At 44.2% G+C, this 72,089-nt stretch overlaps 1 protein-coding gene and 1 long non-coding RNA gene across 4 annotated transcripts in view; both read left to right on the top strand.

The window, feature by feature from the left end:
- LOC106599864 (uncharacterized) overlaps positions 1 to 10,136 on the top strand; it is a 10,962-nt gene extending 826 nt beyond the window's left edge. Inside the window, exons 2-7 of one of the 2 annotated variants that reach the window (XR_014391915.1) lie at positions 4,025 to 7,008; positions 7,553 to 7,733; positions 8,734 to 9,070; positions 9,177 to 9,280; positions 9,383 to 9,489; positions 9,647 to 10,134. This is a non-coding gene — a long non-coding RNA (uncharacterized LOC106599864). Of the gene's footprint in view, positions 1 to 4,024; positions 7,009 to 7,552; positions 9,071 to 9,176; positions 9,281 to 9,382; positions 9,490 to 9,646 lie in introns of both variants that reach the window. The other variant, XR_014391914.1, reaches the window with a different exon arrangement.
- A 25,597-nt stretch (positions 10,137 to 35,733) lies between these two features.
- On the top strand, positions 35,734 to 64,394 carry LOC106599208 (protein jagged-2). Of its 2 annotated transcripts, XM_014190331.3 has the most exons (25): positions 35,734 to 36,045; positions 36,636 to 36,956; positions 43,126 to 43,186; positions 50,293 to 50,547; positions 50,686 to 50,746; positions 52,959 to 53,089; positions 53,692 to 53,811; positions 53,984 to 54,097; positions 54,190 to 54,303; positions 55,379 to 55,492; positions 55,890 to 55,936; positions 56,067 to 56,240; positions 56,363 to 56,513; positions 56,736 to 56,900; positions 57,081 to 57,194; positions 57,317 to 57,544; positions 57,695 to 57,811; positions 57,900 to 57,927; positions 58,709 to 58,794; positions 59,167 to 59,280; positions 59,780 to 59,895; positions 59,973 to 60,230; positions 60,459 to 60,590; positions 61,749 to 61,908; positions 62,026 to 64,394. In XM_014190331.3, exons 1-25 carry the CDS (start codon positions 35,977 to 35,979, stop codon positions 62,529 to 62,531), a joined length of 3,756 nt encoding a protein of 1,251 aa, XP_014045806.2. In that variant the 5' UTR covers positions 35,734 to 35,976; the 3' UTR covers positions 62,532 to 64,394. The 2 variants fall into 2 exon arrangements, with proteins under 2 accessions (XP_014045806.2, XP_014045808.2); XM_014190333.3 differs by lacking the exon at positions 55,379 to 55,492.
- The last annotated feature ends 7,695 nt before the right edge of the window (positions 64,395 to 72,089 follow it).

The following is a 72,089-nucleotide window of genomic DNA, read 5'->3' as shown; positions in this document are numbered from 1 at the left end:
ATGAAAATGTTTTATTCATCCAATGTCGGACATGTTTTTGGATGACTTGATGACGTTGTTGCTGCTTCCTGAGTGCTAGTGTGCATGTGATGTTGGTCCATATAAACCGGATGCAACCCAGAGTCCACGTGAGTCCATGAATCGGTGTATGTGGACGTGAGTAGATTACCTTGAAAACAACAGTTGAACATCTTGGACGCAGTCTCTAGTTCTTATTATACCTTAATATATGAAGTCAGGGCAGGTGCATCTGCAACAGCCAAAAGTCGGACACTAATGTGGTTTTCCAACAGCAAGACTCAAATCAACATTGCAGTCTTGCCATTGTTTAAAAAAAAAAATGTTCTGTATAATGTTGAAATGAACATGTCGCCAACCCCCCATCTCAGACACTCACAAACTGAAATCATATGTGTGTTCATTGTAAAATCAATTACTGCGAGAGAGCCTCAAATATCATATTCATTTGTATATAGGCTATCCACTGCATAGCCTACAAGAAATTGGTTCCTGTTTCAGTCATGCCTTTGGTCACATTCGCGTGGAGTGGCCGTGGGTCGAACAAAAACACTCTAATGATTGGTTGACAATAGAGCCTTCCACAATGCAGGCGATGGCTGCAGGATGAAGCTGGTAAAGAGCCAGAGAAACTTGCAGTCAAAAATTCATGACCTTTGATCACATGTAAAGGTAACGCAGTCGACATGTAGGCGCAAGTCGGACAATTTTTAACCCCATAATGCAACACACCTTGAAAAACTTGACAAAAGCGATCCGCTCGAACACGCCCATGTACATGCTCACAGATTGAGTTTCTCATGTTTAATTCATGCCTATGCTGATGCTGTGTTGTGGCTGATTGCATGTGGGCTGAGTGTGTAAATGAGATAAAATGGCTGCAAATAAGAAGAGGCGTTGGTGGAGGGTAGGGATGGAGGGCTGGAAGGAAGGGAGGGAGGGATGGAGAAGAGAAGTGGGACATATGGGTAGATGACATCCCAGAGATGAAGTGTAATCTTTGTGACAACTGCTGATGTAAAATGGACTTTATAAAAGAATTGTATTGATTGATTTGTTGATCTTCACGTAGAGAGATTTATTGTACAACAATGATACGTTGCAGTTAACAATTAACATCTGATAAACATATGTTGTGCAACCAATACATGTTCTACATGTATATATCGAAACCTGAAAATGTGTTGTTATTGCTATATCCCATGTTGTTATTGATGTGACATCATATGAGGTGGTGGTAGTGCTGTGGGTGTGAGCAGGGCAGGACTAGACCTATGAGCTGTTGTTAGGGGCCAAAAGGTTAGACTAGTGGTCAAGTAGTGACACCTGCTGGACATAGTTTCACTATTTCTTTCTCTCTGTCTCTCTCTTTTTTCTTTCCCTTTAGCTCTGAAAAGTGATTGAAAGGGTTGTAATGTAAAAGCTACCTTCACTACTAGACTTTACCTGACCCGTTACCATCTAACCCTCCCCCCATTAAATTAATTCCTGAATTCATTAGGACTACAACCAAAACACAGCACGCTGAAAAAGTTCCTTCCTACTGGGGAAGCATTTTCATCCTCTCAGCTCCGGTAAGGGTTAAGAGCTCATGCATAATGAAACGTGGTTCATGCGATCTTTGCTCGTTAAGAGATGGTTGACTAGGTCCTGGGGGGCTCTCAGAGAGAGAGGAGGGTCATGAAGGGTTAATGAGTTATCCCCTTTTTCTTCAGATAGTGTTAAAGGTCTGTGCTGGGAGTCTGTGACCCTGCCACTGTATATACACTATGGGCCAGTTCTGTTTGAATATACAGGATTTAACATGGGGGTGGTGGTAAACTCTACTGTATTCTCTAAAACTGTAACCTGAGCAGAAGAACAGCAAACCAGTAAGGTTGCAATATTTATGTTTGTTTGTATAATTTTCTGAGCAGTACTTGCTTAACCTCCACCTCCAGCTTATACTTGCTTAACTTCCACCTCCAGCAATATGGTACAGGCTACGCTGGGGGAATGAGGGGACTTGTAGAGTTTACACATAGTTTAGAAAACAGAGCTCCAAGCATTGTCTCCCTCAAAGTGCCTGCTGGGTAGATTGACAGTGCCGCGTTTCCCTCAATGGACAGCAGATGCCCCCTGGGACTTCTTTTATCTCTGTTTTCATTCCATATTCATTCTTCAATAGATTTTATTTTTCCTTCCCTTTCTTCTGAGTGTGGCATCAATGTCATTAAAATTCATATTCATGCTGTTTATGCAGATGTTTCTCTCCAGTGTGTTCCAGAAACAGTCAAATCAAAATCAAATCACATTTATATATAAAGCCCATTTTACATCAGCAGATGTAAAAGTGCTTATACAGAAACCCAGCCTAAAACACCAAACAACAAGCCAAGCAGATGTAGAAGCACGTTGTCACTGCATGATTATCTGCTGCTGCCCTCCCCCATCTCTCAACCTCTAGATCTTTCTATGCAGATGCTGCTAGCAGATTCCAAGCAGACGTCCTCGTCTATTTGAAACGCTTTACTGACTGTAGTTCAAAGGCAGTGTGTTATTGTATTACCCATGCCCTCATAGAGCTCTGCCTGAAAATCACCATGAGGAATCAGCCTGATGATAGCAGAGGACAGGGGGTATATAGTATATTCGATCCTCTGTTCAGAGAGCTGGTGCTCTTTACAGGGCGTACAGATGACTTCTGTGTGACTGTTTGGCTGCAGCCCTCCCCGAGTGTCTTTGAACCTCCTCTACAGCAGAGGTGGAAAAAGTACTCAAATTGTCATACTTGAGTAAAATAAAATACTAAAAGTCTAAAAGTGTCTGGTTTTAAGTATACTTAAGTACAGTGTGGGAAAATACTAAATACTATACATCAAATTTCTTATATTGAGGAAAACAAACAGTATGATTTTCTTTTTATTTATTTACGGACAACTACAACACGCAGACATCATTTCCAAACACAGTATTTGTGTTTAGTGAGTCCTCCAGATCAGAGGCAGTAGGGATGACAACACAGTATATTTTGAATGGTCAGGCTGTCCCGCCTGAGCATTCAAAATGTAAGGAGTACCTTTGGATGTCAGTGAAAATTTATGGGAGGAAAAAGTACATATTGTCTTTGGGAATGTAGTGGAGCGAAAGTAAAAGTTGTCAAACATATGAAGTGTAATGTACAGATAGCCCCAAAAACACTTAAGTATTTTAAAGTATTTCCTCTTAAATACTTTACACCACTACTCTACAGTCATACCTCTAATGTAATGGCTTTGTATTTCACTGCCTGCCATACTGAACAGTTAAAGTAAATGGGCTTATGTGTGCGTGTAGGAAAGCGCTTTCTCAGCCAGAGGCTACATTTTTTTCTTGTGAAATCTCATTTTGAATGCATGACACTGAAAATATTATAGCAGCTACTGTAGCTTTACACTTCTTCCCAGCAGGAAGTCACAGTGCCAAATAGGGTAACCCATTGCCAAGCCAGTATGGTACGCCCTCCTCCCAGCCGTATTGGGTTTACTGAGGTCACTATGAAGAGGAAAAGATGATGGGCACACGACACACATCCGTATCCTATCCCCGCTCCAGCTCCAGCTCCAGTGTCTCTCCGTGTACAATGCTGCCCAGAACAACAAGGAAAAAGCAACAGGGCCCATCTGATCTAGAATCGAATCTAGGCTTCATCATACTGTGAGGAATTAGGACAAAAGTGGAGTTATTTGTATTATACTGACTGAAAATAAGTCATCTTGCCCCTCTCAGTGGTCAGAATTGGTACTGAATTTAGGGAAAAAAAGGCAGATTTTTCCCTTCTTTATTGAAGATATTCAGTTAATATCTCCCCTCTTCAGATGAAGATGTTGAGTGTGCCTTCACTGATCCTGGCCCTATGATCTCAGTAGTAAGGGAAGTACGGTGGTCAGTCAACACTCTCAACAGTCTCTCCTATTCAGACTAATGCAATTTCAGCCCTAATCTGATCAGTAAAGTGTCTGCTGGACTCCTGTCTTCCTGTCTGCAGGCTGCTAATGGGCCTCCTGACTGGGGGTGTTAGCATGAAGGAGAGGCTCTGTGACTGGACAGGACACAGGGGAATTGACGTGACCTTCACAGACCTGAGAGGAGAAGAAGACAGGAGTTCCAGGAATGAGATAAAGAGAGCACATACATTCAGAGGAGATCAGAGTCACATGCAGCAGCCTCAAAGCAAATGAGGGGTCTTCCGTAATTAGAGCTGTCAATTAATGAGATTATAGGACATGAGAGTGGTGCTTTTAGATTCTATGGGGGGGGGGGAGTACATGAGGGTTTACTTTATGGATGAGAGTTTATTCTATAGTTGTGTTGATTTTTATATGTTCTCTGTGATTTCACTGATAATGGTTTACTGAGCCAAAGCATGTATTTAACACTTTTAAAACTGTATGCAAACTTCATCTAGGAGCAAACTTCTACTTATTGTCACAATGATATCCATTTTCCCTTGTCATCTTTTATTATTTCCTCTCTCTCGCTCTCTCTCCATCAGGTGGTGCTGTGGTTTAAGTATATATATTTTTTAAATCTACTCTTCACTGTTCATTCAATCCATAAAACAGAACACCAGGCACTCTGCATCAATGTCATCACAGACCCCGGTTAGGCACCATACACACCTGAGCTTCAGTGTCACAACACAACAGGGCTGTGTTCCCAGCAGCCATCTATTCCAGAACTTCCTTGTGTAAATACTGTATAGTACTGGATTTTACTTCCTGTCTGCGATGGTGATCAAATGGAGTGCTGGAGCGACCAGATGATAGGCTTTAACTTTATTAGTTTTCGTTTTTAATATACTGCCAGCACAGCTACATGGAAAGTAAAGGAGACGCTAGAAGAGAAGAGAAAAAGAGGCGAGAGGAGAGAAGAGAAGAGAAAGGGAGGAGGGTAGTAGAGGAGAGAGTAGTAAGTGGAGGTAGGTCTGTACTCCTGTAGGAAACCTGTTCAACTTAATGTTTAATAAGCTACTGGTCACAGAGCCAGGGTAACTCGATCCTCTCAGGAGACAAATGGTGTGTGTTTCTCTGTGTGCGTTTCTTACGTGTGTATGAATGCATATATATGATTCTATGGCCTGTGTAAATCAGATACACCGTTGATTAGCTGATCCTATACAGATCTGTTGTTTAAGTCATTGATAGCTTTCCTCATGAATCCCTCCACCACACAGTCTCTGAGGAGGGGAAAGTGATAATAAATGTTACCTCATCAGCGGTAGTTTGACACATCATTTCACATGATTCATTACTCTTCGCAGCCTGCTGCTCTTCCTGTCTCTCAGAGGTGATATGATGATTCATCATTTAGCAGCGAAATACAAATATCAGACCTGGGACAAATATAGTGGGTATCATAAATATTCACGCCCCTTGGATTTCTTTACATTGTATTGTGTTACAAAGTAGATTCAAACAGATTTAAGTCATAATTGTAACTAGGCCACTCAGGAACATTCCCTGTCTTCATGGTAAGCAACTCCAGTGTAGATTTGGCATTGTGTTGTAGGTTATTGTCCTGCTGGAAGGTGAATTACTCTCCAAGTGTCTGGTGTAAAGCAGACTGAAGCCGTCTATCCCGTTTCTTTTTATCCTGAAAAACTCCCCAGTCTTTGACGATATCAAGCATACCCATACCATGATGCAGCCACCCCCATGCTGGACAATAAGAAGGCAGTTTACTCAGTGATGCGTTGTGTTGGATTTGCCCCAAACATAAGGCTTTGCATTTAGGCCAAAAGGTGTGTTCCTTTGCTGTGTTTATTTGCAGTATTACTTTAGTGCCTTGTTGCATGTTTTGGTGTATTTTTATTATTTTTCTCTCTCTGTCATTTAGGTCATTATTGTGGAGTCACAACAATGTTGTTGATTAATCCTCCGTTTTTTCCCATCACAGCCGTTGAACTCCGTAGCTGTTTTAAAATCATCAATGGCCTCATAGTGATGTCTGTATCTTTGATGTGTCTGGGTGGTTTAATACATCATCCATAGCGTAATTATTAACTTGACCATGCTTTAAGTGATACCCAATGTCTGATTTGTTATTCTTACTCATTTAACAATCACTGCCCTTCTTTACGAGGCTTTCGAAAAGCTCCCTGATCTCTTTAGTTGAATCTGTTCTTTAAATGCAATAGTTGACTGAGGGACCTTACAGATGTTGTATGTATGGGGGACAGAGGAAGGGGTAGTCATTTAAAAATCATGTCAACCTCTATTATTTCAGTCCATCTAACTTATTTTTTGACATTTTACTCCTGAACTAATTTAAGCTTGCCTTAACAAAGGGGGTGAGTACTTCTGCAATGACTATATTTTTGTTATTTCATTTTTATTAACTTGTAGAAATGTGTAGAATTTTCTTTTCACTTAGAAATTATGGAGTATTTTGTGTAGATCAATTATTTAAAAAATCTATTTTAAATCTCTCAAAATGTGTGATTGACCTTAACAATTTGGGCCCCAGGACCAGTGAAAGCAAGATAGCCATATTTTACAGTAGGTATGTTGTACCTTTTTGCATATGCATCTTTCTTTTGATGCCAAACCCACCACTGGTGTGCATGGCCAGTCTTTTGGGAGCCTGTCATTTACTTACTTAGCTAGCCAGACAGTTTTATTTAGCTAATGTTAGCTGTTATTGTAGCTTTCTGTTTGTATGTAGCTTGCACTTCAATGGCATCCCTCTGTGGCTCAGTTGGTAGAGCATGGTGTTTGTAATGCCAGCATGGTGTGTGCAACGCCAGGGTTGTGGGTTTGATTCCCATGGGGGGCCAGTACAAAACAAAATGCATGAAAATGAAATGTATGCATTCACTACTGTAAGTCGCTCTGGATACGAGCGTCTACTAAAATGTAAATGTAATCCCTCGAGGAGATTGTCTTTTATATTTCCAACCAGGTGAAGTACTATGAAGGCATCACTGATCTCGACAAGAGGCGTAACATTCAGAAAATTTTACAATTCAGGGTAACATTAAGCAGTTAACTTCTATTAGATAACTGGACAGATTTAGCTATGTACAAACATTTTTCAACAACCATTTTCCATCTAGCTAGTTGGTCATCTGCATGTTGCTAGCTATACATATAGTTCATTGTAGGCTGCTGAGGGGACAATGGCTCATAATAATGTCTGGAATGGAGTTAATGGAATGGAAACAAACATGTTTCCATGTGGTTGATATCATTCCATTGACTCAATTTCAGCCATTATTATTAGCCGTCCTCCCCTCAGCAGCCTCCACTGATATAGTTATATGTCTCTCATATTGAGGTGTCTAGCTATAAGTTAAACCTGATCAATCAAATGGATAGGTGTAAGCAATTGTGGTAATTCCAAATGCTCTTAATTAACTAGGTGTCTTCACTAGACACACAGAGAGAGAGAGCGAGAGGGGAGAGGTGGGAAGAGAGTGGAAGGCAGACAGAGAGAGAGAAACAGAGAGAAAGACAGCAGTGCAAATGTACTTAGACTTGAGTATTTCAACAACTCTTCTCTTCCAACTTGTTAGGCAATCATATCTACCTTACGGGGGAAGGATGGCCAGCCACACAGGAGGGTGATGTTTACTAAGGAGGAGAAGGAGGCTGTGCTGACCGAGATGCATGCTGGCCATTTCGGAGTGAAGCACATGATTGCCAAAATCAACCTACGATTCTTCATTTTTATTTATTTCACCTTTATTTAACCAGGTAGGCAAGTTGAGAACAAGTTCTCATTTACAATTGCGACCTGGCCAAGATAAAGCAAAGCAGTTCGACACATACAACAACACAGACTTACACATGGAGAAAACAAACATAAAGTCAATAATACAGTAGAAAAATAAGTCTATATACAATGTGAGCAAATGAGGTGAGATAAGGGAGGTAAAGGCAAAAAAGGCCATGGTGGCAAAGTAAATACAACATAGCAAGTAAAACACTGGAATTTGTAGTGGAATAAAGTGCAAAGTAGAAATAGAAATAATGGGGTGCAAAGGAGCAAAATAAATAAATAAATACAGTAGGGGGAAGAGGTAGTTGTTTGGGCTAAATTATAGATGGGCTATGTACAGGTGCTGTCACGTCCGTCGTAGGAAGGAGACCAAAGCGCAGCGTGGGTATCGTTCCACATCTTTTATTTTAATGTGAAACTTTGCAAAACAAACAATAAACTACAAACAAAACACAAACCGTGACGAAAGAGGTGCAACATGCACTAACTCAAAATAATCTCCCACAAACACAGGTGGGAAAAACAACTACTTAAATACGATCCCCAATTAGAGACAACGATGGCCTCTAATTGGGGATCATACAAAAAAAAACATAGAAAAAAGAAACTAGAACCAAACAACATAGAACTAAATAAACTAGATAACCCCCCCCCCCCCCCCCCGCAGGGATGTCCTTGTCCCATCGCGTACTAGTGACTCCTGTGGCTGGCCGGTCTCAGTGCACACTGACACGGTAGCCAGGTGTACAGTGTTTCCTCCGACACATTGGTGTCGTTGGCGTGTGGGTTAAGTGGGCACTGTGTCAAGAAGCAGTGCGGCTTGGCTGGGTTGTGTTTTGGAGGACGCACGGCTCTCGGCCTTCGCCTCTCCCGACTGTATGGGAGTTGCAGCAATGAGACAATACTGTAACTACCCATTGGATACCATGAAATTGGGGAGAAAAAAAGGGGTAACATTTTAAGTTGTCGAACCAGGTCAGATCGCCTTCGTGGACCACCTTCAGGCACCGACTAAGAAGGATGTGGAGGATGTGGAGGAAAAAATGATTGTCCGCTATTAATTTATTTTCTGTCTCTCCAAGAGATATGTAAGAAAAGTATTGGAATATGAAATATAATTGCATTAATTCCTGATATCAATTAAGGTGAGACTGAACATCATCAAGGCGAAGGAAAAACAGAAGGAGAGCTAGGGGACCAAGTGCTACTACATCTGGGGAAATTACTTGGTTTGGAAGAAGAACGAAAGGAAGCCGAGACCTGGGAAACCTCGCTGCTCTTTCACTCCTAGCTGGGGTCACCATCTGTTAAGGTAATATAAAAAATCTCAGATAATAACTATTTTCATTTGCACAGAAAATAAACTGAAGCTAGTTTTAGTTTCCCTAACACTGATATTTTGATCTTTGTCTTCCTAGGGTTACCTCGGTGGAAGCCAACAATCTTCTACAGTTGGAGCAGTTGGACAGTCAACCACTGAAAGCCCTGACGCCCTACACTTCAGTGAAGCCCAATAGACAAAGTATGTTAAAGCTTTGGTTGACATTTGAGAAAGCAAGAAATGATAGTTATGCTGAGGTTATAAAAATGTACCTCTTCAATTTATCTCTTCAAATGACTTTAGGACCATCGACTGTCCGAACCCCCCAGGAGGTATCCCATCCACCAGAACCAGTGAGTTCAGATCAGTCTGATTCTCTGTGTTCTGAGTCGGAGGGGGACCAGCTTGAGGTAGGCTATACCTTCCAAAAGTGTTGAAAAGTACATACCATTTATAACACCGCACAAATCCATCAAATGTTCAAACCGTAAACTGTAACCTGTGTGTTTGCTGGTTTAAGTCTCTGTCTCCTACCCTGTTCCCTTTAACTCTGCTCCTGTTCTCCAGGAGCTAGAGGTTCTGCCCGACACCCAGACGTGGATCCACCTGATGTCCTCCATTACCAACCACCCTCCAACTTTTCATTACATCAGCTATAGCTACTGTTATTGTCAAGTTGTCATTATCTGCTAAGAAAGTTTTCTTCAGTCCAGGCACTGCAAACACAGCAGTGCCTGGACTTTGCAGTCTCCCTCTTCAAGTCACCCTTTCCGAGACTGGCTGCCTGTTGAGAACAAGTGACAGGCAGAACCTCCCATCCACACAGCAACCACGTCCTCAATATTCCACACACCAGAACTCAGTATTTTAGTCTATGATTGCCATGTGAGTGTACAAAAAAATCTGTGAAAATAAATTAATGACACAACTGTAGCAAAAAAGATCAAAGTTTATGTATTAAAATCTTAAATATTGCCAGGTTGGTTTTCACAGCTGTTTCACAAGCTGTTCATTATTGTAAGTTGTAAGGTATCCTTTGATGGTATTTATTTGTGCCACATTATTCATTGTTGTTTCCTAGGACCTGCAATAGATACATATATATTCAACCACAAGGCTGTACTAACGAGCTACGCGAGATTTTTTTTTTTTATCATAATAGAGGACAACTGAAATGATATTATATCAGTGTAAATAAGGGAAGAGCAGGTTAAAATAAAAACATGACAGCCAGACAAGCCAGTGTATGAATGAAACGGATTTGCATATGAATGGAGTGGAAATTTGCTGACTTCATGATCTGTGAGCAACCTTAATGTGCTTACGTTTTATTTGGCATTTCTGAAACATAGCAACGTTAGCTGGCTAGGCTAATTTACCAATCTAAAAATGTGTAGTTGACATGGGCTAATTGAGTGACTGTCAGTGACTGACAACAACTGAAAAACTGCTGATGCCCATCCAAATGTCGAAATTGCACTTTGTATATTCTACTATTCTAACTCTCCACAGTAGGTTCAGACCCTGACTAAGTTCCCCCCCAAAAACATTGCCATTTTTATTTTTGAGGGGTGTGGAGCCCTACCGGCCGGGGGCCCTAAGCGACCGCATATGTCGCTTATGCCTGGAACCGGCCCTTGCCAAAGGGCTGTATTTTCATGTCATCTGACCATAACACCGGATACAATCCAAGTGCCAATGCAGTTAACCAAACTCCATGCATTTACATTTGTTGTAATGAGGAAAGGTCTAATGCTCAGTGCCGTTATCCTCGCAAGGGGAAGGTGCTGGAGTATTGAAAACAGGGGTGCCAATCATTTTGACCCCTATCTTTTTGAGAAAAATAATAATTACTTGTTAAACAAAATCAAACTGAATTAGTGTAAAATAATATAATTTCCCAATTTGTTTAGCATACAATATAGCTCAGTATTTGTATTATTTATTTTACACAGTCTTTTTATACAGGGATCCTGCTGTCTCAATGGCTATTCTCCCCCTGGTCACGTGATCCTCTGGCCTGTACCTCTGGCCCTGCCTCCTGTGCCACAGATTGAGTTACAGGCCTGCTAAAGCGTCTGATCTATAATTCATCTACTCATGTCAGATATAACAGAGAAACAGGATTGGGTGGGGGGACCATATGCACGACTGCACTGGGGTCAATAAGTGTTCACTCAAGACACACACGCACACGTGGACAAACACGCAAACAGGCACGTACACACACACACACACACACACACACACACACACACACACACACACACACACACACACACACACACACACACACACACACACACACACGTGACTTTATCCATTGTGGTGCAGTCATCACAGCTTTTTCACCCTCTTGATCAAGAATATAGTCTAACCTGCCTTCAATGCAACAACATCGCAAAATACTTTTTTAACATAACATAATATCCGTCTGTGCCTCCCTGTTGCATCTCACAGGCATCTCAAGAGCTACCATGGTCATTCCATTGGATTAACAACATGTCGTGGAAGTTAAGAATTCATCTGAAGTAAAGGGGGCCCAGGCAGTGGTCAGAACCTGTCCCTCCTGTGAGACCTGAATTTAGCCATGAGTCTGTGTGTGATACATCATTCTATACCACAGCATGTGGAGGAGGGGGAAAGGAGGTTTCAGAATGACCCTGTCCACACACACAAAGCCTAGGGGTATGTGAGGGGTATGAGAGCAATAATAGCCCTGCTTAAAAATAAAAGGGGCAAAATGACAGTGGAGTATTCCATTACAAAGAGCTCCTTTGGACAAATACGAGGGCCAGAGCTTTGAAGAGCGCTCACAAAAGACGGCCACGCCCCCCCCTCTCCGATCGGGTTCCCATTATTCGCAGGCCACACGGTAGAGAGAGCAGGAGGGGTTTGAAGTGCCAGTCAGAAGCCACTCATGTGTGTGTCCTGGCTGTTTGACCCATACCTGCAGTATGCTGCATGAAACAAACACACTCACTCACCTATTCTTTAGGCAAATATGCAGTACAAGAACAAAATAGTTTTCTCCTTGTTTTCTTTCAAGCAACAAAATTGGGTTTAAAATTGGTGTGAGTGTGTGTGTGAGTGTGTGTGAAGGACAATGGAGGAGGGGGGATAATCTTCCCTGTCTCATACTAGTGCCCTTTCCAGTCATGTTGCTGTCCCATCTCTGTCTGTGTGTGGTGTACCACAGATAGCCTCTGTAATGTGTATCTGTAGGGTTAATGGCCCTGGTGCTGGACCCCTATATAGGTCATTGGTAGCAACTCCCCTCTGCCCCTGAGCCCCAACCTCCCCACCTCTCATATCTGCATCCTAGGTGGGTACTGTAGCCAGGTCTTAGAGTGACCTTTAGGAGAGTGGTCCACCGCCCAGGGTGACTCATAATCTGTTTTAGATGATTCCAATTAATGTTTCAGCACCTCCAGTAAAACCCCTGACTCCCTGGAGTATATAGGCTTCACTGACATCATGCAGGGTAGGTGGTTGGGTGTTACCCAGAACAATGGTTCTGTGGCAGTCCCTCCTGTGCTGCAGCATGGCAGGTGCTTATCAGAGCCTCCAGCCCTCTGGACCACTCTTTTATTCAGAACCAGCCCCGGGAGGAGAACCAACCCTGCCCCGGCATCGGCCCCGGTCTGTTTAAACACCACATTGTTATGTCCGGCAGTGCTCCGTTAGATTGAGATCTGCAGTAGAAAGTGGAATTTCCTTAACCCACTTCAGCCTCTACCGCCACCTCCTAGTCCACCGAGTACATTTCTACCCCATCACTCAATGCAACACAAATGTCCCTGTATTAACAATGCTATTGATAGCACATGATAACGTTGGGCCTTGCCTTTTTGACCTTGTGGTTTCAGAACATGTTCCCATATGTTTTTAAGAATGAATGATGTAGTGTACGTGCACATTTGTTGGGGTTACAGGGTCGAAGTGGGTTCATATGTTATCAGTAGAATTGACCTGAATCTAGAAACCCTCTCCCAGTGTAGAGAAACTCCTGGTTCATGTGACTAACGGATGTAATTTAGTCTAATTTAAACGCCTGAGGGGTATCAAATCCCCCCACACAAAGACATTAAAGACATGCTGTAGGAGAGCAGGAGTTTCTGATCCCCACTGCCCCCCCTGGGAGCTCCAGTTATTATGCCCTCTATACCAAACTGCTGCTCTAGAACCTGACTGACTGGCGTGTGGAAGCTGGTGTGTTGTGTCATGTCGTCTAAACTGATATTAACATTGTCCTCTGTTGTTCATCTCTTAGGTCCTCTGGATTCAGCTATGCAGATAAGGATCAGAACATCTCCAATAATGCAGGTTAGAGGGAAAGTGAAACCAAAAACTCGAATGGAAGAGAAAGTATGCTATTAGTGCTCTGTAGTCCTAAAAGTAGAGTTATTCATTCTAGTTCTTTGGATGTAGTTCACCTGGCTCTTACAGTTTATCATCAGGCCTAGTCATGAAATGCTAACAATCATTAAACTTCATGCCACAGATCAATCAAGTTCAACGTCTGACACATTTTACAATGTAACTGTACAGTAGACTTTTTCATTGGATTACAGATGCCCACTATTCTGTATACTGTAGTTTGTGTCGTTATTCTTTTATTGCTTTATTACTCTGACTGCTACTGTTTTGCGCAACCCTGCTGTCAACGACAACACACCCACCTCTTCCCCCGCTGCATGTGCACTAGGATATTTTCTCAGGAGGTGGGCACCTGCTTTAGTTTCCGTAGCGATTGTTTCCAGGGCCTGTGCCTATGGTCTTGACATTTTTGTGCTGAGGTAACGTTTCCTTGCATTGATAGGGTGAATAGCTGCCTGTCCATTGTGCTCCATGTTAGCTCCACACGGAATTATAAGAGAGAGGCCTGGACCTCGACAGAAGGAGGGGGATTCTGGGGAATTCCTGTGGCATTCCGATTGTCTTCCCAGTTGAACCATTAGCAATCAGTGTAGGAACAGCTCAGTGCCATGGAGTCAAGGGCATATCACATCTCCAGTGATTGTACTCCACACTGCCATGTTTACATTACCAGTCGTAAGGCTTTCAATGCCTCTACAGTTGAAGTCGGAAGTTTACATACACCTTAGCCAAATACATTTAAACTCAGTTTTTCACAATTCCTGACATTTAATCCGAGTAAAAATTCCCTGTCTTAGGTCAGTTAGGATCCCCACATTTAAGAATGTGAAATGTCAGAATAATAGTAGAGAGAATTATTTACTTCAGCTTTTATTTATTTCATCACATTCCCAGTGGGTCAGAAGTTGACATACACTCAATTAGTATTTGGTAGCATTGCCTTTAAATTGTTTAACTTGGGTCAAACGTTTTGGGTAGCCTTCCACAAGCTTCCCACAATAAGTGAATTTTGGCCCATTCCTCCTGACAGAGCTGGTGTAACTGAATCAGGTTTGTAGGCATCCTTGCTCGCACACGCTTTCTCAGTTCTGCCCACAAATTTTCTATGGGATTGAGGTCAGTGCTTTGGGATGACCACTCAAATGCCTTGACTTTGTTGTCCTTAAGCCATTTTGACACAACTTTGGAAGTATGCTTGGGGTCATTGTCCATTTGGAAGACCCATTTGCTACCAATCTTTAACTTCCTGACTGATGTCTTGAGATGTTGCTTCAATATATTAACATAATTTTCCTTCCTCATGCAGCCATCTATTTTGTGAAGTGCACCAGTCCCTCCTGCAGCAAAGCACCCACACAACATGATGCTGCCACCCCCGTGCTTCACGGTTGGGATGGTGTTCTTTGACTTGCAAGCCTCCCCCTTTTTCCTCCAAACATAATGATGGTCATTATGACCAAACAGTTCTATTTTTGTTTCATCAGACCAGAGGACATTTCTCCATAAAGTACCATCTTTGTCCCCATGTGCAGTTGCAAACCGTAGTCTGGCTTTTTTTATGGCAGTTTTGGAGCAGTGGCTTCTTCCTTGCTGAGCGGCCGTGGTACCTTCAGGCGTTTGGAAATTGCTCCCAAGGATGAACCAGACTTGTGGAGGTCTACAATTTTTTTCTGATGTCTTGGCTGTTTTATTTTTAGTTTCCAATGACGTCGAGCAAAGAGGCACTGAGTTTGAAGGTAGGCCGTGAAATACATCCACAGGTACACCTCCAATTGACTCAAATTATGTCAATTAGCCTATCAGAAGCTTCTAAAGCCATGACATCATTTTCTGGAATTTTACAAGCTGTTTAAAGGCACAGTCAACTTAGTATATATAAACTTCTGACCCACTGGAATTGTAATACAGTGAGTTATAAGTGAAATAATCTGTCTGTAAACAATTGTTCGAAAAATTACTTGTGTCATGCACAAAGTAGATGTCCTAACCGACTTGCCAAAACTATAGTTTGTTCACAAGAAATTTGTGGGGTGGTTGAAAAACGAGTTTTAATGACTCCAACCTAAGTGTATGTAAACTTCCGACTTCAACTGTATATGTTCACTGTTCAGAGGAAAAACTGATGTTCTATAGGAAGAGTCCCCAGAGAAACATTCTCAGAGCCTAGGACCCTATTTTGTGAGCCTCCAATAATGAGGCAACTTGTAAAAATAGTCCTGCACTTAATTTTCACATTCTTTCACTCTTAACAATTAACCCTTTCCCTTCTTCCCTCTCCTGAAAAAAAGTCAGGAGGACGAGCGAGTGGACCTGCTTGATTGGGTTTCAGCACGTTTGAGGAAAATCTGAGACAAAGTGCCAAAAAGTGCTCCTCCAGATCTTATCGACAAAGGAAGAAAATACCAAAAAAGACAAATAAACAAATGTGGGCTCGGTGTTTCTAGTTACAGAGAACTGAGAGAGAGCAGAAGGGAACAGGGAGCTCCAGCCTAAGTGGTGTTAGAATGAGTGGAGTCTTGATGATGGAATGATGCTTAAGTGAGTGTCTCTGTTTACCTTGGTGCTGCTTGATTTGGCCTAGATGCTTTAGATCCTTCAGGTGCCTGGTTTTACCCATTGTCTGTGGAGCATGAGATCATCTTCCCTTTAAGTAATGTCATCAGATGGTGGTTATGGGTTTTTACATCTCTAATTGGGCCTGTGTTACTTGTCAGCACCAGTAGCTATTTCTACCACAGTAATGGTAGTAGTAGTAGTAGTAGTGAGTGTGTGTGTGTGTGTGTGTGTGTGTGTGTGTGTGTGTGTGTGTGTGTGTGTGTGTGTGTGTGTGGTCATGGGGATGGCGGTGGGAGGAGGCTGGGTGTTTCAGAGCACATAGGAACATTTTCCCACTGCTTTTGGAGCCACAATTCTGTTGTCTGGGTTAGGCAGCCTCATTGCGCATTGTATTTGTGTCCTGTGTATCACTTCCTTAGTGAGATTGTGGATTGTATAGGGGAACAATGGTGTGTTTTGCCTTGAAAGGACACTTATATCACTCACTATGCTGTAAACCAGAAGTATACAGTCACTCAAAGACAAAAGTACTTTTCCCACTGTTATCATTTGAATACAACAATCATCATCATGAATCATAATTTATATGGTATGTAATAGATGTTTATATAGATTTTGATGTAAGCCAACAAACTAACAGTCATCATTTGCAATAACTTACATTGAGATATAATCGATTAAGACGTGTTCAAGTCTTTGATTGCAGCCATCTTAGCTCACTCTGCCACGCGTTTCATCTCCAAAAAATATGTGTGGAAAAAATATCAAATTTCGGCAGATTTAATTCCCCAACATCAGATTGTCATCCTGCCAATTAGTACTTCAAAAGTCTGTTTTTATCTCTTCTGTTCTCTGATAACAGTGTCATAGTCATAAATGATGTTGTCTGTAGAAAACCCAACCCTCTGAAGCAGCACCTACCTACACTAGGCTACACTACCTGCTCCCTCCTGCCAACACAAACATCTCTGCAAACAATAATGAGTTGTTAGGACGTTACAAAATGGTTGCCTAAGTCATCAGGACGTTGTGTCATGGTCCCCTGGAGGTTTTGTCTAGTTCTCAGTTGGTCCCGGGGACATCCCTGATGACATTTATAGGATGTTTTTGGGACATTGCATCATGGTCCTCTGGAGGTTTTCTCTAGTTCCCAGTTTGTCCCAGGACACACACAGCCTAGTTTTATTAGACAGCTCCTTTTGTCAAGCCCACCACTGATAGCTCTTTATCCTTTGGCAATGCTAGGGTCACACAGAAACAAAGCTTTTAACATAGTGTTGTCAACTTCCATTTTTGACACATTTGATTGCATATGTTTATTCATACAGTAATTATTATTTAACATGTTCTCACCTGGGATTTGAACACACAACAGCATGCATATTTTCCTGCTACGCCACCATGTCTGTATCAATGACTGATTTCACATGTAGGCTCATTCCTAAATTTTGCACTTCAAAGTATATCTCAGCTCTGTTGAAAATACACTGTAGAAAAATCTGATATTTATCGTAGTGATTCAGGAGACCATTCCCTTGGGACATCACGCCATGTCCTAAGGACTAGTAAAATTAAAGTCCTGAGAATATCCTAAAAAGGTCCTGAGTGATGTCCTGGGAACTTACAAGGAACTACACAAAGGTCCCCCAGAGAATGTTCCCTTGGGATCTTCACACAACGTCCTAAAGACTAGTGAAATTAAAGTCTTTAGAACGTCCTAAAGAGGTCCTGACATAGTCTGCAGTGACGTCCTGGGTATGTACAGGGTACTAGACGAAGGTCCCCAGAGAACGTTCCCTTGGAACCGTCACGCAACATTCTTATAACCTTCTCAGGACGCAGTGAGATAATGTTGCGCTGAAACCCTTAAGGAAACGAATGGAAACATCACTGAATGTCCTCAGGATGTCTCCTGTTTGCTGGGATGCCCACCTCCACAACTATGCAATCAAGCACACACTTGTTGCTCTTGCAGTGCCCCCCACCACCCCCAGCCCCAGCCCCATCCCCAGCCCCCCTCTTAAACAGAATGTTATGTATTTCCCACCCACACTAAAAAACATTGGAATGGGCAAAACAGAGAGATAGTGATGGCTGTCCTCCCACCATCTCTTAACACATGGAAAATAATCAGATGTTTTTCACAAAAGCCCCTATGTAAGTAACAATGGGAGCGGTAAAATGGTAATGATTATTTTATGGTCTCAATTAAATGTAATTGAGATCATAAAATTGATTGATTCATTGTTTTGACGATTGATTTATCATTTAGAGTAGAATGAAATCGTTAACCTCCACATCCACATTAAAGTGTGAATAGCGTTGCAATACTTATAGAGTGGGTATGACACCAAACCACCATCCAAATCCTTGGGAATGGATTATGCAATTAGGGACAAATATCAGGCCAGTGCCTACTCTGTCTCCCAGTATGTGAAAGAGTTCAGCTGGAAAGCTCGGCTCTGAGTGACATAAAGGAAGTGTCTGATAAACGAATATAAAACAAGGGATGGATAGAGGGGGCATCTGAACATTCAACAGTTTAATAGGTTCATTGTGGTGCATTCTTTGACTGTAGATACATCATACAGTTGGCTGCTGGCAACCTAATTGGGTAGGACTGTTCATAGTAATGGCTGGAACGGAATTCATGGAATGGTATCGAACACATCAAACAAGTGGTTTCCATGTGTTTGATACCATTCCATTCACTCCATTCCAGCCATTATTATGAGTCGTCATTACCCAGACCAGGGCTGTGTCCTACTGATCCGGTTATCTGCCACCCCCTCATCTCCATGTTAACACAATACACCAGGAGGCTCCTGGATCCTTTAGACCTTAATCTGTCTGGATCACATGGTTGCATCTCTTTGTGGCTCCAGACCTTTGGATCCTCCCAACACCGTTTGGGGTGTTCCCTTTAAATTGAAGTGTCCATGTGCAGGGCAGTGTAGGGCTGAGGGCAGCAGGCCAGTAAAGCAGCAGGCCAGTGAAGCAGCAGGCCAGTGAAGCAGCAGGCCAGTGAATCAGCAGTCCAGTGAAGTAGCAGGCCAGTGAAGTAGCAGGCCAGTGAAGCAGCAGGCCAGTGAAGCAGCCGGCCAGTGAAGCAGCAGGACAGTGAAGCTGGGGTCTTATAGGTAGGGTCCTGCATTCATTTGTGGTGGTGGTGCTGGTGGTATAGTTTAGGAGTGCTGTGTTTTCAAGGGAATGAACCAGGTGGAAGGGGTTATTGAGCTGAGTGACCATCACCTCCAATACCTTGGAACCACTTAATTGTTTTTTAGCATAATGCTAGGAAGCGCTTAAAGCAGCTCTAACCTCATGCATCTTTCACTACCCTCTTGGTCTTTGTGCCCAGTATTGTCCTCTCCCCACTGAAATCCCATCATAGTGAGACTCTTTGGAGCACAGTCACAAAGGCTGGAGAAGCTAATCTGGTAACCCCCTCTTTTGCCCCATGACCCCTCCCAACCACCAATTATCAATAGTGCTGCACCGCAAACCTGTCTTTCAAAGGGTCGAGGTTGTGTATGGTGATGTGTGTGTGCCAGTGTGTGTGTGTGCGCCCACGTATGTGCTGGAGACGTAGCAAGAACTTCAGTCGTATCTTTAAAACCTTTTCACAGAGTACAGGAAAGCCCCTGAGCCTGTGTGTGCTGCGTGGGTTTTAATTTGAGGGGATCATTACCTTACCTTTACCTTCAGAGGGCCTCTGTAGTGGAGCAGCAGCTCCTGGGTAATCAAAGACTGGGGCCTAATTGACACTGTCTGTCTGTGGGGGGATGCTGGTGTATTGTTCCTGGCTGTGTTTTATGGCCACGTAGCCTCTGCTCAGTGCTTAATGAGATGTTTACATGGAGTAGGGTGTGGGAACAGGGCCCATATGCTCCAGTGTTAGATGACAGAGCCTGGCTTTGTGTTAAGGGGTTTGAGGAGTGAAATCAAAGCCCTCGATCCATACTGGTGACTCTCTTTAGAGCTGGTCAGGAGGTCACCTTTTCTGTCCTCATCTAACTTTCATCATAACCCTGGATCTTCCGTATACTCTTATTCTCCCCATCTTATAATTCACCTTGCTAAAGTACTGTACATCATGGGACGAAGGGCTTCTATTCAGTGGAATTGTTTTCTAGACAACAATACATTTTGAAAAGCAATTTTTATTTCATATTAAACAATGGTATTGAACTTTGTTGGGGGTTTCATTTATTTTGGGTTTAGCTGAGCCTAATTTAGGTCATTGTTTCATGTAGACTTATTGTGGTCTAAAAATGCTTTTAGTTCTCATTGTATGTCTCCGCAAGTTAAATTGGGATTTTGTAGCTGGTGGAACTGTCCCCTTTTGCTTGCCTTTGATTTCTTTGTATTTTTTCCCCCCAATTCACTCAATCTTTTCCATCCTAAGCTGGTGGAACTCTGTTTCACTATAGTTCCCAAAATATAACCCCTGCTCCCGAGTGGCGCAGCAGTCTAAGGCACTGCATCTCAGTGCTAGAGGCATCACTACAGACCCTGGTTTGATTCCAGGCTGTATCACAACTGACCGTGATGGGGAATCCCGTAGGGCGGCGCACAATTGTCCCTGCGTTGTCCAGGTTAGGGTTTGGCCGAGGTTGGCCGTCATTGTAAATAAGAATTTGTTCTTAACTGACTTGCCTAGTTAAATAAAAAAATATATAAAATATGTATTACATGATGAAAGCTCCAAAAGAGGAAGTAAGTTTGATTGAGAGCAGTGCATATTGGAGTCCTGGAACTCTTTGTACTGTAAACGTCACACCACGTTTACAGTACATACCAGTCTAGACAAACATTAATACAGCAATCTCCATGTCAATAATCATCCTCAGTATACCCACTAGGCTTAGCCCAGATTCAAGTAGACTAGAGAAGGCAGATGGAGCCAGAGAGACAGGTGTATACACTGCTCTTATCAGTCTCAAACTATGTTGCAGGGCAATAAATGCTATAAAGCCATAATGGGCTATCTCACACACCTTTGTGCAGGTGCACCTGCTGCTGTTCACATACTGACCCTGTGAGACTGCTGGTGGTCTGCCCGCCACTGAACACCTGCTCTGTTTGTGTGGGTGTGAGTGTGCAGGGTTGTGATAGCCTCCTACTTATCAGACATGTGGGGTGGAGTTGAGGTCAGGTAGTTTAGTTGGTGTGGATTAGGAGACGTTCTAGCACAGAGATGCAAACTGCATTAACTGCATGACTGTATTTACTTCACTTCCTCTGTTTAAGGAGTGTGTGATTCACAGTCTAGTCTCTTGTTGAAGTGGTGTGGTTGTTGGTGTGCGGATGGGGTGGTGTGGGGTGCTGTAGGTGTGTGCAGTATTGGGGTGGGCTCAGCTCTGTCAGTGGGCTGTCAGGTGATCAAACACTCATGTCCTCCAAAGGCATTAGCACTCTTTAGCATAGGTGAGATAAAGGTCCCAGGGAGAAAAATAGAGACATGCTCCCTCTCTCCTCTCTTCTCCTTCTCCTCTCCTCTCTCTGACCTGTGGGGGGAATGGTCTGTCACTGTCAGGCTTCACTGTTTTTATGGATGGCTATTTTAGATTATCTGTCCACCACCTTATAGGAGAGACAAGGTTGGCAAGCCACAACAAGACTGACTAAAGTTTACTATTTTTTGAAGATAAGAGACCTCTGTTTGCATTCTTCAGGATCGGACTTGTAAATGTTCCTGTTGCACCAAGAAAGGTAGATCATAAGAGAATAGGTGTGACACAGGCAAGTTAACTTGTTAAGGATCAGATGCATGAACAAATCAACATGGCAATGAAAAAGGAAAAGAGTAAGGGAGAGAAAGAGAAGGGTGACTCCTCCTGTGCAGGTACATACACGCCAGGCGTGTGTAGCAGCATATTCTCAGATATCTGAATTAGGGATTTCCAACACTGACCAAGAAGAGAGCGGAGATGGCCAAATCCTTGAGCAATGCAATAAAAACATGTTTCACAGTGACAGCACGAGTACTATTTCACTGTTACATTTGCTTGAACAAACAGATAGTTATGTCTGCATTGCACACCATGCCAGATCTTTAACACTGAGCATTACTGGGTCTATCTGTGCAGGCTTCAGCAGACAGATATGTTGTTTTGTCTTTGTTCTGCATTAGAGCAGGCCAGAAATGCAAGAGGGGAATTTATCTCACTCTGTATTTCTTCCCAGCAAACGGGGGAAGTCCTAAGGACATTCGGCAACATTCCCATTAAGTCCCTTAAAGGGTTCCGCGAGACGTTATCCATGGAACATTCAATGACGACAAGGGGGCGTTCCATAATGGTCAAGGGGACGTAAATAATGGTCCCAGGGGAACGTTCTCTTGGGTAACTTTGTGTAGTTCCCTGTAAGTTCCCAGGATGTCACCAAGGAAATTGTCAGGACCTTTTTCGGATATTCTCAGGAATTTCATTTTACTAGTACTCAGGACATTGCGTGATGGCCAAAGGGAACGTTCTCTGGGGGACGGACCTTTGTCTCGTTCCTTGTAAGTTCCCAGGACGTCACCGAGGACTATGTCAGGACGTTCGCAGGACTTTAATTTTACTAGTCATTAGGATGTTGTGTGATGGTCCTAAGGCAACGTCTCTGCAAACAACAATTTGCCATAAGGACGTCCCCATAACGTCACAAAAAAGATGCCTAATGAAGTCATGATATTGTGTCATGGTCCCCTGGAGGTTTTGTCTACTTCCCTGTTTGTCCTGGGGACATCCCCGAGGACGTTTTTGGGACATTGTGTTATGGTCCCCTAGAGGTTTTTGTCATGTGATGGTCTAAGGTGTACCAAACCATTATACAGTAGGTGAAGTAATTAAATGTTTTTTTGGTAAGTGGTTTGCTGTTTGGCTAAAATAGTATCAAAATCTTTAATGAATGACAATATGATTAAATTTGACATAATCACTTAGTACTGACTTTTCAATACGACCCCCACCTGGGATTTGAACTCTCAACCTTTAGGGTATGCTGATCTTTCTGCTGTGCCACAAAGTCTGTGTGTTGTGAAATCAGTGTGTTGTGAAATCTGTGAATGTGTTGTAATGTTTTTAAAATTGTATAAACTGCTTTAATTTTGCTGGACCCCAGGAAGAGTAGCTGCTGCTTTGGCAGCAGCTAATGGAGATCCATAATAAATACAAATACAAATCACTTTGATAAATATACTCGTTTTTTCTTGAGTGTATTTATAACAGAGCTGAGATTCACTTTGAAGTATAGGAATACAGGTGAAATCAGTCAATCGCACATACAGTACATGGTGCGTAACAGGAATATCGGAATGTGGTGAACCAAAGTTTGTGAGGACATCCCAGGTGAGAACATGTTTATTAATAATTACTGTATAAATAAACCTACACAATGTAATAATATACGTCAAAGAGTGTCAAATATGTAAGTTAAAAGCTCTGTGTGTGTCCTCCTTGATGGGCTTGGCAATAGTAACAAGGTCTGAGATGTAATGAAACTAGGGTGCGCGTGCCCAGGGTAGAATGTTTTGCGTATCTTTTTCTTTGATTGTCCCCAGGACAAACTGGTAACCTCTATGGGACCATGAAACAACGTCCCATGAACCTAGGGGACAAACTGAGAACTAGACAAAACCTCCAGGGGACCATGACACAACGTCCTGACCACTTTAGTTGACCATTTCATGACGTTCCGGGGACATCCTAACGACAGATTTATGTTTGCAGACCCCTCAGACCCTCAGACGTTCAGCTCCACAAAACATGTTTTCAACATCTCTGTAAGAAGGGTTGGTTTAGAAGACACTCTCTCCCAGGTTTCTTTGGCAATTTAGAATTAGAATCACATTTATTCACCAAGTTCATCTACATTACTAGGAATTTGACCTTGTGAAATGGTGTTGACCACAATGAACAGGGGGAGACTTGTTTCTGTATATAACCAACAGCACTGTATGTGGATTTTCAGGATGAAGGTAGTTGTGCATACCATAAAGTGTTACTTAACCCTTTACACTTGTGAAAATTGGCCTATATGGATAGGGCTACATTGAAATGTTTCTTACAGAAGAAATATGAAATGCATAGGCATGGTAACAATTGAAAGGGAACAGTTTGGAGATTATGGGGAAATTATTAGAACAGTTCACCTGACACAAGACTGAATCCAGACATTACACTGATGATTTTATGTGCATTTTACATTTACTGTACTTTTCGCCGCATTTGTTAACCTGTTGGGGCTACAGGTTAGCAATGAACCCCGAACCGGGATTGCTAACAAGGCTGGAAATTCAAAACATCAAAAATCTAATAATTTCAATTTCTCTAACAATCAACTATTTTACACAATTTAAATGATAAACATCTCCTTAATCTAACCACATTGTTCGATTTTCAAAGAGGCTTTACGGCAAAAGCATAAAGTTAGATTATGTTAGGACAGTACATAGCCACAAAAGTACAAACATCCATTTTCAATTCAAGGTCAGGCGTCACCAAAAGCAGAAACCAGCTAGAATTATGCACTAACTTTTGTCAATCTCCATCAGATGACACTCCTAGGACATTATGTTATACAATACATGCATTTTTTGTTCCATCAAGTTCATATTTATATCCAAAAACAGCATTTTACAGTAGCGTGAAATTCAGATTTTTTTCTTCTCTGAAATGCTTCCGGTGAACATAACAAAATTACTATTCGAAAACATTGGTAAATTATAATATTGTCATTCAAAGAATAATATATCATCATCTCGTAATTGCTACCGAATGGCCAGATCTCAAAATAACTTTACTGGGAAATCACATTTTGCAATAAACGGGGTGCTATGCTAAGAACAACAGGCTATGCTATACAGTTAGCATCATCTAAAATCCATAATAACATTGTAAATATCCCCTTACCTTTGATTATCTCCATCAGAAGGCAGGCATCCCAGGTCCGGAAGGCATCCCAGGTCCGGAACAAATGTGGTTTCTTTTGACAAAGTTCATAATTTATGTCCAAATAACACCAAGTACTTAGCGTTCATTATGCTCCCACAAAACGTGGTGGGGGGAGTGTAATTCACGCCGAAAAGCTAAAAAAAACCTAGTAAATAATCTATTTATGTTCGTTCAAACATGTCAAATGTTGTTTAGCATTAATCTTTTGGTCCATTTTTAACGTTAAACATCAGTAATATTTTCACACAACCTATCCTATGTCTAGATAAACAATGAAGACAAAACTCACGTTTCTCAGATTTATGCGCAGGCGCAAAAAAATGAAGTGATGACATGTCAACTTCCTTGGATTCTAATTTGCTCTCTGTTTATCATAGACGCTTCAAACAACTTTATAAAGATCGTTGACATCTAGTGGAAGCCGTAGGTGTTGCGAAATGAATCCTTTCTCACTATGGTATCTATAAAACAATGACACTAAATAGTACAGTCACAAAATTCACATTTTTTTTGGATCTATTTTTCACAGGTTTTTCCCTGCAATATGAGTTTTGTTATACTTACAGACACCATTCAAACTGTTTTAGAAAATTCAGAGTGTTTTCTATCCGAATGTGTTAATAATATGCATATCCTAGCTTCTGAGTTGGTGTAGGAGGCAGTTAAAAATGGGCACATATTTTTTTCAAAATGTCTCAATACTGCCCCCCGAGCCCCAACAAAATCTGAAGATTCTTTGGATACATTCAGTAACATGATAAGAATATTCCTGAAAAATGTGGGGTAGGTGCAACATAAGACAAAACATTACAAGGGTTTGAGTGAGAGGACTAACTGGTGTCTTCAAGTCACCACACACATTTCCAGAGTGTGCACAGTTGCTAAGTCATTTCAATGCACTTTATGACCCAAAGAATAGTCTTCAACTGTCTCCTTGCTGTGCCGTTGAGGAACTAGAGCATGCACACTTCTAGTTGTTTGCTTGGAACACAACTCTGCATCCCCACCATCACACAATTACTGTTGTTGTTTAAGCAATTCAAAAACGGCCCACTATAAATTGACGCTGTATATGACATGAGTTTTATAAATGGAAATGTTAAGTTCACATTTGGTGTTTGACTTGCTTGTAAGGCATCAAAGCACTATTAGTTAAAATCCTCAACGTCTCATCTTTCAAAATACATTGAGTCCTCTTAATTTACAGCATTTCCCTCAATTAGACAACAACATTTTTGCAAAAGATGCCCAATTGGCAGGAGGGATGGGGGAAACTTCTTGTCGCGTGCTGTGTTCAAGTTCAGAACGTCTGTCACTCAAAACCCCTACAGAGCTGTGAAGCGCAGAGCCAGAGCTCTGACGTCATTTACAGCATGTTACTGTACAGGCACTGCGTTCCAATTTAGGTTCTTATCAGTGCCCAAATCTACCATTTTAACCCGTATACACGTACAAGTGTAAAGGGCTACAGCTGTAATTTACCATAACCCACACATCCTACACAAGGAATAAAGTTGTGTTACTTTTTAAATAAATATACCTCATTACTTCCCCCAGTTTATCAAGACAACTAGAGTTTCCCATGGTTCTTTATCATGTGTGATAAGAGCCATCATAAAGGGATGAACAGGGGACAGCAGATGAGAGGAGAGGGGTGTGGGAAGAGGAGAATAGAAGGCTGGGGGAGAGCAGAGGAGAGGGTGTGGGGAGAGGAGACACAGGGCAGCCGTCTGCACCTGCTTCCCTGGGAGGGAGGGAGGAAACATCTGCTGGAGTGTGTCAGAGGCCACCTGTTGGACTGTGTCCTGGTCTTGACCTGGGTAAACACTGCAGCCTTTAGCTACTGGAGCTCTCCAGTCCACACTGCTGTAGGCTGGCTGGCTGGTTGGCTAACTGCCCCGAGCCCAGGTTGAGGAACAGAGTAGGACAGTGCTTCTTACTGTTACTGTAAGCCTGGTCCTGGTTCTATCCAGTTACGGCAGAACCATCCAAAACACAGTTGTCACTCAGCCTGCCTCATTCCTCTGCTCCTGTCAGATGTGAGGTCTAAGGAGAGCTGTTGAATATTAAGGAGATCCATACAGAGACCATGTGTCTTTGTCTATGTAACCCTTGAAAGGCCTCTGTCTATCAGGTTTCAGGTAAGACCCAAGTGCAGACTGTGTTGAAGTAACAATGTTTATTGCAACAACAGGGGCAGACAAACGACAGGTCAAGGCAGACAAGGGTCGATAATCCGGATAGTGGGGCCAAGGTACAGGACGGCAGGCAGGCCCAGGGTCAGGTCAAGCAGAGGTCGGTAATCCAAAGTAGGGGCAAAGGCACAGGAAGGCAGGTAGGCTCAGAGTCAGGACAGGCAAGGGTCAAAACCAGGAGGATGAGAAAAAGAGAGACTGAGGAAAAGCAGGAGCTGAGACAAAACACTGGTAGACTTGAACAAATTAGACGAACTGGCACAGACAGACAGAAAACACAGGGGATAAGTGGGGAAGATAGGCGACACCTGGAGGGGGGTGGAGACAAGCACAAGTGAAAACAGATCAGGGCGTGACAGTACCCCCCCCCCCCCCCCCCCACACACACACCTGGCGTCCTACCTAGATGCATACCTGGTCGAGCGGGGTGTTGGCGTTGGAATTCAGAGATGAGACCTGGGTCCAGGATGTCCCTAGCGGAGACCCAGCACCTCTCCTCTGAGCCATAACCCTCCCAGTCAACCAGGTACTGGAATCCCCTGCCCCGAGGTCGAAACTTCAGGAGACGTCTCACCCTGTACGCTGGTTGACCGTCGATGAGACGGGGGAGAAGGGTGGGCCTGGAAACAGGAGACAAAGGGCTGTGAGACATGGGTTTAGATCTAGACACATAAAAGGTAGGAAGTATCCGGAGGGTACGGGGCAACAGAGGGCGGACAGCAGAGGGGCTATTGATTTTGGAGTAGGGAGGAAAAATCTTGTCTTCTGGGCGTGTAGCCGTGGGGCTATAGCACCGTGCCAGCACATCCGGCTTAACCTCCTTGGGTACCAGTCGGTGTTGTGGAAGCGAAGTGGCACGGGCATTACTGAACCTGGTACTCTTGGTACTCCACGGGAATGGCAGAGAGATTCAGGGCAATTTCCAAGCCCCCAGGAAGACGTCCCGGGGGAGGCAGAGCTGATTTCAGGCAATAGGCGTGGCATAACGGGCTCCAGCCCACGATGGCACCAGTAGACCAGTCAATCGAGGGATTGTGTCGCTGGAGCCAAGATAATCCCAATACCACAGGAACCTGTGGAGACACAATTAGCAGGAATTGGATCGTCCCGCTGTGGTTCCCTGACACTCGTAGGTTGATGGGGGTGGTATGGTGTGTGAGCGCCCGTCCAGCGTTCTAACATCCATGGGAATGGAGAGGGGTTGAGTGCGGATGCCCAGCTCGGAAGCCAGGGTAACGTCCATAAGATTCATATGGCCCCCGAGTCGATGAGTATCTGGAGAGACTTGGACTGGTCGCCCCACAGCAGCGTGGTATGGAGAGGGGGGCGAGTAGGGGGAGAAGAAACATTATCTTTAAGACCCACCAGAGTACTCATTCCAACCAATGAGCTAGGTCTCTTGAAGAGACAGGTAGACACATAATGACCAGCAGTACCGCAATACAGACAATTCTGGGTGTTAAGTCCGCGTACGCATTTGGCTGGAGACAGCCTAGCCCTGCCGAGCTGCATCGGCTCAGGAAGGGACAAATCGGCAGTCTTCAGAGGCTCTTGGAGGAACTTGGGTAAGCTCGGATCCTCTCAGGGACGTTGGGTTGAGGTCGGGTAATTGTGGAGGCCAGGTCATCTGATGCAGCACTCCATCACTTTCCTTCTTGGTCAAATAGCCCTTCCACAGCCTGGAGGTGTGTTGGGTCATTGTCCTGTTGAAAAACAAATGATAGTCCCACTATGCGAAAAACAGATGGGATGGCGTAACGCTGCAGAATGCTGTGGTAGCCATGCTGGTTACGTGTGCCTTTAATTCTAAATAAATCCCTGACAGTGTCACCAGCAAAGCCACCCTTTGCCTTCATGACAGCTTTGCACACGCTTGGCATTCTCTCAACCAGCTTCATGAGGTAGTCACCTGGAATGCATTTCAATTAACAGGTGTGCCTTGTTAAAAGTTAATTTGTGGAATTTCTTTCCTTCTTAATGCGTTTGAGCCAATCAGTTGTGTTGTGACAAGGTACGGTTGGTATACAGAAGATAGCCCTATTTGGTCAAACACCAAGTCCATATTATGGCAAGAATAGCTCAAATAAGCAAAGAGAAATGACAGTCCATCATTACTTTAAGACATGAAGGTCAGTCAATGTGGAAAATTTCAAGAACTTTGAAAGTTTCTTCAAGTGCAGTCGCAAAACAACCATCAAGCGCTTTGATGAAACTGGCTCTCATGAGGATCGCCACAGGAAAGGAAGACCCAGAGTTACCTGCTGCAGAGAATAAGTTCATTAGAGTTAACTGCACCTCAGATTAAAGCCCAAATAAATGCTTCACAAAGTTCAAGTAACAGACACATCTCAACATCAACTGTTCAGAGGAGACTGCATGAATCAGGTCTTCATGGTCGAATTGCTGCAAAGAAACCCCTACTAAATGACACCAATAATAAGAAGAGACTTGCTTGGGCCAAGAAACATGATCAATGGACATTAGACTGGTGGAAATTTGTCTGATGAGTCCAAATTTGAGATTTTTGATTCCAACAGCCGTGTCTTTATGAGACACAGAGTAGGTGAACGGATGATCTCCGCATGTGTGGTTCCTACCGTGAAGCATGGAGGAGGTGTGATGGTGTGGGAGTGCTTTGCTAGTGACACTGTCTGTGATTTATTTAGAATTCAAGGCACACTTAACCATTATGGCTACCACAGCATTCTGCAGCGATACGCCATCCCATCTGGTTTGCGCTTAGTGAGACTATCAATTGTTTTTCAACAGGACAATGACCCAAAACACACCTCCAGGCTGAGTAAGGGCTATTTGACCAAGAAGGAGAGTGATGGCGTGCTGCATCAGATGACCTGGGGCCGGATTTACAAAACCTTAACTGTAGGCTTAAGAAGAAAGTTAAGCAAAGTTACTATTTCTCAAAAAGGTTCTTGGAAATTTTCTTGCGTTATTTATTGTTTCTCTTCAACAAAAAGTTAAGAAGAAATTAGATTCTTGAAAATAACGTTTTTGGAAATGTTCTTAATTCCAACACAGCTAAACCCTTAAACTCAGGGCAGTGAGAGAAAACAATCTTAATAAAAGCAATTGATCATGTTTAATTCATTCACAAACTTCATCTGAAAGGTTTAGTAGTGATTAATTTAAACCCAAGAACATGTTTTGAAATAGTAATCTCAGTAAGAAATATGCTAACAGTGGCCTCCCAAGTGGTGCAGTGGTCTAAAGCACTGCAGAGCTAGCTGTGCCACTAGAGATTCTGGGTTTGAGTCCAGGTTCTGTTGCAGCCAGCTGCAACCGGGAGACCCATGGGCTGGCGCACAATTGGCCCAGCGTCATCCGGGTTCGGGAAGGGTTTGGCCGGCAGGGATGTCCTTGTCCCATCGCATACTAGCAAACCCTGTGGCAGGCCGGGTGCAGTGCAAACTGCCACGGTCGCCAGGTGTACAGTGTTTCCTCTGACACATTGGTGTGGCTGGCTTCTGGGTTAAGTGGGCTTTGTGTCAAGAAACAGTGCAGCTTGGCTGGGTTGTGTTTCGGAGGACGCACAGCTCTTGACCTTTGCTTCTCCTGAGTCCATTCTTGGAGTTGCAGCGATGAGACAAGACTGTAACTGTCACGCCCTGACCATAGAGAGCCCTTGTTTCTCTATGGTGTAATAGGTCAAGGCGTGACTAGGGTGTAGTCTAGTTTAATATTTCTATGTTGTGTTCTAGTTTATATTTTCTAGGTTGGTGTTTTGTATGATTCCCAATTAGAGGCAGCTGGTAATCGTTGTCTCTAATTGGAGATCATATTTAAGTAGCTATTTTTCCCACCTGTGTTTGTGGGATATTGTTTTGTGTTTGTGCCTGTGCACCACGTAGTCACGTTTAGTTGTTTGTTTATTTGATTTATTTGTTTTTGCGTTTGCTTGAAGTTTCACTTTGGAATAAAGATGTGGAACTCTACACACGCTGCGCCTTGGTCCCGTTGTTACGACAACCGTGACAGTAACTACCAATTCGATACCATGAAATTGGGGAGAAAAAGGGCTAAAAAAAGAAAGAAATATGCTAACATGATTGCCATTGCTAGCTAGATAGCTAGCTAAAACAGTTGCCTAGCAACAAACATCTTAAGAAGATATTTGAGAAGTTCGTAAGAAAATCATTAAATCGTAAGATATTGTTGAGGAATTGCACTTACGAACTATCTTGTGAACTTCTTACATTTTTGCATAACAAGTGTTTCATGAATCTGGGCCCTGGCCTCCACAGTCACCCAACCTCATCCCAATTGAGATGGTTTGGGATGAGTTGTACCGCAGAGTGAAGGAAAAGCAGCCAACAAGTGCTCAGCATATGTGGGAACTCCTTCAAGACTGTTGGAAAAGCATTCCTCATGAAGCTGGTTGAGAGAATGCCAAGAGTGTGCAACGCTGTCATCAAGGCAAAGGGTGGAGAATCTCAAATATAAAATATTTGTTGATTTGTTTAACACTTTTTTGGTTACTACATGATTCCATACGTATGTGTAATTTCATAGTTTTGATGTTGTAACTATTATTCTACAATGTAGAAAATAGTGAAAATATAGAAAAGCCCTTGAATGAGTATGTGTGTCCAAACTTTTGGCTGGTACTGTAAGTGTTTAATTGACTGCTAATTATATAGCATGTATAGCCTTTCAGTTTGATTTAAGTAGATTCCCCTTTGTCCATGTACTCATTCCTGTTATTGACATTATTTCTGATATCTTTAGTAAAACCATAAACAAAACCATATTTTAATCATCTGTCAGCTGTGACATTTGAAGCCTACAAAAGACCAACAAACCTATTCTAAATAAAAGGTCAAAGGGCTACCCTCTCCTTGTATTCTTGTAAACATACCCATTGTGTTGCCTCCCACCCATCCTACCTGGTTTCTTTGAGCTATTTTCCATGTATTTTCTCATGACAACATGTCAGTAACATAGTTATTATACAGTATATTCGCCTCAAACACATATCTTTGGGTCTAGTATGAATGGACAAAGTACAGCAGAGAACAACCATACAAAGAGCATATGACTTCCCAGAAGTGAGAGAGAAAGAGGGAGGAAGCTAAATAATCTTACTTTGACAGGTTTTATTCAAGTCACTGCACATCAAGAATGCATGCAGAGTATGTGAGAAGGTGGGTAAAAACATGACACCAATGCTCTTCCTGGTTATTCTTTGGCAAGCTTGAAAGATTTCATTAAGAGATAACTGAGAAATGTCCCTAAGGCACACAACAGAGTTCATGGTACTTGATGACAATTGAATGTGTGTGTGTTTGGGTGTGTGTGTGTGTGCGTGTGCGTGTGTGTGAGTGCGTGCTTGCGGGAATTTGGGCTTTTCCTCTTGACTTACATTCAGGCTAATTAGTATGTCCTAACAATAAGGAATATTAAGTAATTGTGGGTATAGAGCCATAGCCGCGGGAAGTAGTTTGGGGGCGGGGATGCTGCGTATTAGCCTTCCCTGTGGCTTAGTTGGTAGAGCATGGTGTGTGCAACGCCAGGGTTGTGTGTTCGATTCCCACGGGGGGCCAGTACAAAAAATAAAAATGAAATGAAATGTATGCATTCACTACTGTAAGTCGCTCTGGATAAGAGCATCTGCTAAATGACTAAAATGTAAATGTATTATATACAGTACCTTCGGGAAAGTATTCAGACCCCTTGACTTTTTCCACATTTTTTTTTACGTTAGAGCCTTATTCTAAAATGGATTAAATAAATACAATTTGTCACCAATCTACACACAATACACAATAATTACAAAGCAAAAACAGTTTTTATACATTTTTGCAAATGTATTAAAAAACATAAATACTTTGTTTACATTCAGTACCAGTCAAAAGTTTGGACACACCTACTCATTCCAGGTTATTATTATTATTATTTTTTTTTTACTATTTTCTACATTGCATAATAATAGTGAAGACATCAAAACTATTAAATAATACAAATGGAGTCATGTAGTAACTAAAAAAGTGTTAAACAAATTAAAATATATTTGAGATTTGAGATTCGTCAAAGTAGCAACCATTTGCCTTCATGACAGCTTTGCACACGCTCGGCATTCTCTCAACCAGCTTCATGAGGTAGTCACCTGGAATGCATTTCAATTAATAGGTGTGCCTTGTTAAAAGTTAATTTGTGGAATTTCTTTCCTTCTTAATGCGTTTGAGCCAATCAGTTGTGTTGTGACAAGGTACGGTTGGTATACAGAAGATAGCCCTATTTGGTCAAATACCAAGTACATATTATGGCAAGAATAGCTCAAATAAGCAAAGAGAAATGACAGTCCATCGTTACTTTAAGACATGAAGGTCAGTCAATGTGGAACATTTCAAGATCTTTGAAAGTTTCTTCAAGTGCAGTCTCAAAAACCATCAAGCGCTATGATGAAACTAGCTCTCATGAGGACCGCCTCAGCAAAGGAAGACCCAGAGTTACCTGCTACAGAGAATAAGTTCATTAGAGTTAATTGCGCCTCAGATTGCAGCCCAAATAAATGCTTCACAGAGTTCAAGTAACAGACACATCTCAGCATCAACTGTTCAGAGGAGACTGCGTGAATCAGGCCTTCATGGTCGAATTGCTGCAAAGAAACCACTACTAAAGGACACCAATAATAAGAAGAGACTTGCTTGGGCCAAAAAACACGAGCAATGGACATTATTATGTCCATTGGTCTGATGAGTCCAAATTTGAGATTTTTTGTTCCAACAGCCGTGTCTTTATGAGACGCAGAGCACGTGAACGGATGATCTCTACATGTGTGCTTCTCACCGTGAAGCATGGAGGAGGAGGTGTGATGGTGTAGGGGAGCTTTGCTAGTGACACTGTCTATGATTTATTTAGAATTCAAGGCACACTTAACCATTATGGCTACCACAGCATTCTGCAGAGATACACCATCCCATCTGGTTTGCGCTTAGTGAGACTATAATTTGTTTTTCAACAGGACAATAACCCAACACACCTCCAGGCTGTGGAAGGACTATTTGACCAAGAAGGAGAGTAATTTAGTGCTGCATCAGATGACCTGGCCTCCACAATCACCCGACCTCAACCCAGTTGAGATGGTTTGGGATGAGTTGGACCGCAGAGTGAAGGAAAAGCCGCCAACAAGTGCTCAGCATATGTGGGAACTCCTTCAAGACTGTTGGAAAAGCATTCCAAGTGAAGCTAGTTGAGAGAATGCCAAGAGTGTGCAAAGCTGTCATCAAGGCAAAGGGTGGCTACTTTGAAGAATCTCAAATATAAAATCTATTTTGATTTGTTTAACACTTTTTTGTTTAGTGTTAACTCCATATGTGTTATTTTATCATTTTGAAACAATGTAGAAAATAGTAAAAAATTAAGAAAAACCCTTGAATGAGTATGTGTGTTCAAACTTTTGACTGGTACTGTAAGTATTCAGACTCTTTACTATGAGACTGTTTCCATTGATTATCCTTGAGTTGTTTCTACAACTTTATTGGAGTCCAACTCTGAAAAAAACGAACTCAGTCCAGCTTTAAACTTACTCTTGAAAGTTGTCATAGTAAAATGCACATGGTGCAATTTCGAAATTGGTTAGTGCATCATCAGTTCCTGTTGTCATGTTAGTTATTGCATTTGTCCAGATCAACTTGCCCATGTCAGCTAAAGTTTTTATATTTAGGTTTTTTAGGCCATAGACATTGTTGTAAGTTTTTTTGTCACTCAAATATCACATTAATACACATTAGACATGTCAAAATATATAGAATTGCAAGACAATTTGCTTTAAAATGCCAAAATGTTCTTTGCACCCCATGACAAAATGTGTAGAATTGCAGGAACTAAGCTTAAAACCTGTAACATTCTCTCCACCAACAAGAGGGGTGTGAACAGTTTGTGTCATGAACAGTGCTTGCCCTGATAGAAATAGATGTTGTGCGGGAAGAGAATGTTTTTAATTTATGTATTTCATATTCATTTTTTCCCCTGATTTTTCAGGGAGTGCTGCAGCTCCCTCAGCACCCCTACTTCCCGCGGCTATGTATATAGCTGAACCCAGTGGTCCTGCAACATAAACAGTAGAGGGTGCTGATAGACACGTGTTTCTCTATTTATGTGTAAAATAAGCTGGCTACTCAGGTGTCCTGTACCTGCATCTTGGACCACTCTCCACATACTCTGGACAGCAATGTCTTGTAATTGTAAATATTGATAATTGATTCAAGCCACGTATATAATGTCAGACTATTTTTGCAACAATCAACCACTGCACTGTAACTTTGACTTTATTCTGTAGCAACATAAGGCAAGCATTGTTTGTAAAAAGAAATAGTCAGGTATAAAAACTGTAGCCTAACCTTGAAAAGGAAAAATAAACAAATATATGTGAAGACAAACTATGTTTTCTGATCATAAATGTATCAAACTCGGGCATAATTTGTATGACACTCCGCCCCCCGCCTCTATGGTTGTCTCGTGGCGGTTCCTCAACAACTGTTTGAACCAAGACTTTGTGAATGGTTTGTTAAGCTGTCAATCAAAGAGTCATCACTGGGCTTTGCTTCAGCGTTCAAACCGATCGCTTGCCTTGCTGTTGAGTGATTCGAACGGTGGGGGAAAGTCGTGTGTCTGGATCAGCAGTACCCTGCCTCGGGTGTCCCTAGTACGCATTTTATGTTACTCTTCATTCGGAGATATAGTAGGGAATAGATCACGCTTTCACATCGTGCATGCTAGGAGAAGACGATACATCGGCGGTCAACGGCAGTTTCCATGAAATAAGTACATTTTTCCTAATGTTAGACTACACTAATCAAACAGAGACATGTGGAATTGTATGGGGATTTCGAATTGCCTGTCAATAGTGTGTGTTCTTCTGACCGTGTGGACTGAGGTGAGAACTTTTTTATTTTAATATTGTCAGATTCAATTAATTGATCGGCAGTTGGGCGAGTGGCTCATGCAGACAACGAGGTCTTATTCATTTTGTAAATTCAATTTTTAGAATTCCATTCCTAATTAAATTACGTTTTCGACAGTTAAATCATGTGATCTTGGAATTTCTAGTTTGGAGCGTCCTTATGGGTGAATTCGTTTTGCATTATTTTTGCCCTGAGTCATTGCAATCAGCGTAATGTAATGTATCGACAGTGTTCATACCTGGGTTATAATTTATAATCTAGGTATTATCAATCAGTTTTCATGGGTAAAAATGTGATATTTAAAAAAACATACATTTCTAGTATAAAGCAACATTAATAATATCAAATAATTATAAATTAAAAACACAAATTTCCCAAAACCTCTTCACTTACTAGAAATGGATCTAAAACCACTTTGTTCATAGCCTACTCAGCCTGAAACAACTAAAAGAAAATTACAAAAAATTAATGTTCAAGTGTGCAACATGCTTAATCTACTGTAGATTACTTAAATACTTTACGCGCTTCATGTATTTATTTTCTATTCAAATGTTATTTATAGGTGTCCCAGTCCTCGGGCTATTTTGAGCTGCAGCTGATTGCAGTACAGAACGCAAATGGTGAGTTGTCGGACGGGGACTGCTGCGACGGCGAAAGGAACACGCAGGATCTCCGCTGTAGCAGCGATGAGTGTGATACGTACTTCAGAGTGTGTCTAAAGGAATACCAAACGGATGTCACGACCAAGGGCTTGTGCATCTATGGAACTGGATCTACTAACGTTATCGGTGGAAATAGTTTTCAATTTAAGAGCGCCAAAAACAACCAAAACCGAAACAACGATGGTGGAAAGATCGTCATCCCATTCCAGTTCGCTTGGCCGGTAAGTTGACGATACTTCATTATTACAGCTGTTGATCCACCGCATAAGGCGTGCTATTATTCATTGACTCATTAGTAGTCAAATATAGTCACTAGCCGAGTCCTAACCGGATGAGTCTGTGAGCGTGGCATCTTTATTGCCAGTGTCCACTTGGCGACTTTGGAGACCACCTCTATGTGTAAGACTTGTCTGTGCGTAATAAGGTGCTAAATGTTTTTATCATGTACAAAGTAATGGTAGAAATGGCCTTTACATCATGTCTAATGTCATTGTTAGAGCTCAGTTGGTATTCGGCCTAGTGCATTCCAGAAAAGCGCACATGATGTGCATAAACCTGTGTTTATTTTACGCAGAACGAATGTCAAGAACACATACACTTTTAACTCGTAGCAAATTACATGTATTAAATGTGGTTTAGCTTTGGTTCTGTAAGTCAATGGCTACACGTGCCTTTCTCCTAAGGTCTGAACATCGAAATTGCTCGACACAGTACAATTGCGCACATGGTGGTTGCAGTCATTCATTGGTGCATCATCACAGTAACCTAGTAGTAATCTGACTATCATATCTTTGGTTGGTTCTACACAACAGAGATGGGCCTACAGTCCAGCAACATACATGGACACTCGCAATGCATCAAAGTGATGTTGAACAAATACCTCTCCTCATAAACAAAATGTCTTTGCTCATTTTGGAAATGTGAGGATTGTTGTATGTTTGGTTGGCTGTGTGACCTATCCATTCATCAGTCCTCATGGTCAGCTGTCAGCGAGAGGGAAAGATGGAAGTAGTAACCTGGGGCCCATGGCAGATACAATTACCACTAAGTTGTGTGTGACATAGGGAGTGGATATCAGTGTCACCACTACTCAAACAAACGAAAATCCCAGAAGATCCCTATCCATCTAGGCTTGGGGATGCCTTTACTTCTGGCCTCTCAGGTTCACTGGTCTGCCATCATTTGGTCATTGTCTCTCTATTCAGCGGGTCAGTATTATCCTCTATGTACACAGGACGAAAGAGAAGATTGTGGCGCTGAGAGAACCCTTTTAAGTTTTCTATTGTTGTGATTGGCCAGTCAAGGGCATATTAGTGGATGTGCTCATCAATGTTCTGACATTGGCCTCGAAATAGTTTTTAAAAGTCCAGAAGAAGGTAATGTTCTCTCCCATTAACTACTGTAACTGTAGCAGCATGTCATAACCATTCAAGTGTTGTGCACTTTTAATGTTGGTCCTAAAAGCACCAGGGTGTGCTGAGCTGACCAGGCAGTATTTCCTGTGTTGATGAGGAGGTGACTTTGGTTACTGCAGTGGGGGTGTTTTGAGACCACCAGTAGGGCACAGCAGCAACCTCATACTCCCCAACACTACAGGACAGCTGCAGTTGGTTTGAGGCTTTCTGTCAGATGCTAGGAGACGCTTTCCACATGTATTTTTACATGAAAAATAATTGCTTCCCAGTTTACTTTCAAAGCAAATGACAGACATTTGTGGTAAACAGCATGTACAGCATACTGGCAGGCCTATTCTGTTGACTGATAACCCTAATAGAGTTATCAAGGCATGCCTTGTAGACTATAATGGCATCACCGGTTGGTCAGAATATCTGGGCCACTAGCTCCTGATATGAATTAAAGAGAAAAAAGCTTTTGTTCTGTCACTCAATGATCATTTCTTCTTCGTGGTTAACCCCTCAGGCTGTTTGGGTCTTTAGTGACATCTTTCTCATGAAATGGAGTGAGGGAGGGATGGATGCTTGTAAAGAGAGAAGCTGCCTCTTCTCTTCCCTCTGTGAGGATCCTGTCACAAGGGAGAGGTATTTTTAGGACCCACCCGGCTCTTCAGAGTCACTTAATTTGCTCCCTGCTCCTCCTTATTCGTCGATGTGTGGTATATTGAGAGGCAATCTGTCCTCCCATCACCCCTATGGGAGTAAATCAAATGGACCCCTCTATCCCTGGCCATATTTCTTCTTTCACTGTAAAAACTCTGTCAGCTTTGATCAGGCTGTGCTTGGGTGCTACAGAGGTAGAATTTTGGCTTAGACACATGGATTACCTTTTCCCTTCTGTCTGGTTAACTATCATGTCGTACAGTGGTGCATAACTCAGGTGCATAAGCATGACGTCTCTGGTTTCTTGGTGCTGATGCTTAGTATGTTATTACACAGCCAGTTATTTTCATTTCCACCTGCCTCCAGTACCCCTTCACATGGTTAGTGGAGCTCAGCTGGAGCCAGCCAGCCCACCAGGCCAGGAGGACTACAGCAAGGCCCCCCTCCCTCCCTCCCTCCCTCCCTCCCTCCCTCCCTCCCTCCCTCCCTCCCTCCCTCCCTCCCTCCCTCCCTCCCTCCCCCCTCCCTCCCTCCCTCCCTCCCTCCCTCCCTCCCTCCCTCTGCTGCTTTGTGTTCAGGGCTAATTAAATCCTAGGCTTTATGTATATCATTAACTGAGACCTCACTCTACACACCACAGCTCTCTCTCCCAATACTTGACATCAGCAGCTGCCCACTGTAATGTCATTGTATGGCTTTTGAATGCACCTTTGTCTTATACCTTGGTGGTCAAATATTATGGCAATTTGTTTTCAGGTTGTATTTTTGATAGTTAAATGGTTAGGAACTCAGGAAGGGTGTTGTAACACTGCTCTCTCCTCTGGGGTGAAGGAGGTGAGGGTTCATCCACATCAGGGTTTCTCAACGATTACAACATCAGGAGCCTCTGTCTCAGTTAGTAGCCTTGTTACTCAACCCTTGTTGTTGTAGGGAAGTGAGGGAACCCCGGTACATTCTGGATTTATCTCCAATTTATCATCCAACAGTCGTCATCAGGGTGTGTGTGTGTGTGTGTGTGTGTGTGTGTGTGTGTGTGTGTGTGTGTGTGTGTGTGTGTGTGTGTGTGTGTGTGTGTGTGTGTGTGTGTGTGTGTGTGTGTGTGCTAATTGCGTGAGAGCCTCAGTTTGCCAGTCCAGCGTACATTAATAAATGTTCAGTCTTATGATTGACATGCGAGCATAGGCCTACATGCAGTGATTCCCAGTGATTAGGGTCTAAAAGTCATGCCCTAGCTGAGTTTCCGCTGCTGTGCTGAATAACTTGGGTTATCCCAACATGAAATATCAGTTTTCCGAGCCCTTGGGAGAAAAGCAGGCTTCCCCTTTGTCACAGTCTTTCAGGCCAAACAATGAGTTTATACCTCCACTTTTGTCTGCATGTATTGTGTTATTTATAAAAACAAGTGGAGAGATGGAGAGAGGGAAGATGGCAGCCGCACTGGGCAAAATGTCAGGAGTGGATTGGAGAGCGTTTACATAAGGCCTCTCTTGTGTTGCGCTCCGAAGTAGGCCTGTGACATATCTCGTGTTCAACGCCTCATTCTGGTGTTGGGTATCCTGTTTGAAGTGAGAGGCTGTCGGCAGAGGACGCTGACTTACGGCTGCATTGGTGACCATTACATGGTCCTGGGGAAACAAACAACAGTACTGCTCTGTGGAGAGTGGCGGCAGTTCTACAACTACAGGTAGTGTGTGTCACAGAGGAAGAGGGTATGTCAGGCTTAGTCTCTATCAGGATATCATCGTGGGCACTCGCTACTATTTCATATACTGTATGTGGAGTTTGAGCGTGGTGCCATTCTCCAGAAGTTCTCAATGTTTGTCATCTTGGTGTCAGAATAATCTGAAATGTTCAATTTAAAAGATATGTGTGTTAATCACTTGAGGATAACAAAAATAAGTTGTATAAAAAAAAAATGTTTTCCTGTTAATAAATTGTGAAAGATAACCTAAGACCTACTGTACAATGTGGAAAGCTCTTTTCTAATGTGACTGAAGGAGACCCTGAGAAATAGAGTTTCAACAGCTTGGCTGAGAAAAATGAACTGGGTCATTTTGGTCTTTAATGGAAGCCCATGCTATAAAAGGCTTGATTGGATTCGTTTTGATTTGATTGCGGAATGAGTAGCCCGTGTATGAGTATCATGTGGAGGGTGTTGCTTAGGAGAGGCCTTCCTCAGAGTGGGGCTTTTCTGTTAATAAGGTGCTAAATTAGCCAGCCTCACTATACCCTACTGGGTCCTACATGTTTTATTCATTTCAATATCCTAACAGGTGTGAGATGACAGGTGTTGCTGTTTTTCCCCCTCTCATCTCAATTCTACTAAAGTTGTTAATTGGGTGTTAAAATGATGTCGGCCTACTTTCTGTGAAACCCTATTGCTATTAGTGTTAAAATAGAATGTTGAGTTATTTTGATGTCGTTTTTATGTAGTTAAAGCAGTACCTATGTATTTGCAGTGTGTTAGGACACAGGCGATGGAAGGGGGACAGTCATTTATTCATTGAAGTGAAGGCAGTGAGGAGTGGGCTAATGAAAACTCAAATCCCTCTGACTCCTATAAATTGGTTAGGAGGTGTCAAGTATCTAGTGCTACGTCTGCTGCCCCTGCCTGGTCCATCAGGTTACACTACAGTCAGACAGACACTCCACAGCCCCAGCCTCTGCTCCAGTCTCTCCTCAAGGACATATACACACAGGGAGCCCATCAGTGAGTCAGAGCCCAGAGAGGATTCTGTCTGGAAGTCAGTCATTGTGACATTTCAGATTGATTAAAGAAAGATTGATTAAGATATTACACTGTTATTATTATGACTTATTATCAAAGATGACACCTTTGGGTTCTCCAGTCTCATAAATCATATTTGACTGACAGGGAAGGGGATGGGAGGCGGTAGTCTGATTTGTCATTCACAGCCAAGCCTTGTTTCCCTGCGAGAGTTATTGGAGCCTGGCTGGGCCAGTGGAAGTGGGGAGACTAGGGAGGCAGGGGAGGACAGCAGAGGGGCACGGAGGCAGCCTCTCTTTGTGTCACACCCTCCACTGTGCTTTTCATGAAGAACACTCATTGTGTGATTTCATTTAGCTCTGATGGCAGTAGATGGAGTATAACAATGTATTGTAGACTGAGTATTACATCACCGACTCTGGTGATGAGCGGTTCTAGGTGGCTCAGGTCTTGACCTTTGAGTACTCTGTGGCAGTGTGAAAGACACATGCCTGTGGTCAGAAGGTGCCTCCTCATCCTCTCTCTATCCTGGTGACTGACTGAATCTTGAGAGATGGGCCATACTAGTTAGATGAATGCAGATTACAGTGACAGACAGGGTATGTGTAAAGAGACTAGAAGTGATGAAGGGGGACTGTGTCATAAGTCACTTCTGGGGGGGCGGGAGATGAAGGACTGGAACGAGACTCCTCTGCCTTCCACATACTCAGCAGTTTAGCATTCTTAGAAGTCATATTTGTGGAAGGTTTCGTCCAACAGCTTTGAGCATCCAAGAATCCAAATGACAGAAATGTTTGGCTCCTTTTTCACCTGTTTGAATGTTCTCATTTTAAGTCAGAGGAGATTTTTGGTGAATTTAGTTCAGCTTTGTTTCGCTAGTTGTGGCTGTGCTCGGTGTTTTTGAGGTTGACGTCATAAAAGGTTTCTCTGGAAAATTACAGACCACAGTCTACACCCCTCCCCCCCCATGTCTAATCTGACCAGTGTATAATTTACCTCTCCAACCTGGACCTGGGGCATGGGAACTCACATCTGCTGGACTGGCCCCAGTCACTTGACAGAAAGCCAATTCCTTTCTGGCTTTGCTGTGCTGATACCCTACTAACTCCCCAGGAGTTTCAGTTGGAGTAAGCCTGCTGCTGTTAGATTTTGTATTGTGTCAGTATGTGTACCTTTCAAGGAAATGATATCACTGTACAATAAGTACAGCAGCGAGTCTTGAGCTAACAGCCTAATCACCTGTGTTATATTGGAATGTGTTCAGTGCCAGTCGGTGGTTCAAAGTAGATGTTTATCCCCACAGTAGTTGCACTTGTTAACTAACCTCAGGCTGATATCCAGCTAATCAGTGACATCAGTGTGGGAACCAGAGTTATTTTCCCACCAGCAGCATCCAGATTTACTCACAAACTGTGTGTGTGCGTTATCATCATCATGTGTTCCTTATGTAATGCATTCCACATTCTGTAGGAATTTGCATGTGTCTGTGTCTGTCCGTGTATGTTTGTCTGTCTGTGCGTCTGTCTGTGCTTCTGTCTGTGTCAGTGTGTGGGGAGTATGAACTCTAATAACCCCCTGGTGATCCCCTGTGTGTCTCCCTTCCAGGTTTCGTACACTCTGATCGTGGAAGCGTGGGACTGGGACAATGGTACACACAGCAGCAGTGGTAAGTACAGTAGGCTTCAGCTTTCCAGGTATTTACTACCACATGAAAGGAGAGCCGGCCAGGCCTCAGTGTCTCCCATGAAAATAAGTCATTATGTTAGGGGTGAGGGACGTATTTAGAAGTGACAAGGGTTCTACACTAACTTTTTCCACTGGTGGCACTGGTGCTACATACCTTTTCAGTTGGTGGCACCAGCACATGATTTGGTGGCACCAATTATTTCTATATATTTTTTTACATAATAACTAATAATGACCTGGCCTGTGTTCCGTAATGTGCCTGCATTTCAAACAGAACCAGGCTAATAATGACTAATCATCTTTTAAACTAGCACACTGATGAAGTCTGTCCATGTGGTAGCTAAGTTAGTCTCGCCATTTCTGATGTTGAAGAGTTTTTGAGGGGTTAATGTATCATGTTTTAGAATGAAAAAGCGACCAAAAAGCGGGTTCACTTTGTAATGGGACACTTTGTATGGAAAACCAAGTGGAAGCCAACATTTAGATGTTGTCTTGCTCATAATAACCGCACATGGTTTTACCAAAACAAGCACAACCAACAAACTAGCGCAAAACCCTTCAATTGAAACAGTGTGAAACAAACGAAAACTCTTAAATCTCTCATAAAAACGGATCAGAAATGAAATCACGGAAGCAGTAGAATTTCTAAACCATAACTTCAATGACTTTTCAAGGACCAAAGAGCGTAGAGGTGAGATCAATGGCTTACGTAACCTGACAAAGCCTTTGTGTTTTTCCAGCCAGTAAACATGTGATACACACCAATCCAAGATGCTATAACACACTCCTGTTTTCAGTGCTGTGTAACTTAGCCTTGAGAGTCAGCTCTAGATATTCACAGGAACAATGCATCTTCACACAAAGCAGCTTCATAGCAGCACAAGAAGAAGAAAAGTCCCCAATGCAAAGCCCAGGCTCTAGATTGAAATGGACTGTCAATTTGAGCCGCCATAGACCAACCACCCCAAACAGACCCATACAACAACCAGCTCACCTCTCTGTCTGTGTTTGACCCCTCAACATGCATGTGCACGATGTCAGGTCAGTCTGTCGGCTGTAATCCCTCCACTCTCAACTCCGCTCACTTTTAGTGGTGGTAAGTGAGCGCATCAAACCTTTGTCTCTATAAGTCACAATGATTTATAACACATGTTTAATCTGTTGATCTACACAGCCCTTGTCTGGGATGCTGTGCATTCCTATGCTGCAGGCTGGCCGTTCATATTGCCAGGCTAGTTCCCACCCAGCTGGCCTGAGGGACTGTTTGTGCTCCATGTCTCTATATAAAATCTGTGAGCACATCACCTCGTTAAGCCATTAATTATGGACCACAGCTCTTTTTTTCTTTCCACTGATGTCTGTCTACTAATTACCGTCCCAGCAGCTGCTGTGCTACTGCACACCACTTCATTATCGCAGCCTGGACACTGACAGGCAGCCTTGACACTCTGACAGCCCTACTGCTGCTAAATTAGCCTGGACACAATGCCTGTTATAGGGCGCCTCTGGACTAGAGGTCTTCAAGGGTCCAAAAAGCTTTCCCCACTGCCCCGATATAAATAAATAAACGGAGACCCGTTCCCAATAGAACAAGGACAGTCGACCTGTTCTGAAAAGCCCTGTGGAAAAACAGACCCAAACAGACCCATGCTGGTTCGGATCCCAGAGACCCATTCAGATCTGAGAGTTGAGCGAGAGAAAGAAACCCCCAACTGGGCGCTGCCAGCGACATCAATAAACAAGTGATATTGGCCAAATGATCCACAATTACTGAGGTGTCCTTAAAAAGTGCCTATAACAAATGACAAAACAAACGTTTCATTGTGCTTCAATATATAGCATATTAAAAACGGTAACGCTTATTGTTTTTTAATGTCCTAAAAAAGGAATTGTCCACCTCACGGATCAGCTGTCAGAGATTTGAACACTAAATGCATCAGGGCATTGCATGACTATAGGCCTAAGCGTATGATATGAATATTTCAAAAATACATCTAAAGGAAGAGAAGCCTAGCCCTAGAGAGACCGAGAGAAAGATGGAGGTATAACGGGGCTATGTTACTTATCCTTTTCACATAGGCTACTATTATACAGATAGGCATACAACAGGAGGCTAATTCATACATTTTCTATCAGAATATAAAGATAAGTATTATATTGTTAGATTAAAGGTGTAACTCTGGTACACCTAAAACATTCTTCCTCACCAAGTTAAACTGTCGGGAGATGGTTGGAGCGCCGGTGCATACTGCCTTCATAGGGCTGCAGTAGCTAAGCCTAAACAATAGCCATGCCACACCAAACCTTCACACAAGTTTCTGAACTTTATTAGGGTAATATCAAAAGTAAGTCAAGTCATTGTTTACAGAGAAAATATGAACAGGTTGTTGTATTGCTCCCGAGTGGCGCAGCGGTCTAAGGCACTGTGATCGGGAGTCCAATAGGGCGGCGCACAATTGGCCCAGCGTCGTCCGGGTTTGGCCGGGGCAGGCCGTCATTGTAAATAAGAATTTGTTCTTAACTGACTTGCCTAGTTAAATGAAGGTAAAAAAAATTGCTGCATTAAATTACGTTAAATAAGTAAAGTTAGAAAATTGCATCAAACCTGAATAGTGAGTTACACACAGTCCATTTGACCGCACCAACATTCTTCTCATCTTTGTCCACCCACGGAGGACATTCCACTTGTCGGCTTCTTTTCACTATACACTTTCTCCTTTAACTTTCATTTTACTTCAATGAAAAAGGCCTCTATCTTCACAATCAACAGTAGCCAAAGGCCAAGGTTCCTTTCACTCGCTCTCTCTCTCCTCAGCAGCAGGCGCACGTGAGGTGAGAGGCCGGAACCAGTTTCAGCTATCCATTTTATTGAGTTGCAATTGGCTGACACATAACGAGCTCACAACGTTCTCACCACCTCATACATTAAGTTGACAGAGGACGGGTCCAATTTGGGCTAGTCGGTAAATCAATTTTAATTGCACATACCTGAGACGCGTAGCAATTATATGAGACCCACCCAGGTCCCTGGTTGGATCTTGGAATTTCAGGTCTGTTGGACCCGTAAAGACCTCTACTCTGGACTGCTGCTGAGTTAGCTTGGACACACTGATAGAACAGGCAGCCTGGACCCCATGCTGCTGAGTTAGCTTGGACACACTGATAGAACAGACAGCCTGGACCCCATGCTGCTGAGTTAGCTTGGACACACTGATAGAACAGGCAGCCTGGACCCCATGCTGCTGAGTTAGCTTGGACACACTGATAGAACAGGCAGCCTGGACCCCATGCTGCTGAGTTAGCTTGGACACACTGATAGAACAGACAGCCTGGACCCCATGCTGCTGAGTTAGCTTGGACACACTGATAGAACAGACAGCCTGGACCCCATGCTGCTGAGTTAGCTTGGACCCCATGCTGCTGAGTTAGCTTGGACACACTGATAGAACAGGCAGCCTGGACCCCATGCTGCTGAGTTAGCTTGGACACACTGATAGAACAGACAGCCTGGACCCCATGCTGCTGAGTTAGCTTGGACACACTGATAGAACAGACAGCCTGGACCCCATGCTGCTGAGTTAGCTTGGACACACTGATAGAACAGGCAGCCTGGACCCCATGCTGCTGAGTTAGCTTGGACACACTGATAGAACAGACAGCCTGGACCCCATGCTGCTGAGTTAGCTTGGACACACTGATAGAACAGACAGCCTGGACCCCATGCTGCTGAGTTAGCTTGGACACACTGATAGAACAGGCAGCCTGGACCCCATGCTGCTGAGTTAGCTTGGACACACTGATAGAACAGACAGCCTGGACCCCATGCTGCTGAGTTAGCTTGGACACACTGATAGAACAGACAGCCTGGACCCCATGCTGCTGAGTTAGCTTGGACACACTGATAGAACAGACAGCCTGGACCCCATGCTGCTGAGTTAGCTTGGACACACTGATAGAACAGGCAGCCTGGACCCCATGCTGCTGAGTTAGCTTGGACACACTGATAGAACAGACAGCCTGGACCCCATGCTGCTGAGTTAGCTTGGACACACTGATAGAACAGGCAGCCTGGACTGCTGCTGATGTAGTCCACAGCGTGGCTGTGAGCTGTATTAGTTTGAGAGCACTGTATTGGTTTGTAACAACTTCTATTTTTTAGGCCTGGGCAGTGAGCAGTGGGTTGGATAGGGCTAGTGGGTTGAGTAGGGCAGTGGGTTGGATAAGGAATTGGGGGCAGTGGGTTGAGTAGGGCAGTGGGTTGGATAAGGAATTGTGGGCAGTGGGCTGGATAGGGCAGTGGGCTGGATAGGGCAGAGGGGGCAATGGGTTGGATAGGGCATTGGGGGCAGTGGGCTGGATAGGGCAGTGGGTTGGATAGGGCATTGGGGGCAGTGGGCTGGATAGGGCATTGGGGGCAGTGTGTTGGATAGGGCAGTGTGTTGGATAGGGCAGTGGGTTGGATAGGGCATTGGGGGCAGTGGGCTGGAGAGGGCAGTGGGTTGGATAGGGCAATGGGTTGGATAGGGCAGTGGGCTGGATAGGGCAGTGAGTTGGATAGGGCATTGGGTTGGATAGGGCATTGGGGGCAGTGGGCTGGATAGGGCAGAGGGGGCAATGGGTTAGATAGGGCATTGGGGGCAGTAGGCTGGATAGGGCAGTGGGTTGGATAGGGCATTGGGGGCAGTGGGCTGGATAGGGCATTGGGGGCAGTGGGCTGGAGAGGGCAGTGGGCTGGAGAGGGCAGTGGGCTGGAGAGGGCAGTGGGCTGGATAGGGCAGTGAGTTGGATAGGGCATTGGGTTGGATAGGGCATTGGGGGCAGTGGGCTGGATAGGGCAGTGAGTTGGATAGGGCATTGGGTTGGATAGGGCATTGGGGGCAGTGGGCTGGATAGGGCAGTGAGTTGGATAGGGCATTGGGGGCAGTAGGCTGGATAGGGCAGTGAGTTGGATAGGGCATTGGGTTGGGTAGGGCATTGGGGGCAGTGGGCTGGATAGGGCAGTGAGTTGGATAGGGCATTGGGTTGGATAGGGCATTGGGGGCAGTGGGCTGGATAGGGCAGTGAGTTGGATAGGGCATTGGGGGCAGTAGGCTGGATAGGGCAGTGAGTTGGATAGGGCATTGGGGGCACTAGGCTGGATAGGGCAGTGAGTTGGATAGGGCATTGGGGGCAGTAGGCTGGATAGGGCAGTGAGTTGGATAGGGCATTGGGGGCAGTAGGCTGGATAGGGCAGTGAGTTGGATAGGGCATTGGGGGCAGTAGGCTGGATAGGGCAGTGAGTTGGATAGGGCATTGGGGGCAGTAGGCTGGATAGGGCAGTGAGTTGGATAGGGCATTGGGGGCAGTAGGCTGGATAGGGCAGTGAGTTGGATAGGGCATTGGGGGCAGTAGGCTGGATAGGGCAGTGAGTTGGATAGGGCATTGGGGGCAGTAGGCTGGATAGGGCAGTGAGTTGGATAGGGCATTGGGGGCAGTAGGCTGGATAGGGCAGTGAGTTGGATAGGGCATTGGGGGCAGTAGGCTGGATAGGGCAGTGAGTTGGATAGGGCTCAGGAAAAATAGTCTATGTTAGGGCTGTTTATCCTCCAGGAAGCCCCAGCAACTGGCTCTGTGTTTAAACACTAAACAGACAGGCTGTCTGTTGTTTCTTTATTAGGTGGTGGCATGGCTATTACTGTTTGTGTTTCTTAACACACAGTTTAACACCATCAGAGAACGATAGAGGGGATGGATAAATTGAATATGATCAGTGGGCTGCAATCAGGACTACCGGTAAATGAAGTTTAGAAAAGGTTGTCTTGAGGAGTATCTTGTTAATCGGTTAATGAGTGAGCTAATGTTACTTGACTACTAATGATGTGTCCATATCTAAGTTTAGCATGCTGAAAACAGCCTGACAACAGATATTGGCTTAAGACAACCATGCCACTAGTCACGCACGACTAAATGATCTTGGCTGTTTGAAAACAGACAATTATGTCGCTCTTGACTTGGTCAACTGCTCGGTGTTGAAGCCCCCTCATTGTTTGTGTTAGCCCGTGTTGTAGTCACCACACACACACCCCTTCTGCCTGCTCTCCCTAGTAACAGCGGCCTCTCTCTGAGTGTCTCCTTCTCCACTGAGAGAGCCCATGATTGGTCTGTATTTTTATATCTAATTGCTGGAAATGAGCAGAGTGAGTGCTTGAGTTTTCAGGTGGGAGAGAGTGACTGATAATCTGTGCCAGTGTGTTAACTCTCAGTAAAATTGAGAAAATCAGGACAGCAAGTGACAATTTAAATAATTGTCAGTGTTTTTTAACTTCTTTATCATGCGTTAACTTTGGAAGTAAGCATGGCTGCCTGGACTGTGTAGTAAGTAAGATAGAAAGAGATAATACAATAGTAATATCTGCATAACTGACGGTAGGCTATACAGAATCTATCTAATGAAGAGGACTATAATTCCTTAGAGTCCTGACTACCTGTCCAATATCAGCACACTCTCCATCTAGGGGCGAGTACCTGTTGTTTGCCCCCTCTTCAGTGCCCAGTCCTGGGCTGTGGATGTGGCTGTAGCAGCCAAGCCAGTTGGGTCATGGTGTTTCTGTTTCTTGAGAAAAAGCTAAAGGCCCTTTCCTATGTCGCCCTTCCTCGTCTGTTCCCGTCTCGTATTATTTCCGTCCTGGCTCCGAAGGAGTCAGAGCTGGATTTCCTGAGAAAGGGGAGAGAGGGAGGGAGACGGACAAAACGCGTTTCACAAGCAGGAAAACTTTTAAAAGCATTTGGTTATCAAGCTCCCGCAGCTCTGGCCCTACACCCTCTATTTGTGTTTATTTTCCTTTTTTCTTTCATGCTCTTGGAAACAGTGGTGTTTGACCTCGGGTCACCCTCTCTGATCTCCAGCAGCAGATAAACAACAGTGTTCTCTCTGATTAGTTTCTCTCCTGCGTCTAGACACTACTAGGACTTGTACTGAGGCATACAGGTTCTAACATTGAGTAAGGGGCTAGCCGGAATTCCCCTTTTGACTATTCAGTTGTATGCATGTTGTCAAGCGTCCATTAAAGAATGATCAAATCTCTTGGTTTTTGTTTGTTCATGCAGGTGAGGATCTGTTGATTGAGCGAAGTGTCCGTAAAGAAAGGATCAACCCAGGAGATGACAGACAGACTATCCAATACAACGGTCTTACAGCCAGCTTTGAGTACAGCATCCGCGTGCGCTGTGACGAGAACTACTATGGCAGCAAGTGCAACAAGCTGTGCCGGCCACGCGATGACTGGCATGGCCACTACGTGTGTGACCAGTTTGGGAATAGAGGATGTATGGAGGGCTGGATAGGGACTTACTGTACAACTGGTGAGTAGGGGAGCAGCCTGATACAATCCATGTGCAAGACATTTCTGAGTCAAAATACACACAGTGAAACTAATGCTTAGTTATCCCTCTAATGATATTAGGAGTAAATGTGTGAATCTTTTTGCCAATGTTTCACAGCTATCTGCAAGCAGGGCTGCAACCTGCTGCAAGGATTCTGCAGTGCCCCAGGAGAATGCACGTGAGTCTGGGTTAGCTTCACTCTTTGTACCACTGTGTCCATTGACACCCCTTTGACAGAGATTTGTGTCTGGATGTATGGGCTGGATAATGGGCAGGATCTCTTTTTGAGTTCAATGAGGATGATAATGATGACACAGGATTGATCGCATACCAGAGCTTGACCCCCACATTCCCCCCTCCCCTCCCTGTCCCACCTCTCTATGGAACGTACAGTGTGTTACACCCCCCCCCCCCCCCCCCAGTCTGATCCAGGAGCTATTGTTCTCCTTCCTGTCCCAGACCTGGTGTGTAGCTGTAGCGGCAGCCTGTTTTTCACACAGCGTTTCCTCCCCTCTTCCATCGGTGTGTCATGGCCCCTCTGCCCATGTCTGCAGCCCCAATCCCCTCTTCCTATCCTGGGCCTGTTTTGGCTGGCACACCCCTCATGGGAGTGTGGACTCAATCCAGCAGCCTTAGTCACGTACATGTTAGTCTGCACGGCTGAACCAACCAAGTATTCCATTTCAAATCCTCTTGTAAGACCACCTTCTTGTGTATCTCTCTGATGTGAGTACTGTACCACACTTATGGATCTGTTCAGTAGGGATAGCTGTGAGTAAGAGACCGGTTTGATTTAGTTCTCATCTCATAAAAGAAAGCATTTCTCATTGAAAATGGCAGGAGGAGTGGAACAAAGATTTTAACTGTGGCTGAGCTAAGAGCCCTTCATTGATGGGGCTGTGGTAAGGTGGTTGTTTGGTAATGGTAATGCCACCCTAGCCTTGTGGCCACCATGGTCTCTCCCTGCTCCCACTGTGACCGTGGCCTCTCACTGCTGCTACTGCTACTGTTGCTTATTTTGGGAGAGAAAAAACTCCAGGCCACTGTTGAATGTCTAAAACTATGTAGAAATGATAATGGTCCTATACGTTTTCAATAACTGCCCTTTTTTTGTCCCGCAAATTGCTTTTGACGAACAAATCCGTCCAGAAAAATGATGTGCGGCCCTCCACTGAACTTTGAAATCCCAATATGGCCCTTGAGCCGAAATGATTACCCACCCCTGTTATATAGCTACTGTATACACGAAACCTCAGCACACTAACATACAGTTTGGTATACAGTAGCACACCACTGCACACTGCAGTACTTTTACACATGTACAGTAGTAGACTACAACACAAAGTAGTACTGAAACCTCAGCACACTAACATACAGTTTGGTATACAGTAGCACACCACTGCACACTGCAGTACTTTTACACATGTACAGTAGTAGACTACAACACAAAGTAGTACTGCACCACGTGTTGTGTGACTGCAGTGCCGTATACTACAGAACATGTTAGCACACAGCACCCAGCAGTACATTCACTCCCTCCAGTACAGCATTTCAACTAGTAGTGTAGGGTTTGGTTGGTGTCCATTTGCAGGAGAGTGGTCTTAAAATAGCCCAGGGAGAGAAGTGACAGGACAGGTGGGACAAGGTTACCGCTGGCCTTGGAATAACAGAGTGCTGCCATAAACCAACAGATTAGCTAACCCTTCACCGTCTGCCTCCCCTAGCTGTCTGCCTCAGGAGGCTCTGTCCCCGCCCCGTCCCGGTCCCCTTCCCGGTCCCCCTTCCCGTCCCCCTTCCCGTCCCCGCCCCGTCCCCGCCCCGTCCCGGTCCCCTTCCCGTCCCCGGACCATCCCCGTCCCTGTCCCCTTCCCGTCCCCCTTCCCGTCCCCGCCCCGTCCCCGCCCCGTCCCGGTCCTCGCCCCGTCCTCGCCGCCGTCCCGGTCCCCTTCCCGTCCCCGCCCCATCCCCGTCCCTGTCCCGTCCCTGTCCCCGCCCCGTCCCCGTCCCGTCCCTGGCCCTCTGTCTAAGATTAGGAGCCTCAGAAGGGAAGGGGTGTCACTGGCCACCTTGATGAAGACTGTCTGGCTCCTGATGGAGATTACCTTGAGATTTACATGAACACGTACTCCTAGGTTTGTCATGTGGTTGATGTTTTGTCGAAGGCCTTGTCCTATGAGTCTTGGTTCAATTATGAACCATCTATTAATGGGACTGATGAATGATGTATTTTTCAAGATGTAGCAAGGCCCAGTGTCACAGTGCCTGTCCTGATGACATGCGTGCGTCTTTGACTCCTTCCATGTTTTGCACAGAATATGCACATCATATTAAGACCATACAATCGGTCGTCCATTCCTAATGTCTAATGGTGTCTCTAATCTGTCTTGTAGGTGTACGTACGGGTGGCAGGGTCCATTCTGTGACAACTGCCTGCCATACCCAGGCTGTGTCCACGGGACCTGCGTCAAGCCCTGGCAGTGCACCTGTGAGAAGAACTGGGGAGGCCTGCTGTGTGAAAAAGGTGAGACGACAGAGCAGACCAGACCTGTCCCACCGTACTTTTAACACATCCTCTACAGTGACCCCTGACCTCACTGTAGTGTCACAGAGCACAAGGTCACCTCTGAGAGCCCCTCAGCAGCAGGTGGTCAACAGAGGTCAGTTTAGATTGACTGCTAGAAACAGGATATCACTTACAGAGTTACAGGATGGAGAGGAGATGGAGAGACTACATTTAGCAATGTGTAACAGTACAGAGGTAGGATCTTAATTTGAGCCATTTTGCTACAGCCGGAAAATAATCCCGCAGCAACAGGAAATGTTCATTGTTTTATTAATTATAATTAATGTATGGTTTGATACATTTTTCATTAGTGCAAATCAAGTCTGACATTTTAAAGTGGAAATTACAAACTTTAGAAGCCCTTTAAAACCTTGAATACACAAGAAATTCCTGCAACAACAAGATGAAGATATGGCATCTGTATGTCTTCATGTCCGACCCTATGAAGTCTTGTTATAACATTATATTCAAACATATCGTTTACCATCTTAAACCTTTGGATGTGTTCATATGAGACCATTAAAGTGTAAATGTAATCCTTCCTGTATCATTCTCTCCAGATCTGAACTACTGTGGGACGAACAAGCCGTGTAAGAATGGAGGAACGTGTATGAACACGGAGCCAGATGAGTACAACTGTGCCTGTCCTGACGGCTACTCAGGAAAAAACTGTGAGATAGGTGAGTCAGTCATTACTCCTCAAACAACTGGTCAAAGATCACAAATTCAATTATGTCAGTGCCAATTTCCTAGGGTTGATAGTTTGATAGTATATTTAATTATATTTGTGCTATCCATGTCGTCTGTCACTTTGACACATCTCTCTTCACCTGTCTGTCCACTTATCTCCAGCGGAACACGCCTGTGTGTCTAACCCGTGTGCCAACGGGGGCACCTGCCACGAGGTACCATCTGGGTTTGAGTGTCACTGTCCTGCAGGCTGGGCAGGGCCCACCTGCGCTAAAGGTGAGTGAGTCACGATCTTGCCCCTCCCAAAGTGTGTGTGCCCCCATGTTTTTACAAAGCTGAGGCTTAACGTCATTGTGTGTGTGTTCCAGACACGGACGAGTGTGCATCCAACCCCTGTGCTCAGGGTGGGACCTGCATCGACATGGAGAATGGATTTGAGTGCCTCTGCCTTCCACAGTGGGCTGGGAAGACCTGCCAGATAGGTAAGCCTGGAATGGAGAGTTGATGGGGGGGGGGGGGGTGAACTGGAGCAAAGCATGTCCAAATGTGGAGAACATTATGTCCTGAGGAGCATCATTTGAGACAGTTTGCATGCTAAATTCAATTACGTGTTTGATTTGAAGTGATTGTGATATGTTGTGATGTGTTTTTGTTGTTCCATCGTATGCCAGGAATCTGTGCTCGTCTAGTATCTGGTTGTTTGTGTCTCTCACCCTGTTGAGCCTGTACTAGTACTATGGCGTGGATACTAATTTCAAATTGGTGTATGCATGTCCATGTAGAAAGCTGGACATTATGTGTAACCCGAGCCAGGTGACTTGAGTAAAGCTATAAATAACACCTAGCCTGGCAACAGCTAGCCTTGGGGACTGATATAGCCTGACAGGGGGTTATCTTTGGCTACAGACTGGGGTAAAAGTATGTACTCTAGTCTCCACCAAGAGCAGAGCCTCACCCCACCACTGTTTAGCTCAGTGGAGAGTAAACGCTTTATAACCTGTAAACACGCTGAGGGAGGAACACAAGCTCCGGGTCTTGTGTTACGCTGTCCGTTATTTTCAGCGCGCAGGCGGTTCCCCTTTCAGCGAGCGAGTGGTACCTGAGAGAGGGGTGTCGGGTGTCCGCAGCCCAACAGGTGCTCCTCACTTCTGAGGGAAAGCAGTTATGTTCTGGTCAGTCCAGGGAGAGGGTATTAGTGACCATTGCCTTGTGAACTGACCACTGGGAGAGCTCTGGATGTCAGAGAATAGGTCCATTCAGAAATAGTATAGGGAACTAAAATAAATGGTCAGGGATGGAGGCAGAGCCAGCAAAATGGATGGCAAAAAATGCTATCAAATGTAACCGAGTTGAGAAAGTTCTCTAAAGGCAGGTGTAGCCTTGCACTGTAGAGATCTGCTGGGTGGTGGGGCTTGGATGCTGGCTCTTAGGTCTATCTCTTTCCTCTCTCTCTCTCTCTCTCTCTCTCTCTCTCTCTCTCTCTCTCTGTCTCTGTCTCTGTCTCTGTCTCTCTCACTCTCTCTCTCTCTCTGTCTCATCTCTCTCTCCACTCCGCAGACGCTAATGAGTGTATGGGGAAGCCTTGCCTCAATGCTTACTCTTGCAAAAACTTGATTGGTGGATATCACTGTGCCTGCTTTCGAGGATGGGCCGGCCAGAACTGTGACATCAGTCAGTATCAATCAATCATGTGCCTCTGTCCCCTTTGCCTGTAGCTAGCTCTGTCACCTACTTGGGCCACTGGCCTACTGTCCTGTTTCTATCTCAGGCTTTCTGCTTTATTATGGCCTACAATGCTTATCTAGATCCATGGATCGTGTTTTTAGATGGCTATGAGAAGCACATCCTGTAGATCTCTTTGAAGGTTTTTGTCAACCTCACTGGCTTCCACTGCATGCACTTTAACCAACGGCATCATGTCTTCCTGCATCTTGATAGTTTCTTTGAAGCATTAACCAAGTTGCACATTCTATGTTTTGTTTGTGTGTCACATGCATGCTACCCCTGCATGTTCCCCTGTCCTATCTGTTGTACTGTATTTGTAAGTTCTCTCTTTTCACCTCTGCAGATGTCAACAGCTGCCATGGACAGTGTCAGAATGGAGCGACTTGCAAGGTGGGAAACTGTATTTAATAAGGCAATCTAGCCACCATGTTTGATGCCCTCCATTAATAGTAAATCTATGGTTAACATCATGGGTATCAAAGCCACTGAGTGACATGGGTTTTTCTTACGCTTCGTACAGGAGGGGCAAAGAGGCTACGTGTGTGCCTGCTCACCGGGGTTTGTGGGCCGGCATTGTGACATCCAGAGGAACAGCTGTGCCAGCGGCCCATGTAGGAACGGGGGCAGGTGTCACACCCTGCTGGACAGCTTCATGTGTGAGTGCCCACATGGGTACACTGGCACCACCTGTGAGGTGAGCTATAGTCCTTCCCAGACCTTCGACAAGTCAGATCTTCTCTTTTATACACAACCATTATCTATTTATACATCTGTCTATCCATTCATCCACCCTTTCTTCCGTCGGTCCATCCATAGGTGCAGAGCAACCTGTGCAGCCCTAACCCATGCCAGAACAAGGCCCAGTGTCACAGTTTGATGGATGACTTCTACTGTGCCTGTCATGACGACTATGAGGGCAAGACCTGCTCTGAGCTCAAGGATCACTGTAAGACAAATCCCTGTGAAGGTACAAACCAATCTATAAACCTATTGTTGTCATCTCAACTCCAATAACTCAACCCCTTGTAAAAGTGCTAACCAGGCAGTTCTCTTGTCTAGCCTAAACTGAAACCTGCTCTTAAGCTGCTCAGTCCTCCGGTCAACCTCTAGACCAACCCTCATTTCAACCCAATCCTCTCCGGCCTATCTCACCAACATTCTCTTGTCGTTCCTTCTGTTTTGATCCCAGTGATTGACAGTTGTACTGTCGCCGTGGCCACCAATGGCACACGGGAAGGAGTGTGGCACATCTCGTCCAATGTGTGCGGCCCACACGGACGCTGCATCAGCCAGCCTGCTGGGAACTTCACCTGCTCCTGTGAATCGGGCTTCACTGGAACATACTGTCACGAGAGTGAGCAGACACACACCATCATCATCACACTTCATCGTCATAATCATCACCATCATCATACCATAAGACTGAACATCCTGGTCCTTACTGTTACACACCACTGACTTACTGTATGAGTATCATCATCATCGTCTTTCTCATCCTCCACATTCTCTTCCATATGTCTCTCCTCCCTCACAGACATAAACGACTGTGTGCCGCCTCCCTGTAAGAATGGAGGAACCTGCATTGACGGGATCAGCTCTTTCAAGTGCTTTTGCCCTGACGGCTGGGAGGGCATGCTGTGTGACATGGGTAAGTTTGTGTGTGTGTGTGTGTGTGTTTTGTGTACATGTGTGTATGTGTCCCTGGGTGGTTTTAATGTACCTCTCCATGGTGTGTGTTTCTCTAACTGATCTGTGGTGGTGGTGTTCCAGATGTGAATGAGTGCAGTAGGAACCCCTGTAAGAACGGAGGTCGCTGTGTGAACCTGCTCAACGACTTCTACTGTCAATGCCAGGACAACTGGAAAGGCAAGACCTGCCACTCACGTGAGAGCCAGTGTGATTCCAGTACCTGCAGTAATGGGGGGACGTGCTTCGACCACGGGGACACCTTCCGCTGTACCTGTCTCTCAGGGTGGGGGGGCAGCACCTGTAACACAGGTGAGAAACCATTATTGCACGGTTCTGCCTATGTCGTTCAAGGAAGAGTCCAATAGACTGCTCTGGTCCATATGCTCCATAGGATTCCTATTGCTTATATGTTTTGTGAATGTAGGTTCTAAACTCATCATACTTTATTTCTCTTGCCAGCCAAGAACAGCACGTGTGACTCTAACCCGTGTGAGAATGGAGGGACCTGTGTTGGAGGGGGTGATGCCTACACCTGCATCTGCAAGGATGGCTGGGAGGGGCCCACATGTGCTCACAGTAAGGCACCATATACTGAACTATATCCAGGTTATAATCATAAACTAACACACTGATTTTAATTCTGTGTTATCCCCTTTCTTGACAGATGCAAATGACTGCAATCCTCAACCCTGGTAAATTGAATTTATTAAATAAACTGAAATACTTGTAAAATTCTTTTAAACTTCTTGGCTCCTGTACTGATTCTATTACAAGTGATGAGACCTGTTTATGAGTCCCAGCCTTCTTCCCATTCCCTGTCCAGTAGCACACACACCCATAGAAGATCATATTCCCTCAGTGTTCTGGTTTTAAAACAGGAACACATGACTCCCACACACCGCTCATCTCAGAAATCTAATTTAATGCTCAGAGATTTCCCATTAAACTTTGTTCTGTGAAGGTGTGTGTGTGAAAGGGGAAGTGTGTGTATCCCTGACTCCTCTACAGAACACTGCAGGGCCTGACAGCTGGGTATTCCATGGTCCCGTGGATCAGAGGGGCTGAGTGGACAAAGGCTCCCGCCACCACAATGACTGACAGGGGGATTAGCACAGGGGGGCAGTGGGGTGGAAAGAGACGCCCCTCTCCCTATTCTTCACCGCTGACCCCTGAGCATGGGGCAGTGTAGGCAGGAGAGGGGGGCTGGGTAGCAGGGGGTATAGGGCGAGCACAGTATGGGGTCAGTTTGGGATTTACATATGAAGTCTGAACATTGATAAGGGATCAGCTTTAGAGACCACAGTCTCTAGTCCCTTGCCTTGGGATTCTGCTGCTGGGATCTAGACCTGAGAATGTGAATGTATTCTCTTTGTAGTCTGAGCCTTCAGGCTTGTGTATGCTGCTGCACCTGTGCCAGTGTTTCCTATGGGATAGGCTGACGTATTGATGTGTGGCTCTGTTTCCTCCCTGCAGCTATAACGGTGGTGTCTGTGTGGATGGCGTGAACTGGTTCCGCTGTGAGTGTGCCCCGGGATTCGCCGGACCAGACTGCCGGATCAGTGAGTCCCTGGGAACCAGAGGGGTGTGGGGGGTCAGATTGGAGGGGTCAGGGGTGAAAGGGGACGGGGGGGGAGTTTGAGCTGATTGTTTGTGAGGGACAGATTAGGAAGCCTTTAGGAAGCCTGTCTTAACCTCCGACCTCTCTTGTGAGGAGAGGTCAGCTGTATTCTGCATACAGGTCAGTTCAGTCTTACATTCTCAGGGACAATCCTCTTTCCTTTCCCCCTTTTCAGAGAAGGTCTATTTTTCACGTGGGGAAGCCAGACATGAGAACCAATAATCCTATCCCCTGTTGTGATGATATTCTAGCTAGGTGCCTTGCAGTAGACTAGAGATATGTGTATAGTAATGTCCTCTTGTTTCCTCATCAGACATAGATGAGTGCCAGTCATCGCCCTGTGCCTATGGTTCTACCTGTGTGGATGAGATCAACAGCTTCCTCTGTGTGTGTCCCTTGGGCCGGGCTGGGCCTCACTGCCAAGAGTGTGAGTACACTGCAGCTATACACTCTTAGGAAAAAAACGTGCTCTCTTGAACCGAAAAGGGTTCTTTGGCTGTCCCCGTTGGAGAACCCTTTGAAGAACCCTTTTTGGTTCCAGGTAGAACTCTTTTGTGTTCCATGTAGAACGCTTTCCACAGAGGGTTCTACCTGGAACCAAAAAGGGTTCTACAAAAAGGGTTCTACCTGGAACCAAAAAGGGTTTTACCTGGAACCAAAAAGGGTTTTACCTGGAACCAAAAAGGGTTTTACCTGGAACCAAAAAGGGTTCTACCTGGAACCAAAAAGGGTTCTCCTATGGGGATAGCTGATGAACCCTTTTGGATCCCTTTTTTCTAAGAGTGTAGAGAGAACACCTTTATTACTGTATCCATGTAGTGGAGGAACGTTCTTCCTTTGACCTCATGCGTGCTAGGAAGAGTTTCTAAGGACTGAGCCTGATATTGCCTTAGTCCTAAACCTGCTCCTCTCTCTCCTCTCTGCAGTCATAGGGATCGGGAAGGCCTGTCGTTACTCCGGCCTGCAGTTCCCTCACGGCAGTCGATGGGAGGAGGAGTGTAATACCTGCCAGTGTGTCAACGGCATTGTGCGCTGTTCTAAGGTGAGACTTGCTTTTATTACACATAGTGACGGTGTGTGTGTGTGAGCTGCCTCCATGAACTCTGTTTGTGTGTACAGGTACGGTGTGGCCGACGGCCCTGCCTGCTGCAGAGAGGTGGTGCCGGTCCAGACAGTAGTTCCCCGTGTCCTAGAGGACAGGAATGTGTGGAACACCAATTCCTCACCTGCTTCGCCAAGCCCTGCCACCAGTGGGGCGTGTGTTCCACCCCCGACCCCCCTCCGCCCCTCCACACCCAGTGTGAACCCAACAGTGGTTACCTGGACAACAGCTGTGCCCGCATCACACTCATCTTTAACAGAGACAAAGTTCCACAGGTGGGATACACGTCATCATCACCTGACATTTAATGAGAGATTTCATTTAAAAAAGACATCTCAGTTGCAGATGTTTTTTACTAGACTTGAATCTCCGACAACACCTTCCCCGAACCTTTACCTGAGAATTCAAGTGAATGGAATTAGCTAGGAGCTGGCAGCCACTTCAGCCGAAAATGCTAATGGTTATCTCTTATCATTCTTTGTGTGTGTGTTTGCTAATCAAAGGGCACCACTGTGGAGAACATCTGCTCGGAGCTGAGGTACCTTCCCATCGCCCAGACCCTGGCTCAGGATTGCACGCTCCTCATTCTCTGTGACCTGTCCTACTCCAACAGTGACGCCGTGGAGGTTGCCATGGTGAGTGCCTGACATCCCCCACCACTCCTATCCCACCTCAGCCCCCCACCTTCAGACTCTGAGCTGTTGCCATCTGCCAATGATCCCCTCTTACCTCCTCACCTCCCACTGTCGCCTGCAAGAATAGTCTCTCTCCCATCTCTTTTTCAGTTAGCCCTGAGGACCACGCCCCTTTAGGTTCTTTCTGTCTTTCACTTGATTAAATCACACACTTAATTGGTCATTGTAAATAGGCTCCAGGGTAGACTTGTAAAAGTGGAGCCTTTTGAAGCGCATCGTTCTTTGCCTGAACATCTGGATGCTGTTTAGCTTTACTTTGGTCCACCTTACTGTTACTATGCAGTCGCTCCTCCCTCGCTTCTCATAGACCGTGTATATGAAATACCTCTCTCTCTCTCGCTCTTTCTCCCTGTCTCTCTCCCTCCCTCTCTCACTTTCTCCCTCTCTCTGGGACTGGCGTGGCCACCCAGGCTCTGCTCTCCAGTCAGACACAGGGGAAATCAGACGCTACAGGGCACTAAGCCCTTAATGGAGGGGATTAGGCCTTTTCTTGTGATGTAGTCATGTTTGGGGACGTACAGGAAAAGGAGTGGTGCGTCTGACGTTCTGGTAGCTTTGTACCGAGTTCAATAATGAAACTCCTTAGCCCCTATCAGGCTTACAGTCAAATGTTAGTTGTGCTTTCTTAGACCATTATGAAGTAGTCTTGATCTCAAAGTGAACTGAACACGAAGTCACATCATTTCAACCTAATATGTATTGTGGATCTGGGTTTGGCAGAGTAGTCCCATCCAGCGGGCTATATGTGAGTTCTCAGTAAGAGGCCTGTAGTCCACTCTGAAGCTCATAGGCTGTTAAATTTCAGAAAGTGGTGAGGGTGTGTGTGTGCGAATGAATGAACTTCTGCTTACCCAGAAAAAGGAGTATTGCTGACTGGCTGGCTACTGACTGACTAGCTAGCCAGGGATCACCAGGGAGCCACATCTCTGCTTGTTCTCCATTGTTCCTCCTAATTGAAGTGCACAGCATCCAGCTAATCTCCCTCTGCTCCCCATGGACTCTCTGGTCCACTTATTAGGCAATTAACTAGACCCGCTGGGTGTGGGGTGCTCTACTGTGTTGACTTACCAACTCTCCTCCTTTCTCCCTCTCTTCCAGTCGTATGATCAGGATGGTCAGGAGCAGAATGGAGACCGTGGTCAGATCCAGGAGGCTGCCAGTGCCATCGTCGGTGCCCTGTCCAAACGCCACAACAGCACTGTCATGCTGGCCGTGGTGGAGGTCAAAGTGGAGACGCAGGTCATGCCCCAGTCTGTGGGTAAGTGACCGGACTAGACTTGGTTTCACTGTCTGCATGTTCTTATACTGTGCTTTGATTAGGTAGCATTACAATACATGATAGTAAAGTATAATTTGATGGACTTTCTGTCTCTAGACCACCTGGTGCCAGTGCTGTGCGTGGTGTTCAGTGTGCTGTGGATCTTCTGTATCGTGGTGTGTGTGTGGTGGACCCGTAAGAGGAAGAAAGAGCGTGAGAGAGAGTCTGCAGCGGAGGACAGCACCGTCAACAACCAGCTGGAGCCGCTGAGGGTCAGCCTGCCACAGCACAAAGACAACCGAGGCAAAGACATTCAGCACGAATGTAAGAAACTCATGAGCCCTCCAGACCGGACGTGTGACGGGGCTGAGGGAGAAGAGGAGGAGGACGAAGAGGAGGAGGAGCTGAGGAGGGGAGGGATGGAGCTAGACAAGTTCTCCACCCAAAAGTGCTCCTTGGCAGGAGTGCAGGACAAAGAGATGGGCAAAGGGGGAGTGATCTGTACGACGCGTAGTGCCCCTGTCAAACCCCCCCACCGGACAGCATACAGCCCGAAAGACAACCGGTGTAAAAACCTCAACACTGCCAACGTCAGTGAAGACGTCAAAGACCATTATGTATGAGCAAAGCCTAGAGGTGGGACCTCTCAAACTAAGGACAATGTCTCCATCTAATAGAAAAACACAAGCACCAATAGTGAAGATTTCAGACACGTTTTACATTTAATTTTACATTCTTTGTCTGCAACATGGAGGCTTCTTATCTACTAAAAGCATTGCAAATGAACATTTCAGCAACAAAAAGAGACCTGAATTTCAGTTTAAATCACACTGTTGAAAATAGGAAAAAGGAAACCTTTTTTTTCTTTTCTTTTTTTTGTTTACAAACTGTCGCTCCCTTTAAAGGAGAGCTCTTCTTTTCACAGCATGTCACTGAGCAGTTTGTGTATTATGTGACTTTGGCATGAGCACTGCCATTGGAGGACTATGGAGAGCCGTTGAATGGCAGCTGTCATACTACTACATTACTACTAGTGCATTTAGTCCATATCTGCCTTAACCCGCACTGTGGGCCTTTGTTCTCTTGGTATAATAATGTCATTTGTATAAGTAAAATTATGTAAAATGTTATATATATATATATATATATATATGACCCTTTTGAAAGCTATAAGCAGTATATAACACCTGACATCAGCATTAGTTTATAAACATAAACATATTTTCCATGACATGTCAATGCTTCTAAAGATTTTATGTACAGTATATCCCTTTAACATGCATTTTACTCTACCACTTCCTGCAAGCCTAGATGCTTTATTATTTGCTTTGGTAGAAAGTGCCTTCAGTCCTTTTATTATTTCATCTCATTCAAAACATTTATCCAGAACTTAATAATTAATATAAAGGGAAAATATGTCCTTTCACAACTCTTCATATCACCATAAAGGTATTTCTTTGAACAATGTATATATGTAAATATAAAAAATGGCTGTGTATATTTGAATTTAGTAACTTAAGTGACCCTTTTTATTATAGTTATTCTAAAGAGTAAGATTTTTTTTTTTTTTATGATGTCATTCCGTTTTATTAGTAGGGCTGGTTTTATACAGATTTATGGACAATATCAAGGGTCCCACTTACAGAAACAAATGATTATAAGTGCTTGTTTGTTTTGCTTTATGATTTTATTTTGTTACAACACAAAATTGTGAGTAAGCAGAGCTGTTAGTTCTAGTTCTAGGCTTGTCTTCGTCTGCTGCTTTAGTAGGAGCTATCTGTTGGGAGTTTCCCTAATGAATGCTGGCTCACCATGTCCCATTCACTATGCTACTGTATTAGAATGTCCTATTATATTGCAGGGGTGTACCAGTGCATGGAGGGGTTAGGTTGATCTGATACAGAAACAGTGCTAGCAGGCTTTCATTATCGGGATTTAGGTCGGAATCAGGAGTAACTACAATTCAATTCAAGGCTATTATCAGATCAATCCTATGGTTTAATTGTTGTCTGGGATGGAGCCTGATGGATACACTGCTGCTTTTCAGCAGCACTCAGTTACCAAGCCCTGCAGTGGTGCGTTGGATTTCTGCTTTCAGTACTGGTCTAATGAAGGGAACAAGTTTTATTGTTGTTGTTGTGGTTGTTGTCCAGTGTTTGTATTATATCCTGTTTCTGCACTAAGACAGGAAGAGAACCCATTGAGCATTACCTCAGCGGTGGTAGTGAAAAGGATTTTTGTTGTTCTTTACAGTTTGATATTGTTATTCTCTGACAAGAACTGTCTTTCAAATGTTTTGATGATAAAGGAATTCAAATCATTACCAATATCCAGTCAGCATAATCCCACTAGCCCCAGAGCATGGGCTGAATGTGCAGAACATTGTAATTATTTTGTACAAAAGAGCAGTTGCATCTTGGTTTGTTAGTGGAATTTGTGTTTGTTCTTAGAACAATCCATTTATTTATTAAAGTATTTTATACCAATATCTTTGTTTTGTCCTCTTTATAGCATTGGAATTTGACCGTACGTTTCAGTTTTCCCGCTCATTACCGTTGACCGTAGCTCTGGAAATCAAATAAAATCTGTTGAATTTGATTTGATGTGTTTACACTTTATCGATGGAGCTGAATCTGCTGTTCCTATAAGATTCATCTTTCTCTAGCTGATTGTCTGTAGATAGACAACCAGACACCATTTCAGAACCACTAATAAGGTAGGTCCCTTGCATACGTACATTTGCCCTTATAGGCCAAGTGCAATCAAAAACTAGATTTTCCTGTGTTTTACAGTGGCAAGAACAAGTATGTGAACCCTTTGTAAATACCTGCATTTCTGCATAAATTTGTCATAACATTTGGTCTGATCTTCATCTAGGTCACAACAATAGTCAAACACAGTCTGCTTAAACTAATAACTTGCAAACAATGATACGTTTTCATGTCTTTATTGAACACACCGTGTGAACATTCACAGTGCAAGGTGGAAAAAGTATATGAACCCTTGAATTTAATAACTGGTTGGCAGCAATAACCTCAACCAAACATGTTCTGTAGTTGTGGATCATACCTGCACAACGGTCAGGAGGAATTTTGGACCATTCCTCTTTACAAAACTGTCTCAGTTCAGCAATATTCTGGGGATGTCTGGTGTGAACTTCTCTCTTGAGGTCATGCCACAGCATCTCAATCGGGTTGAGGTCAGGACTCCAGAAGGTGTATTTTCTTGTGTTGAAGCCATTCTATTGTTGACTTACTTTTGTGTTTTGGGTCGTTGTCCTGTTGCAGCACCCAACTTCTGTTGAGCTTCAATTGGCGGACAGATAGCCTAACATTCTCCTGCACAATGTCTTGATAAACTTGGGAATTCATTTTTCCGTCAATGATAGCAAGCTGTCCAGGCCCTGAGGCAGCAAAGCAGCCTCAAACCATGATGCTCCCTCTACCATACTTTACAGTTGGGATGAGGTTTATGACGTTGGTGTGCTGTGCCTTTTTTCCTCCACACATAGTGTTGTGTGTTCCTTCCAAACAACTCAACTGTAGTTTCATCTGGCCACAGAATATTTTGCTAGTAGCGCTTTGGAACATCCAGGTGCACTTTTGCAAACTTCAGAAGTGCAGCAATGATTTTTTTTGGACAGCAATGGCTTCTTCCTTGGTGTCCTCCCATGAAAGCGTTTTTGTCACGGTTGTTAGGATAGACGGACTAAGGCGCAGCATGATTGGAGTTCCACATCTTTATTTTAGTGAAACTTAAACAAACCAAGAAACAAACAACGACCGTGAAGTACCGTAGTGCTACATGCACTCACTCAAAACAATATCCCACAAAACACAGGTGCGGAAAAAGGCTACCTAAACATGATCCCCAATTAGAGGCAACGATTACCAGCTGCCTCTAACCATACAACTCACCAACATAGAAATACAATGACTAGAACACCCCCCTAGTCACGCTCTGACCTAAACACCATAGAGAACCAAGGGCTCTCTATGGTCAGGGCGTGACAGTTTTACGTATCGTAGACTTGTCAACAGAGATGTTAGCATGTTCCAGAGATTTCTGTAAGTCTTTAGCTGACACTAGGATTCTTCTTAACCTCATTGAGCATTCTGCACTGTGCTCTTGCATTCATCTTTGCAGGACGCCCACTCCTAGGGAGAGTAGCAACATTGCTGAACCTTTATAGACAATTAGTCTTACCGTGGATTGATGAACATCAAGGCTTTTAGAGATGCTTTTGTAACCCTTTCCAGCTTTATGCAAGTCAACAATTCCTAATCTTAGGTCTTCTGAGATCTCTTTTGTTCGAGGCGTGGTTCACATAAGGCAATGCTTCTTGTGAATACAAACTCAAATTTTGTGAGTGTTTTTTTAAAGAGCAAGGCAGCTCTAACCAACATCTCCATTCTCGTCTCATTGATTGGACTCCAGGTTAGCTGACTCCTTATTCCAATTAGCTTTTGGAGAAGTCATTAACCTTCCAGGACGCTTGCGTCCCACCTAGTCAACAGCCAGTGGAATCGCGTGGCGCGAAATACAAATACCTCATAAATGCTATAACTTCAATTTCTCAAACATATGACTATTTTACACCATTTAAAGACAAGACTCTCGTTAATCTAACCACACTGTCCGATTTCAAAAAGGCTTTACAGTGAAAGCAAAACATTAGATTGTCAGCAGAGTACCCTGCCAAAAATAATCACACAGCCATTTTCAAAGCAAGCCTATATGTCACAAAAACCAAAACCACAGCTAAATGCAGCACTAACCTTTGATGATCTTCATCAGATGACACTCCTAGGACATTATGTTATACAATACATGCATGTTTTGTTCAATCAAGTTCATATTTATATCAAAAAACAGCTTTTTACATTAGCATGTGATGTTCAGAACTAGCATACCGACTGCAAACTTCCGGTGAATTTACTTAATTACTCACGATAAACGTTCACAAAATACACAACAATTATTTTAAGAATTATAGATACAGAACTCCTTTATGCAATCGCGGTGTCAGATTTTAAAATAGCTTTTCGGCGAAAGCATATTTTGCAATATTCTGAGTAGATAGCCCGGCCATCCCGGCTAGCTAATTTGACACCCACCGAGTTTGGCCCTCACCAAACTCAGATTTACTATAAGAAAAATTGGATTACTTTTGCTGTTCTTCGTCAGAATGCACTCCCAGGACTTCTACTTCAACAACAAATGTTGTTTTGGTTCGAAATAATCCATAGTTATATTGAAATAGCTCCGTTTTGTTCATGCGTTCAGGTAACTATCCGAAGGGTGACGCGCGAGCGCATTTCGTGACAAAAAAATTCTAAATATTCCATTACCGTACTTTGAAGCATGTCAAACGCTGTTTAAAATCAATTTTTATGCGATTTTTCTCGTAAAATAGCGATAATATTCCAACCGGGCGACGTTGTATTCGTTCAAAGACTGAAAAAAAAAATGGAGTCCTCTCGTGGACGCGCACCCCAGTGTCATTGTTCCCTGCCTGACCACTCACAAAAACTCCTGTTTTTTGCCCAGAGACTGCAGAGACGTCATTCCGCTTTCTGGCGCCTTCTGAGAGCCAATGGAAGCCTTAGAAAATGTCACAGAAGGAGAACAAATTGTCAGACAGGGCACTTCCTGTATGGAATCTTCTCAGGTTTTGGCCTGCCATATGAGTTCTGTTATACTCACAGACACCATTCAAACAGTTTTAGAAACTTTAGAGTGTTTTCTATCCAAATCTACTAATTATATGGATATTCTCGTTTCTGGGCAAGAGTAGTAACCAGTTTAAATCGGGTATGTTTTTTATCCGGCCGTGCAAATACTGCCCCCTAGCCCCAACAGGTTAAACCTAGAGGTTCACATAAACTCAGCAAAAAAAGAAACATCCCTTTTTCAGGAACCTGTCTTTCGAAGATAATTTGTAAAAATCAAATAACTTCACAGATCTTCATTATAAAGTGTTTAAACACTGTTTCCCATGCTTGTTCAATGAACCATAAATAATTAATGAACATGCACGTGTGGAGCGGTCGTTAAGACACTAACAGCTTACAGACAGACGGTAGGCAATTAAGGTCACAGTTATGAAAACGCAGGACACTAAAGAGGCCTTTCTACTGACTCTGAAAAACACCAAAATAAATATGCCCAGGGTCCCTGCTCATCTGCGTGATCGTGTCTTAGTCATGCTGCAAGGAGGCATGAGGACTGCAGATGTGGCCAGGGAAATAAATTGCAATGTCCGTACTGTGAGATGCCTAAGACAGCGCTACAGGGAGACATGACGGACAGCTGATCGTCCTCGCAGTGGCAGATCACGTGTAACAACACCTGTACAGTATCGGTACATCCGAACATCACACCTGCGAGACATGTACAGGATGGCAACAACAACTGCCAGAGTTACACCAGGAAGGCACAATCCCTCCATCAGTGCTCAGACTGTCCGCAATAGGCTGAGAGAGGCTGGACTGAGGGCTTGTAGGCCTGTTTTAAGGCAGGTCCTCACCAGACATCACCGGCAACAACGTCGCCTATGGGCACAAATCCACCATCGCTGGACCAGACAGGACTGGCAAAAAGTGCTCTTCACTGACGAGTCGCGGTTTTGTCTCACCAGGGGTGATGGTCGGATTCGCGTTTATTGTCGAAGGAATGAGTGTTACACCGAGGCCTGTACTCTGGAGCGGGATCGATTTCGAGGTGGAGGGTCCGTCATGGTCTGGGCGGTGTGTCACAGCATCATCGGACTGAGCTTGTTGTCATTGCAGGCAATCTCAGAGCTGTACGTTACAGAGAAGACATCCTCCTCCATCATGTGGTACCCTTCCTGCAGGCTCATCCTGACATGACCCTCCAGCATGACAATGCCACCAGCCATACTGCTCGTTCTGTGTGTGATTTCCTGCAAGACAGGAATGTCAGTGTTCTGCCATGGCCAGCGAAGAGCCCGAATCTCAGTCCCATTGAGCACGTCTGGGACCTGTTGGATCGGAGGGTGAGGGCTAGGGCCATTCCCCCCAGAAATGTCTGGGAACTTGCAGGTGCCTTGGTGGACGAGTGGGGTAACATCTCACAGCAAGAACTGGCAAATCTGGTTCAGTCCATGAGGAGGAGATGCACTGCAGTACTTAATGCAGCTGGTGGCCACACCAGATACTGACTGTTACTTTTGATTTTGACCCCCCCTTTGTTCAGGGACACATTATTCCATTTATGTTAGTCACATGTGTGTGGAACTTCTTCATTTTATGTCTCAGTTGTTGAATCTTATGTTCATTTAAATATTTACACATGTTAAGTTTGCTGAATATAAACCCAGTTGACTTTTTCCAAGCTATACTGTGAATGTTTAAATTATGTATTCAATATAGACAAGAAAAATACAATAATTAGTGTGTTATTAGTTTAAGCACACTATGTTCAGATCAAATTTGATGACCAATTTATGCAGAATTCCAGGTAACTCCAAAGGTTTCACATACTTTTTCTTGCCACTGTAGATACATTTTCACAGTATGAGGTTGGAATAATACTGTGAAATTGTGAAAATGATGACAATTGTCAAGGATACTCTATAAACGCAGGAGGGGTGAAGTCAGGCGCAGGAGACCAAAGGTACGTGAAAACACGTTTAATAGAAACCAGTCCAAAATGCCATACACAAGGCAGGGAACAAGGAATCCACAATAGGCAAAAACACCCGAACAGAGTCGGGACACAGCCCAGGAAACCCGTATTTGCAAAATGAATATAATGCAGAGAAAAACCTATCCCCAACCCTACGACAGTAGACACAAATAATCCCGCACAACCTTCAACCTAAAAAGACAGACTAAATACCCCCACTAACGAACTAACTCAAAACAGGTGCTAACACAAAACAGACATCACCAAATGAAAATGAAAAGGAGATCGGTGGCAGCTAGTAGGCCGGCGACGACGACCGCCGAGCGCAGCCGGAACGGGGAGAGGCGCCACCTTCTGTAGACGTTGTGACAACAATGCCCTTTTAGTGTAAGCTGTTTGAAAAGACAGCCTGAAGTTTCAGCCTGTTTTAGTGGGATGGAGTTTTGGCATTCCATGGTGACAACACCATGCCGTAAATTAGTTGATAGACCAATAAGCAAGAGTTCCAAACTTCACACCAGCTAATTTTCAGTTTTCCACTCCCCACTCTGACAACTCCCAGACAGTTCTAGCAACTTCTTGCTTGAGAAATTTCCCTTTGGTAGGAAGCTATTTTAGTTTATTTTTGGCCATTTTTGATTGAAAAAAAATCACAGTAAAGTACTTAATTACTTTACATTAAAGTACCTAAAAATGTTTTGATATTGAGATAAAAACGTCTGCATTGGATCTTTAATGTAATGATTTGCATTAGAATCATCCACTATATGATGGCAGTAATGTAGTTGCGTAGACTCCGTAATGCTCCATGGTTTGAAATGTCTGGAACCAGGATCAGATATCAGTTAAGTCACGTGTGTACAGTACAGGATCACTGACCTACTTGGTAGTACAATAAAAGAGAGAGCGAGGAGAGGGGGGAGGAGAGGAGGAGCCCATGGCACCCAGTACATCTCACTGTACAGTATGTATTCCTACCATTCAGTATGTGCTATGTAAGCCAACACCAGATTCCACGAGTCACTGGCTATAGTCAAAGGTATCTGTCTAAGACAGGTTAGCCACCTCCACTCCACATATATCTAGTATCACACTGTTTTAGCTGTGATTACAACAATGCTGTCTGTTACTAGGAGTAGGGTGTGATACTACATACACTGAACAAATATAAAAATGCTACAATTTTATTATGCCCTAATGTAATAAATTAATTTGGGCCTAATGTATGGATTTCACATGACTGGGAATACAGATATGCATTTGTTGGTCACAGACACCTTAAAAAAGGTAAGGGTGTGGATCAGAAAACCAGTCAGTATCTGGTGTGACCACCATTTGCCTCATGCAGAGCTACACGTCTCCTTCACATAGAGTTGATCAGGCTGTTGATCGTGACCTGTGGAATGTTGTCCCACTTCTATTGAATGGCTGTGTGAAGAATTGGTGGGAACTGGAATATGCTGTTGTACACGTCGATCCAGAGTATCCCAACCAAGCTCAATGGGTGACATGTATGGTGAGTATGCAGGCCATGGACGAACTGGGACATTTTCAGCTTCCAGGAATTGTGTACAGATCCGTGTGACATGGGGCTGTGCATTAACATGCTGAAACATGAGGTGATGGCGGCGGATGAATGGCATGACAATGGGCCTCAGGATCTCGTCACGGTATCTCTGTGCATTCAAATTGCCATCGATAAAATGCAATTGTGTTCGTTGTCCGTAGCTTATGCCTGCCTCGTACTATAACCCCACCGCCACCATGGGGCACTCTGTTCACAACGTTGACATCAGCAAACAGCTCGCCCAAACAACGCCATACACGCTGTCTGCCATCTACCCAGTACAGTTGAAGCCGGGATTCATCCGTGAAGAGTACATTTCTCCAGTGTGCCAATGGCCATCGAAGGTGAGTCTTTGCCCACTGAAGTCGTTTACGACCTCGAACTTCTGTCAGGTCAATACCCTGGTGAGGATGACGAGCACGCAGATGAGCTTCCCTGGTACAGTTTCTGACAGTTTGTGCAGAAATTCTTCAGTTGTGCAAACCCACAGTGTTATCAGCTGTCCGGTTGGCTGGTCTCAGACGATCCCGCAGGTGAAGAAGCCAGATGTGGAGATCCTGGGCTGGTGTGGTTAAAAGTGGTCTGCGGTTGTGAGGCCGGATGGACGTACTGCCAAATTCTTTAAAATGACGTTGTGTTTACCTAAAATGGTAGAGAAATTAACATTTAATCTGCTGGGGAGGAAGATGCATCTGGTGGAAAATGAATAGCCCATTCCAGGATCTCCTATGAGCCCACAAGTGAGGGGTGTCCACATGAGTTAAACACAGTAGTGGTGGTAGAGGTGGTGGTGGTAGAGGTGGTGGTAGTGGGTCAGTGGACCACGGTTGTGTCCAAAATGGCATCCCTGTCCCTATGAATAGGGTACCACTTCGTACACAAACTCCGGTCAGTAATAGAATGATCCAGGGTAATGTAGTGTCCACATCAGGTAAATACATGGCACTGTGTCAGTAATAGACTA

This window comes from Salmo salar, chromosome 01 (assembly GCF_965601325.2).
Source record: "Salmo salar chromosome 01, fSalSal1, whole genome shotgun sequence".
In the NCBI taxonomy this organism is placed as follows: domain Eukaryota; kingdom Metazoa; phylum Chordata; class Actinopteri; order Salmoniformes; family Salmonidae; genus Salmo; species Salmo salar.
The sequence above is the reverse complement of the archived record's forward strand: the minus strand, read 5'-3'. Positions and strand labels throughout refer to the sequence as shown.

Excerpts from the sequence above, each read along its gene's own strand:
- LOC106599208 (XM_014190331.3), top strand. The coding sequence starts at position 35,977 with ATGTGGAATTGTATGGGGATTTCGAATTGCCTGTCAATAGTGTGTGTT. Across the intron at positions 56,901-57,080 it reads TGGAACATACTGTCACGAGA|ACATAAACGACTGTGTGCCG; the intron begins GTGAGCAGACAC and ends CCTCCCTCACAG. Across the intron at positions 59,281-59,779 it reads TGGGCCTCACTGCCAAGAGT|TCATAGGGATCGGGAAGGCC; the intron begins GTGAGTACACTG and ends TCCTCTCTGCAG.